Consider the following 72,089-nt stretch of genomic DNA (forward strand, 5'->3'; position numbering starts at 1 on the left):
GACTGTAGCGTATATAACCGCTCGGCCACCCTGGCCGGCGATCCCTACATGAAATGTACGATGTTAGTAGCATAACTTCCATCAGCCCTATGTCCATAAATGCGCTATTTTTGTCTCTATCGACCTAGAGAAAGGCTACGACTATTGGTCAATTTCTGGCCTCCTTTTCAAACTCTAGAACCACACACTTCCATTTAGCTATGTCTACCTTACTGCAGTCATTCTATCGATTCGCTCATCCTTTGACACTATTAACAATACCAATTCCCGTAACATCCCCTTGGAGGAGCGCCCCAAGCTCTTTATCTCCTCTACAGTGCTGATATGCCCAAGCCACCCCCCCCCCCCCTCCCTCATTCCGAATGCTGATGACATAGTTTTCCTCGTCTTCTGCCCTATACTAGAGAAATCCAAATGATCCCTCCAAATGCTCCTCAATCAGCTTATTTTCTGGTGTAACAAATGGCTCGTCATGATAAGCCCCCACCCCCAAATCGTAGGCAATAATTATACAATGAACCACCCACTTCTTCCATGACTTCTACCTTACCATTTACGACTATCCTATCCAGGTAACTAGGCCAATGGCGTTGCCGCAGTGCTAATACCAGGTCCTATCAGATCACTGAAGTTAAGTAGTGTCGGGCTTGGATAGCACCGGCCGAAGTGGCCGTGCGGTTAAAGGCGCTGCAGTCTGGAACCGCAAGACCGCTACGGTCGCAGGTTCGAATCCTGCCTCGGGCATGGATGTTTGTGCTGTCCTTAGGTTAGTTAGGTTTAACTAGTTCTCAGTTCTAGGGGACTAATGACCTCAGCAGTTGAGTCCCATAGTGCTCAGAGCCATTTGAACCATTTTTTGCTTGGATAGCACTTGGGTGAGTCACTGTTGGGGTCTGCCAGATGCAGTTGGCAAATGGGGTGAACTCAGGCCTTGGTGAGGCCAACTGAGGAGCTACTCGATTTAGAAGTAGCAGCACTGGTCACGAAAACTGACAACAGGTGAGAGAGTGGTATGCTGACCACATGATGCTCTGTGTCCACATACGGTGATGCCTGAGGGCTGAGGGTGACAGGATAGTTGATTGGTAGCGCTTGGCCTTCAGGACCTGTTTGGATGGTGCTTGTTTGTTTTAGCCAGTTAAATAATACAGTAAAATATCTTGGGATACCCCTTGACGAGCAACTAACATGGAAACCTCATCTACTAATCATCCAACAAGGAGCCCACAGTAGACTACATCTGCTAATAGGCCAAAGTTGTGATTACACCTCTCAGTTTCTCTCCTCGTCTACAAAACCCTGATCCTCAGCTATACCACACCAAGATACTATAAGTCCCCCAAAATCCTTTAACGCCATGCACTCCCTTTCCACATGGATCCTCTGCCTCTCATCAAACGTCCACTCCGTGTCACCCACACCGAATACCTCCGCAACTCCTATCCTATCCACAAAACAGATTCCAGTAACCCCATTGTCTGCCTTCTGATCACCAACCCCGTTATGGTGCCAGATATTTACAAACGTATCCCACCGTCCCTGCACCTATACACCTATCCCAATGTATCTTCAACCATCCCCCTGTCCCAGACAGATTCGCCTCGATATTTATCCCTGCTACCAACTTTCACTCCTCCCCATCTATCTCCACATCAAAGCTCCTCTCTCTCAATCCCTCCCCATCCATCCCTGTCTCTTTCCTCTTGTTGCAACTACGGTACTGACACACCGAACCCTCATTACATTCTATGTTTCCCAGCTTCTACCTTCGCACTGTCCACCCCAGCCTAGCCTCATCTCCCGAACCCTATAGAACATATTCTCTCCTCCCGAAACACTTTTCTCCCAGTTCAAGTCCTTCACAGCTTAAGTGAAAGTACAGTGCTTCAGTGTTTATTAGAACGAGTTCATTATTCTGTTAAGTTGTTTAAAATGTACATTTTTCTGATGTCCGTCTGCACGTTTTTTAATTTAAAGTAGTACATCAGTCCACATGTTCTTTATTCTCATCCTTGTTATATTTTTAAAAACGCTCTTGGTTGAAAAGGGGACTACTGTACCACTGACAGCCCACCGCCCCATCATATGGGATGAGGAGTATGGAGCTAACAATAAAGAAGAAAATGTAACATTATGAAACAGTGTTTCGTAAGAACAATGGCATATTTCTTCCATGGACTCCCAGTTCAGGTCGGAGATGCATTTTAACTTACTCTCACTACTCGCCAGCGCTCGTATGCGTATGTACATATTAGGACGAGCTTGTAGAACAGCAGTCTTAGAAGACATAGACGTTGAAGTTACTTCGTGATTCGTGTTCCTAAAAGCACAACCGAAGAATGCATACCGACGTCGGAGTGCTATTTCATACATTACAGTCAACTTCTTTGTACTAACGGTTACTGGCAATTGTTCCCACATTAGAAATCTTGAAATCTGTTTCGGCAATTCACCTTGTCATCTTCAGGCACCTCTCAAAAATAATCGATATTGCCGTACCGGGCAATATGTTTCCGGGTGTCGTGAATTCGTACCAGAAAAGCTTCCTTAGAAGACTTAACTGCAACTCCAGTACGCCAATATCGATTATTTTTAAGAGGTGCATATGGGGCCTGAAGATGGAATAATGAATTGCCGAAACTGGTAGCGAAAACGATATAACATTATTTCTCAATTGCACGGCTGTTTTGCGAATTTCATTGTTAAACCTATGACCAGCCGCTTTCACATGTCCATAATGGATCAACAGAGACTAGTAATCCGGAGTTCGTTGTGTTCCTTCGCTATCAACCGTTAGGTCCTTCAGCGCCTTGCGTTTCATGATTACTGGATGATCTTTTAGACTTATTTTCTCCTTCACCTATTCCCTTGCCAACCACAGTCTTCTGATTCTGAGGGGCAATTTTGCTGCTTGTACTAATAAAGCGTTTGCAGGTGTGGGTCTCACTGCATTACGGTTAAGTTCTAAGATAGCTAAATTGTACCGTGTCCAATTTATCACGATATTTTAGACCGCCTCCGTCAGCGAATGTTTAGCGTCACTGCCTTCTGTGAGGAAGGACTCGGGTGCGATTCCCGGTAGCTCCTCGGTATATTCCGAGGTAGGGAGCTCTGGTCACTCAGCCTCGTAAGATCAAGTGAGGAGCTGTTCGAACAAAGAAGCAGCAGCATCACCAATATTCATCAACTAGGAATAAAGTCTGGAGCGACTGGTGAAATGCTGTCACATGACCCGCGATCATACGAGGGGCGTTCAACACATTTTTGGTTGAAATGCACAGTTTGTTGTGGCCGATATTAGGCGACGTCTGTCACTGAGTTTCTTTTTGAGGAAATAGAGAGCATCGCAGATATTCGTAGACGCTTGTGAACTGACTACGGAGACCTGGCAGTAAATAAAAGCACGGTGAGTCGTTGGGTGAGGCATCCGTCATTAACGCAACAAGGTTGCGCAAAATATCCGAACTCACGGACGCACACAGCTGTGATTCCTACAATACTGGAACGTGCGGATATTCACATTCAAGGTGATTTACCGATCACAATCAAACACCTTGCTGCTCGACTGTACGTCTATGTCGGAAATGCTGACACTCTTGTCCATCATTGGGATACTCAAAGGTATATGCCCGTTGGACTTCTCGTCACCTAACAGAAGACCATAAAGAGCAACGTAGGATCATCTGTGTGGAACTGATTGCGCGTTACGAGGCGGTCGTGACAAATTTTTATCGAACATAGTTACAGGAGATGAACCATGGCTCATCAGTTCGAGTTCGAAACAAAACGGCAATCCATGGAGTAGCGCCACACCATGTCACCTCCGAAGAAAAAGTTGAAAGCTGCGACGCTACCTTCAGCAGGTAAAGTCATAGCGACCATCTCCTGGGACTCTGAAGAGTTATTCTGTTTGATGTCCTCCTTCGTGGAGCAACGATCAACTATGAACTGTATTCTGCTACACTCAGGAAATTGAAGAAACAACATTACCGTGTTTGTTGCCACAAAAATTCGAACAAATTTCTTCTTCTCCATGACAACACAAGACCTCAGGCAAGTCTGCACAGCGGAGAGGAGCTCACAAAATTTCAGCACCACCCTCACAGCTCTGCTCTCGCACCTTCCGACTTTAATTTGTTTGGCCCGATGAGGGATGTACTCCCAATAAGAGAGGGCAGTTTTGAACGGAGATTATGTTGAAAAATTGGGTTCGGTAGCCAAATGCTGCGAAGAAACCATGGATAACACAAGAAATACTCCTGTTGGTCAATTAAGAAGGAAATAAAAACGTTCAGGAAAATTCAGGAATACAGTAATGCAAGTCACTTAGGAATTAAATAAAAATAAAGTACAGGGAAGCTAGGGTGAAATAGTTGCAGGAAAAATGTGAAGAAATCGAAAAGGAAATGACTGTCGGAAGCACTGACTCAGCACATAGAAAACTCAAAACAACCTACGGTGGAATGAAAAGCAAGGTCATTAAGAGTGCAATGGGCATTCCACTATTAAATGCTGAGGAGATAGCGGATAAATGATAAGAGTACTTTGAAGGTCTCTATACATGGGAAGACTTGTGTGAAGACGTGATAGGAGAAGAAACAGGATTTGATATAGAAGAGACAGAGAATCCAGTATTAGAATCAGAATTTAAAAGAGCGTTGGAAGACTTATGATCGAATAAGGCAGAAGAGATAGATAACATTTCTAAAATCACTGGAGGAAGCGGTAGCAAAACGACTATCCATGTTGGTGTGCAGAATGCATGAGTCTAGCGATATACCATCTGTCTTTCGGGAAAACATCATCCACTCAATTTCGAAGATTGCAAGACCAGTCAGGTGCGAGAATAATCGCACAATCAGCTTAACATCTCATGCATCCAAGTTGCAAGTTGCTGAAAAGAATAACATGCCAAGAATGGAAAAGAAATTGAGGATGCGTTAGATGACGAACAGTTTGACATAGAAAAGGTAAGGGTACTAGAGAGGAAATTTTGATGTTGCATTTGACATTATCAAGACTGAAGAAAAATCAAGAGCCGTTCATAGGATTTGTCGACCTGGAAAACTCGTTCGGCAATATAAAATGGTCCAGATATGCGAAATTCTGAGGAATATAGGTGTAAGCAATAGAGAAACTTTTCCCTATGTACAGGAACATAGAGGGAACGATAAGAGCGGGAGACAAGGGAGGAAGTAATAAAGTACTCGGAGTACAAAGGGTGTAAGGCAGGGATATAGTCTTACACCCCTAATGTTCAATCTATACATCGAAGAAGCAATTGCGGAACTGAAGAAAAGGTTCAAGAGTGGAATTAAATTTCAATATGGAAGGATATCAATGATGTGATTCACTGATGACATTGCTATTCTAAGTGAAAGTGAAGATGAATTACAGGAACTGTTGAATGGAATTAACAGTCTAATGACTACAGAATAGGGACTGAAAGTAAACCGAAGAAAGACGAAAATAATGAGAAGCATCAGAAATGAGGCCAGCGAGAAGCGTAACATCAGGATCAGTGATCACGAAGTAGATAAAGTTAAGGGATTCTACTGCAAAATACCACATGAAATACCGCTGTTATAGGCAGCAAAATAACCCCTGACCGACTGAGTAAGGAGGACATAAAAAGCAGACTAGTAATGACAATAAAGTGGCATTTCTAGCCAAGAGAATTATATTGGTATCAAACATAGACCTTAATTTGAGGAAGAAATTCCTGAGAACTTGTGTTTGGAGCACAGCGTTGTAGGTAGTGAAACATGGACTGCGGGAAATCCGCAAAAGAAAAGAATCGAAGTGTCTGAGATGTTGTGCTACAGACGAATGTTGAAAATTAGGTAGAGTGATACGTAAGGAATGAGGAGGTTATCTGGAGAATCGACGAGAAAAGAAATACATGGAAAACACTGACAAGAAGAAGGGACACTGTGGTATGTCATCTGTTAAGACATCAGGACATAACTTCCATGGTACTACAGGGCGCTCATAAGGGTAGAAACTGTCGAGGGAGAAAGAGATTGGAGCAAATACTCGTAGTTTGCAAGTGCTACTCTGAGATGAAGCGGTTGGCACAGAAGAGGAATTCTTGGCGGACTGATCCAACGTCGTTATAGGTAACCTCTTGTGCAGTATCAATAAAATGTTAGGGTTCTTCTACATCTACATCTACATCTACATGATTACTCTGCAATTCACATTTAAGTGCTTGGCAGAGGGTTCATCGAACCACAATCATACTATCTCCCTACCATTCCACTCCCGAACAGCGCGCGGGAAAAACGAACACCTAAACCTTTCTGTTCGAGCTTTGATTTCTATTTTATTTTGATGATCATTCCTACCTATGTAGGTTGGGCTCAACAAAATATTTTCGCTTTCGGAAGAGAACGTTGGTGACTGAAATTTCGTTACTAGATCTCGCAGCGACGAAAAACGTCTTTGCTTTAATGACTTCCATCCCAACTCGCGTATCATATCTGCCACACTCACAATATCGGGTCAGTGACGAATAATATACCTGAATTGCAAACGATTATTTCCTCTTTCAAGTGCCGAATTCAGATAAACCGAGCTTCTAACGACACGTTCAGAAACAGTGTTGTCAATTTAAATGGAAGTGAATAATTCTAACTTAATATTATGAGATACTCAGTGCTTCGTAAATACAATGACGGAAGATTTTTCAAGTGGCATGGTTTGGCACGTTCCTAACAACCACACGTGAACTTCTTTTAATAGTCTTGACAAGATATTAAAAGGTTATTCAACGGTGAGGGTAAATCTATAGAGGGAAACATGTACGAAATATTGAAGAATGCGGCAGTTAAACTGAATATCAGTTTCGAGTTCTGGCCTTGAAGGACTACTGAGTACCGATCGACCACCGTGTCATCCTCTGTCAGTGGTGGTTTTCAGATACGGATCAGAGGGAAAGAGAATGCAAAAGAAAATACGGTTCTGCGAGGTGTCAATTAGTTTGGCTTTAACAAAGTAAAGGCACCGGTGAGGCAGTTCTGACGTTGCACTTGATTATTGAAGCAGGACTTACTGAAAATTCAATACACGTTCATAGGATTTGTCGACCTAGGAAAAGAGTGGTGGAGGGCGTTCGAAGTTTTCAGGGAACTAGTGGTAAGCTACCAAGAGCGAAAAAATAAAAATTGAAGACCAAGAACGAAACGCTCGGATTAAAAATGGTGTAACGCACCGATGTAAACCTCTACCCCTACTGTTCAGTCCATACAACGACGGAAATAAAATGACGGAAATAAAACAATGGTTCAGGAATTGGATTAAAATTCACGGTGAAAGAATTTCGGTGATAAGGTTCACTGATGACATTGTCCCGCAGTGAAAGTGAAGAATAATTACTGGCTCTATTGAATGAAAAGAACGAAATGGAAATTTGTGGTAAGGACTATGGGACCAAACTGATGAGGTTATCGGTCCCTAGGCTTACACACAAATTAAATTAACTTAAACTAACTTACGCTAAGCCTGACCGCACGGCTACCCCGCGCGGCTGAAAAGAACAGTCTAATGTGAACAGAATATGGATTGAGAGTGAATGGAAGAAAGACAAAATTAATGAAGAGGAACAGAAATGAGAGTAACTAGAAACTTAACATCAGGATTTAGTTAAGTAGAAGAAGTGAAGGAATTACGTTGCGTTGGAACAAAATAGCCTGTGACGTACGAATCAAAGAGAACATTCTTGACCAAAGAAGTCTACTGTATCAAAGTTGGCCTTAATTTGAAGAAGAAACTTATGAGAATGTAGGTCCGGAGCATCAGGATTCAATAAGAGGGGAATCATGTACTGTGGGACAGCAGGAAAGTAAGAGGATTTTGTTATGTGGTGCTATGGAAGTATGCTGGAAATTAGGTACATTCAGGAGATGAAGAATGAAGAGATTCCCGGGAGGATCGATGAGAAGAGTAACATACGGAAAATATTGACAAGAAGAAGCGACAGAACGATAGGACATGTGTTAAGACATCAGAGAATAACTTCCATGATACTAGAGGGAGCGGTAGAAGGCAAAGACTGCAGGGAAAGGCGGAGATTGGAATATTACAACAAGTAATTGACGATGCTGGATGTAAGTGCTACTCTGAGATGAAGAGTTTGGCACAGGAGTTCGTGACGTGTCGCATCTAACCAGTCAGAACACTGATGAACGGAGGAGAAAATAATAATAATAACTAGGGCCACGGAGCCAGCACGCCGACCTCGCTGCCGTTTTCAGCTCCTCAGATCTTGGAGCAACTAGCAGTTTCTCAGTTGACATCACGAGGCTGAGCGCACTTCGTTGCAATCCTCGTACCATGGAAATATCCCTCGCAGCACCGGGAATTGCACCCGGGATCTCGGTATAGCAGTCAGGCATTAAACAGCATGGTGTCTTCTAAATTCCACGTAAATAACAAATAAAGCAAGGCGCTAAGAACCAATTCTTGTGGTAGACCGCTTCAGAGAATTCTTGGCTTTTCCTCTCATTCTTCTGTTTGTGGAACTTTGAGGACTATTGGAACGCGTGTGAACAGTGTTGTGTTCTTTCTGCAGGACTTCTTTGACTCCCCAGCCGTAGTGGCAACCTAATAGCTACAACCCAAGTTAAACAACATTAAAAAATAACCAAACAAAGCTGACGAACAACGGGTGCTGTAGCTGTTTGTTCTGCGCACCGTTGCTACCCCGGAGGAGCGCATTTTCCTTGCGAGAGGCACTTCCACCGCCCCCTCTCATGTCGGCCGACAGACTGCCGGCCGGCCAACTTCCAGAGCGGCTAGTTTCGCCGCGAATTTTTCATTCCCGTTTCGAATGGACTGGGGATAATTATTAATTCAATGGCGACTGGCGTAGAGCAATTTTATTACTCTTTTCCAAACCTCACCTCAGCTGGGCTCGGCTTCGCTCTCCTGTCCCTGCCTCACGCAGGCGCTCCTCATCCTTTCCGTCATCCGAAACCGCGATTAAATTTAAAATTTAATTTTCACTAGCCCCTTCCTTCCTCCGCTCCCCTCGCCCTCCTACATCAGGCGCCACCTTGCGCGGACCGCGCCCCTCCAGGGCAGCCTCGCCACTCGCCACCCCACCCACATCTCAACCCTTCGCTTCATAACCGTCCACGGCGGAGACTACATCTCCGGTGGACGCCAAAAAAGAAAGAAAATACCAATAATTGTGGCATTTCTCGCACCGCCACCCTCTCGCGAGCTCTTCGGACTTCTGAAGCCCTCCCCCATCCTTTGCTGCCCTGCCTGCAGCCTCTTTTTTTCTCCCTTCCTGTATAGCTCTGGCCTTTAGAAGGGCCGCAACCCCGACTCGACAAGTTAACAAAAATTGAACCCTACAGTCGGCACCCCCTGCCCTTACCAGCCAGAGGCGCTAATATTCGCTTTGTTTGAAGTTCCGCGTGGGGACGAGAGGTCTTAGCAGGCAGGGAGATCTCATAGATCCGAGGATGAAGGGTATGATTTTCGCCAGCATTTCGTGTGCCGGCTGCGGTTCGCACCAGAAAACATGTGCAACTGTCCTGACCGCTGATCACTTGGGATGCTATTACGCCCAGCTGTCATTAGTTGACAGCACACTGATCCTTGCGGACGTAGACGACGGCGCCCAGTTTGTAGTTGTTTTCTTTGACTTCCGGAAGGCTTTCCAAGCAACTGCTCTGCATCTTACTCAAAAAAATGCGACCTTACTAAGTGCTGTGCGGGCCACGAAATTGGGATCATGCCTTCCTTGTAGACGGATCTCAAAACGGCATTCTTAACGGGATGAACACTAAGATACGACAGTAACTTCAAGAATACCCCAGAGGAGTGTTCCTAAGCCGTTACTCTTCATGCTGGTCCAGTTCCAGTAGTAGACGTCAGTGCCGCGCGGGATTAGCCGAGCGGTCTTAGGCGCTGTAGTCATGGACTGTGCAGCTGGTCCCGGCGGAGGTTCGAGTCCTCCCTCGGGCATGGGTGTGTGTGTTTGTCCTTAGGATAATTTAGGTTAAGTAGTGTGTAAGCTTCGGGACTGATGACCTTAGCAGATAAGTCCCATAAGATTTCACACACATTTTAACATTTTTGAGTAGACGTCAGAAGGCCCGTGTTGCCGCTATGTATTCACTGGCAAGTCAGAACCTTATACCGAGCGAGGTGGCGCAGTAGTTAGCACACTGGACTCGCATTCGGGAGGACGACGGTTCAAACCCACATCCGGCCATCCTGATTTAGGTTTTCCGTAATTTCGTCAAATCAAGCAGATGCCAGGAGGGTTCCTCTGAAAGGACACGGCCGATTTCCTTCCCTGAGCCGATGGGATCGATGACCCCGCCGTCTGGTCTCCTCCCCCAAATCAACCAACCAAAACCTTATGACCAGTGCCCACCGCGACTTTGGATGCCGCCTGGTGGAGTTTCGGGCATGCGACGCGGTAACAAAAGTATGTAAGCGGAGCAGACATGTAAGGGGGATCACCCTAGCGAGGATATGGTTGCAAATGTGACAATCCATTGGGACAAGCGACTTTGACAAAGGGAAAATTATTATTACCCATAATTAAACTGTGAACGAGTACCTCGAAAACGGAGAAGCTGGTCGAATGTTCACGTGCTTCTGTCGTATCTATAGAAAGAGGTAGAAGGAGAGTGAAACTACCACTAGGCGCTAAATGGTTAGACGTCAAAAACTTTACACAGAACGCGAGGTTCTAAGGTTTGCCTGCTCTGTAAAGTAGGATAGATGGTGATCTGTGGCATCTCTGCCTTAAGACAACAATGCTTGTGCACGCGAAAGTGTTTCGGAGCACACCGTTCATCGTACATTGTTCAACACGGAGCTCCGCAGCAGACCACCCCTACGTGTTCGCCGGCCGGGGTAGCCAAGCGGTTCTAGGCGCTACATTCTGGAACCGCGCGACCGCTACGGTGGCAGGTTCGAATCCTGCCTCGGGCATGGATGTGTGTGATGTCCTTAGGTTAGTTAGGTTTAAGTAGTTCTAAGTTCTAGGAGACTTATGACCTCAGAAGTTGGGTCCCATAGTGCTCAGAGCCATTTTTTGAACCTACGTGTTCACGTGTTATCCCAACAACATCGTCAGTTAGAACTGCAGTGGGCATGGGACCATCGGGAGTCAACCCTCAATCAATGGAAACCTGTCGGCTCTTCAGGTGAATCACATTTTCGCTATACTAGGTCGCTGGTCGTCTCCAATAAAGCCGTCATCGATGGGAACGGCGCGGCGGCTCGAAACGTACAGCGCGCCACGGGCGCAGCCTGATGGGAACAGTATTATGCTACAAGAGACATTCTCCTGCGCTTGCGTAGGACCTGTGGTAGTCATCGAAGACACCTTGACAGCTGCGAACCACCTGCATCTCTTCATGCTGGATGTCTTCCCCAAAGGCGATGTCATCCTTCTGCAGTATACACTACTGGCCATTAAAATTGCCACACCAATAAGAAATGCAGATGATAAACGGGTATTCATTGGACAAATATATTGTACTAGAACTGATATGTGATTACATTTTGACGCAATTTGGGTCCACAGATCCTGAGAAATCAGTACCCAGAACAACCCCCCTCTCGCCGTAATAGCGGCCTTGATACGCCTGGGCATTGAGTCAAACAGAGCTTGGATGGCAAGTACAGGTACAGCTGCCCATGCAGCTTCAACATGATACCACAGTTCATCAAGAGTAGTGACTGGCGTATGGTGACGAGCCAGTTGCTCGGCCACCTTTGACCAGACGTCTTCAATTGGTGAGAAATCTGGAGAATGTGCTGGCCAGGGCAGCAGTCGAACGTTTTCTGTATCCAGAAAGGCCCGTACAGGACCTGCAACGTGTGGTCGTGCATTATCCTGCTGAAAAGTAGGGTCTCGCAAGGATCGAATGAAGGGTAGATCCACGGGTCGTAACACATCTGAAATGTAACGTCCACCGTTCAAAGTGCCTTCAATGCGAACAAGAGGTAACCGAGACGTATAACCAACGGCATCCCATACCATCACGCCGGGTGATACGCCAGTATGGCGATGACGAATACACGCTTCCAATGTGCGTTCACCGCAATGTCGCCAAACACGGATGCGACCATCGCGATGCTGCAATCAGAACCTCGATTCATCCGAAGAAATGACGTTTTGCCATTCGTGCACCCATGTTCGTCATTGAGTACACCATCGCAGACGCTCCTCTCTGTGATGCAGCGTCAAGGGTAACCACAGCCATGGTCTCCGAGTCGATAGTCCATGCTGCTGCAAACGTTGTCGAACTGTTCGTGCAGATGGTTGTTGTCTTGCAAACGTCCCCATCTGCTGACTCAGGGATCGAGACGTGGCTGCACGATCCGTTACAGACATGCGGATAAGATGCCTGTTATCTTGACTGCTAGTGATACGAGGCCGTTCGAATCCAGCACGGCGTTCCGTATTACCCTCCTGAACCCACCGATTCCATATTCTGCTAACAGTCATTGGATCCCGATCAACGCGAGCAGCAATGTCGCGATACGATGAACCTCCGATAGGCTACAATCCGACCTTTATCAAAGTCGGAAACGTGAAGGTACGCATTTCTCCTCCTTACACGAGGCATCAGAACAACGTTTCACCAGGCAACGCTGGTTAACTGCTGTTTGTGTATGAGAAATCAGTTAGAAACTTTCCTCATGTCAGCACGTTGTAGGTATCGCCACCGGCGCCAACCTTGTGTGAATGCTCTGAAAAGCTAATGATTTGCATATGGCAGCATCTTCTTCCTGTCCGTTAAATTTCGTGTCTGTAGCACGTCATCTTCGTGGTGTAGCAATTTTAATGTCCAGTAGTGTAATTGTCCGCCTCTCGGAGCCTGAACCACACTGCAGTGGTTTTAGGAGCGTTGTACTTAACACACTTTGATGTCTCCACAATGACCTGATGTAAGTCCTATGGAACCATCTGTGTCGCTAAGGGAGCCATCACTGCTAAATCAGCGGCCCGTTATTTACGAAAAGTACAGAAAGTGTGTGTATACATCTAATGCCAAATACCTCCACAAACCTATCAGCAAACTGTCTGATCCCTGATATGCAGAGTCAGTGATGTATTTCGTTCCAAAGGCGGATAAAAAAGCTGTTAAGCAGATGGTCATAATGTTTTAGCCCATCAGCGTACACCGTCCGTCCAAGAAGTTCCTGGAAATTGTAACTATCAGTTGTAAATAGAGGCTTTTGAAGGAGACGAAAGTCTGTGCAAATTATGTCACGTCACATTCACTACCAAACCAAATCAACGACGTGACACGCCTGCAGTGACTTGAATGAAATGCAAAGTGCTGAGTGTTTTGCTATGGAGAAAATCATAATGCGTTACGAGATTTGGTGTTATCAATACGAATCTTCTACAAAACGACAAGGTGCAAAAATTCACGTGAAAGATCACTGTCTCGATGGCATAATCGACATTCAAACCAATGTGACGAGCGAGTTGAAAACATCCAAAAGTGGGACTTTTTTTTGACAATTTCACATAGTCGTATGAACCTTCTGTGCACTGTACCCAAGTGAGGGGAGACTGTATACGATAGTGTGCTGAATTCTTCATTCTAGTCTCACGACCGATCGAGGCATTACATGTAATACACATTACTTGGTCGACTTTCCTGCTTTTCTGGCGCAAGTTGCAGCCCCTTGTCACTACAGGGCTCCGAATTTTAGGATGCAGCATGGCAATGTGTGTAACGTAACTGTGTCGGTACGTGAGAAACAGCTCAGAAAACTGAAAGCACGAATTCGAAGAGTTCTTACACACATAGAACACCCTTTCTTTCTCCAACACAGTGCCAAAACACACAAGAGTGCTCTGACATCTGCAGCAATCCGACGCCGTGGGTTCATTGTCATCGATCACCTTCCGTACAGCCTCCGACTTGGCCCCACACGATTTTCATGTATTTCCAAAACTTAAAGAACATCGTCGAGGATCGCAGTTTGATAGTGAGGAAGTGGTGTAAGCGGAGGTGACGTTGTGGTTCTGCCATCGAAGTCAAATATTCTACAGTGACGGTATCAACAAACTGATCTCCGGTTGGGAGAAATTTGTTCGACGCCAAGGTGACTATGTAGTCAAGTGTGTAGACATGATAAAGGTGTATGATGTTAATAAAGTTTGTTTTATTTTAAAATCTTGAAGAGTTTTACTTAAAAGAGTTGGAGGCATTACTTTTCAGGATGCCCTCCTAAAACATCTCAAGCATTCAGACCATAAGTTGTCTCTAGCAGCACCCGAAAGGGGACGGGACGAAGGAAACAAAACTTCACGGGTTGAGAGCGATTACAAAATCGAGTCAGATTTACAGAGAACATGGCAGTATGAGCCCACTAACCAGAAAGACGTTGTATTTCTTCTGGCCCGGATACGTCCGCTGATTCGGTTGACAAGGTTGTCATAATAATTTTTTTTATTTCACGTCTATGACCACAAATACTGTACGTCCTCAGACAACCGGTTTCGGTCAGCAATGAACATCTTCAGATCTGTTTTATAAGAAACATGTCGTAATATAAAACAGATCTGAAGATGGTCATTGCTGACCGGAACCAGTAGTCTGAGAACGTACAATATTTGTGATCATGGACGTGAAACAAAAAAAAAATTCTAAGTTTCCAAATCATTTTCGGATCACTGTTCCGTTCGTGACCATGTCGCACGTTGTGAAGGTGTCATAAGGCCAGTGTATCCCCTCTTGAGGAGCCTATAGCTGTTATATGTGGTCCCTGATATCCTAGATAATAGCACTGACACCTCCGTCACGGTAGCTTATGTACTTCAATATCACGCAGGCAGTTCATAGAGACACGTGCTATATGCGAACAAGGATTGCCCTGTTGAACAAGGGTACCACGATACCGTCGCATGAGGCGTAACGTGTAAGGACGGAAGATGCCCGTGACGTACCGTTCTGACGTCACAACTGCCTCAGTCAGAATCAGGCGTGACCTGAAAAAGTTATATGCGAAGGCTCCCCACACTCCATGAATAACACCGTCGTGCCTCCTAAACATTGGAAGAACGGGACCTCTCCTAAGGTCACCGTCGTATTCGAGGACGGTGGCCAACAGAGTTAGTGCAGAACCGCGGTTCATCGCTGAACACAATGCGACACCATTGATCAGCACTCCACGCCTTCCGATCACGGTGTCATTCGAAACACAGCCGTCTGTGTCGTGGTGTTAACGCTAGCCTAAGCATATGACGGTATTTCACGAGTCCGGTTGTTCCTGCTCTCCGACCCGTGGAGCAGGGTGACGCTGTATGTTTGCAAGGAGTCCGTTACTTGTTCCCGGATGACACGCACAGATACGGAGAGATTAGGATATGTTTAGTGGAGAACACGGCACTCCTACCTTCTGAAGGTCTGATGTGATCGAACGGAACGCTGACGACGAGCATGGCTACCCTAACGTTCCCATGCACACCAAGATCGGATCACTGCCACATTAGAATGCTCCACGAATGTGAACAGTGTACAGTTCGGCCAGCTGGCCAAATGGAGACCAACAATGATGTCCCTTCCAAATTCTGAGCCGGCCGAAGTGGTCGTGCGGTTATAGGCGCTGCAGTCTGGAACCGCAAGACCGCTACGGTCGCAGGTTCGAATCCTGCCTCGGGCATGGATGTTTGTGATGTCCTTAGGTTAGTTAGGTTTAAGTAGTTCTAAGTTCTAGGGGACTAATGACCTCAGCAGTTGAGTCCCATAGTGCTGAGAGCCATTTGAACCAAATTCTGACAGGTGCTGATAACGCTGTCTCATACGTGTACGTGGCATTTGCAAGTCCTTCACAGAGATCATCTGACGCTGCGCGCGTCCCCTATATAGCTACCGGGCCTGGCGATAGACGAACAACACTGATGCAGCCTAGTGGCCGTTTTACCTGTAAGAGATAATTGTAACTTTATTCGTTTACATGTGCGCCGATGGTATGTATGTTTTTCTGAAGCTTGAAGAATAGCAGTGAAAGGAAACAGCTATTAGCAAAAATTAACTGTCACAATTAAAGTTCGGCGTACAGTAGTTCACTGTACATTTTGGCTGATTGGAGTTCGTTTATAGCCAATGCGTTGTATACTTGAGTGATGCAAGTAGATCCCTAACGCCAACGGAATAGACCCTGAGTTATTATAACGCCTTTGCCAACAACTATTTCCGTGTACCTTATCACCTAGCTGGTATCAGTTAATATTATCTCGAGGTAGAAACTGGAAGCGGCCCTATAGAATAGCCCGGCGTTTCGTTTTCAGGAAGTTCCCTGCTGGGTAAAACCGCTGCGTTACGTATATCAAAACATGTGATTGATCTACGAAATAAGAGGTGAGGCGTGGTAGCTACAGACGTAATCAACAACTCACGCACTAAGATTTGCAACTCCACAGTGTCTGCGAATAAGAAAGCTGTGGTGAATCTATTCAGCAGGACCCTCTGTACTATACATGAAAAAACCTTAAAACAGCTTGACTGATACGTGTCAAATAGGCTCGCTGAACAACTTCTTTGCATTTTCGAAACTTTTTATCTAATTTTAGAGGCGTGCTTCATCATTTAGAAGCAAGGAATGCAGGCTTTGTTTCTTCACCAAGTCAATGTGAAAACTGATGTTCGTTTCTTACTGTGCGCACAAGACGGTTGTTATCCCCCTAATGGGATGTTCAGAAGTGATCTGCGGCGTATTAGAAAAATTAATCACTCCCGGATCAACACTTCCATTACACGAGTGCCACCCCTTCTGAACACAGAAGCACTTCCCTCCGGAAGGGTTGAAGTCACTTCCTGCGGCCGAGGGCCGCCTGCTGCTCTTCTGATGTCTTTGTAACTCGATTACTGGCGGGGTCGCGGACCAACCCTCCTGAAGACTCCACAAGAAAAAAAAAAAAAAAAGAGAGTCAGAAATAAAGGGACGAGGCGGTCGCAGGCTGAGGCCGCGAGTCATTAGGAGCGAGGACGCCCGCCGGTTTGTGATCATAACGCTGTGGCAGAACAAAATCGTCCTTTGTGCAAGAGAGACGTTTCTTTTCTCAGAGCCAAAATATATCCACGAGTGGACGCTTGGAGGTGTATACCGTTGCTATATACTGTAGTCTTCTTGTGGAAATTCGCCTGCACGCTGAGACACCCACGTTGTTACTGCGTCCAGTACAAGGTCATAATCTGTTTGTAGCCTGGGAAGGTGATCGCTCCAAGACTCTTTCTCGCGATACCACTTTCCAGATCATTTTACCTTACACTTGTTGTAGAAAGTGTGCTCTGCATCTGAAGCTGGACAATAATTGACTTAATTCGGTATTCATTTATCTTACCAAAAGTATTTGGACATGCTTATACAGGGTGAGTCACAAACTATTGCCACCAAGAATAACTCTAAAAGTATGATAAGAGCTGAATAGTTGGTGGGAGCAAAGTTGCATGGGACAACGGGGTCCTTAATATGACACTGGTTTTTTGTTGTTAGGTGGGGTCGCTTTAGAGATATGAATGTCAACTTTTTTTTAATTGGGATGCTGTAATCTGGTACTTATTTTCTGATAGCGGCTATCGAGACGAATCCAATTAAGTGTAACAGAAAGGTCTTTGAAGGTCAAAGAAGGTCACAAAGATGTCATGAAAGTCCATTAACAGAAGGTCTTCGATGTGATGACCTTTGGTATGAGTGAAGTGCTGCAATCTTCTTATCGTGGATTCAGTGGTATTCCTTATCATTCGACACTTATCGAAGGACATGCTCTGACAATTCTCTCTCGCGTATCTTCAGGTGTAGTTGGAACGTCTTTATAAACAATGTGTTTTATGAATCGTCACAACAAAAAAATCCAGAGGCGTCAAGTCTGGCTAACGAACCGGTCACGACACATTTACTTTACGTCCAATCCAACGATTTGGGAATTGTCTCTGCAACTCGTTTCTAGCCACCAGCGAAAAATGTGCAGGACACCCAACGTGTTGATACCACATTCTGTTCCCTGTTCGTAAAGGTATTTCTTCCAATAACAGACCTAATGTTTCTTGCAGGAAGATGGTGTACTTTCTACCACCAAGGTTTCCTTCTATGAAATAGGGGCCTATAATTCTGTCCTCCAGAATCCCACACCACACATTCACCGACCACGGATTTCGTTGTGCAACTTGCCGCAGCCAACATGGATTTTCAGTTGTCCAGTAATGCATGTTATTCAAATTAATATTTCCATGGTTCGTGAATGTAGCCTCGTCAGTAAATAAAATCAAATTAATAACTGTGTCATCCCTCTGAATCTGAAGTTGAGCCCATCGGCAGCATTCAGTGCGACGCATACAATCCGTACCAGTTAATTCTTGATGGAGACTGATATGGAAAGAATGATATTTATGGCGAAGCAGAACGCGAACTACACTACTCTGACTCATGCCAGAGTCCCTTGCGATTTGACGCGAACTAACACAAGTATTTCGGACTACAATGGCAAGACTACCAATTTCCGTTCCCTCATTAGTAAGTTTCCTTTGGTGGGTATATTTCCGATGCGTTAAAGATCCAGTTGTTCTCAATTTATCATACACATATTTAAATGTACGACGTGTAGCGTGAATACGTTGAGGATATCTTTCAGCGTATAAGTCACTAGCTCTTACTGAATTTCGTTGGCATTCTCCGTAAATGAGAAGCATATTGACTTGTCCTTCGAAGGAATGCTTAATTCGACGATACTAGTCTTACCGTTCCTATTAGTGTTGTATTCCGAAACCGTCGAATGGTGTTTACATGTCAATGGCACGTTAGATGGATACGCCGTATTCGGCGAATATTTGCTATTTGCACGATATGCGAGAGAGAATTGTCAGAGCATGTGCTTCGATAAGTGCCGAAGAGGTAAGAAATACCACTCAACCCACGATAAGAAGATTGCAGCACTGCATTGATGCCAATGGTCATCACTTCGAACACCTTCTGTAAATGGACGTTCATGCCATCTTTGTGACCTTCGTTGATCTTCAAAGACCTTTCTGTTACACATCAATGGATCCGTCTCGATAGCCGCTATCAGAAAATAAGTACGAAACTATAGCACCCCATTAAAGAAAAAAAAACGACATTCATATTTCTGACGCGACCCCACCTAGCAATAAAACAACCATCGTCATATTATGGTCCCCGTTGTCCCATCCAACATTTGTCCCACAAGCTTTACAGCTAATATCACACTTTCGGAGTTACTCTAGGTGGCAATAGTTAGTGACTCACCCTGTATAATGCGGAATCAACCACTAGATGTTACGAGAGACGGACACACCAGAGCAGAAGGTGGCGGGGAGTATTGTCAGCAGAAGAGCAATAACAGCAAAATGGCTCAGTCAGGGGGGCTCAGTGACTTCGAATGTGGAACTGGCAAGGAACAACCACAGACAGATCAAGCGTAGACCTCATATGATCACAGACAGGAACCGTCGAGCATCGCAGAGGTCGGTTGTAAAAAAAAATGGCATCAAATCAGCGGCAGGGATCACTCGTGGGTTCTCTAGTGATACCAGCAATCCACTGAGAGCAATGACTGTGCATACTGACTTACAGAAGCTGCTCAAAAGCCACACATTCCTGCAGGTAGTGCTAAGGGACGCTTGAGGTCATGCAAATAATCGACGACATTACACGGGGAATGACTGGAAACAAGTAACGAATCACGTTATAGCCTGTGGGAATCCGAAGGAAGGGTCTGCGTTTGGCGAATGTTTGGAGTACGTGACCTGTCATCGTTTGTAGTACTAATAGAGAAGAGCGAAGCGTCTGGTGATATAGTACGGTGGTGGTGTTCGTGGATAGGGTGCACTTAAGGAAACGTTAAATGTAGAATTATATGAAAAAAAATTACAACTTTGTACACAGTGTACAGTAGAAGGACAATTCGGAAATAATGACTGTTTCTGTCATTATGACACTGTAGCATGTCTTAAAGCAGCTTTTGTGCTATGGTTTGTGAGCGGTAACATTCCTAAAATTGACTCACGTGCCCAGATTCACGACCTGAGACCAATGGAACATCTTTGGGATGAGTCAGTGTGTTGAGTTCACCCCAAACCTCAGCGTCCACCCTAACTCCCTTCTGTTTCATCGGCTCTTGGCACTGAATGGGTTGCCATCCTCCCACAAGCAGTCAGACACTTCATTGAAAACATGACCAGAAGAGCTGAAGCAGAAACGAAGGCGAAATATGGACGCACCCCATATTAATGAAGACTAAAAGGCGCCAAGATACTTTTGATCAGGTAGTGTGTGGATGTTTTTCTGTGCTGGAGCTACAAACTTTCAGGAATGATTGACAAGGACGAAAGCATCAGTTACAGACAGCGAATAGCGTCTATTTCGTCCGCTATCTTTTAATAACACACATTCTACCGTCACGCACACATTACGTTCTTGATAAATTTCTTCCTCCTTCAACTTGTGGCAAGTAGATAGTTCGCGCACTAAATTCTTTAAGGCAAGAGTGCTATATGGCAATAAGGTTATGCTTGGTGGTCGCTCCCAGCGTAGATTCTAAAGCGTAACGGTCCATGCATTCGTTTCCAGCGTCCTGCCGAGACTACAACAGAGTTTTGGAATGAGAAATATCACACAGGAAGCTCATGCCTTACTCATATTGTTTCCAGTTGGTCGTATCACAATTTAACCTTTAGTCATGCTGACTGTTAAATCGAACGACCTGGAGCCACACTGCGTAAAGGAGGAAGAGATCCACGGATCAAGAACTCATCTGTTGAAGCTGCACGATGCGTTTCGAAGCACTTTTATTGTATACGAGTACTTATATTTTCCAGTATGTGAAGGACAATGTACAAAGATGTAATTTTTTTCCATATATTCTACATTTAATGTTTTCGTAAGTGCAATAGTGGAACCACACTCTATTCACGAAAAAGACCCCCATACTGAATCACCATATCCTTCGCTCTTAAACGTTCGCACTACACACGATGGCAGGTCACGTTCTCCAAGCATTCGCCATACCCAGACCCTTCCTTCGGATTCCCACAGGCTATAACGTTATTCGTCACTGGTAAACTGAATGGAAGTTCAAATAGGCAATACCTGCTCATTGTGTTTCCACTATATGATTGTTGACTACTAGTCCTTTTAGTTATGTAGTTTTATTCTGTGTGCAGATATGACCTGAAGATATACCTCCACGGTATGGAACTGGTGGTTATACAGTGAAAACACAATAAACAGATATTGCGGATTTGGACTTCCACTCAATATTAATACAGACTATTTTATCATTTCTGGTTTTAGACTGTTTGATTCTCCTTCACATTACGTACACGCTTTTTAGTTGTGGTTGGCTGATGTTATCTGTATCTGTATTTTCTGTTAGCACTCTGCTTCATCAGACTAATGGAGCTTGCGGTCATCGGGTTTCCAAGATGCCCTTACCTCAAGCAACATTTCTGGTTGAAAAATGAGTGTGTGTGACCTTATTCACGTTTTTTAATGTTTCGACATGGATATCTTCCCTTTTCATGTACTTTTATTAGAGCCTGTTGCACCCACGTGGCTTTCGAGTGAGATTTGAAATAGCAGTAACAAAAATGTTCGTGGAGTCTTTAATGATGAGCCAGTTACTTTGACCACCTTATTCATAGTGTATTGCTCCACATTTGGAAAGCAACAAAACGATTCTGCGTTCCACGGATTCGAGAAACCCTTCGTAAATTTCCAGAGGTTTGTGGCACACGTTGCCTATGCACAACCGAGCGAGGTGGCGCAGTGGCTAGCACACTGGACTCGCATTCGGGAGGACGACGGTTCAATCCCTCGTCCGGCCATCCTGATTTAGGTTTCCCGTGATTTCCCTAAATCGCTCCAGGCAAATGCCGGGATGGTTCCTGCGAAAGGGCACGGCCGACTTCCTTCCCTGTCCTTCCTTAATCCTATGAGACCGATGACCTCGCTGTCTGGTCTCCTTCCCCAACCAACCAACCAACCAGCCTATGCACAGGTCATGCAATTTTCGTAAATCACGTCTGTTGCTTTGTGGCCATGGTGCTGGCACCCAATAGCGTTACAAATGCCATTCCATTCTGGTGACCACAATATCATCCTGAGTTCGCTATCACACTCACCAAACCATTGTAGCACACTCTGGCCCTGTCACAAGGACAGTTATGCTGGTAGATGATGCCGCCGATAACAGCGACGACACCAAGCGTGAGAGGATGCAGGTGGCCCGCAATAACGCACATAGTTCACAGGTTTCCTTCAATTACTACTACAGGTCGCATGGAATGCCACGTGAGCGCCTCCATACCGTAACACTGCCACGGCTGGACTGCATTTTCGGACACGACCATCGACCTGGTGTGACAATAAACGTGATTCATCCGACCAGGAGACGTGTTTCCGTTGATCAACTGTCGAATCTCGATGATCCCGTGCAAGCTGCAAACTGACTAACTTGGAGTGTCAACATAAACGGCGTGATCCGAAACACTTGTCCCGGCACCAGAAATATACTGTGTCGTCAGATCTGTCACAGATGGTCATTTGTTCTGCTTCAAAGAGTCAACAAGCCACCGAGATCCAAGTATATGATGAGATGTCGACAACGAAAACCTTGTCTCTTAGATTTATCGTCCGTCAGTCACTGTCCATAGATTCTCGTGATAGTAGCACGTGAACAGCTCAAGAGCTTCGCCGTTTCCCAGATGTTTGTACCAGGCTCCGGACCATAACAATCTGCCCGTTGTCAGAATGACGAGAATTAGGCTGACCGATAAGATGAGAAATGCGGAGGTTCTCCGCAGAGTTGGGGAGGAAAACGATATATGGAAAACACTGATAAGAAGACGGGTCAGGATGATAGGACATCTGTTAAGGCATCAGGAAATAGCTTTGACAGTGCTAGAGGGAGCTGTAGAGGGTAAAATCGGTAGAGGAAGACAGGGACTGGAAACAACTGAGGATGTAGGTTGCAGGTGCTACTCGAAGAATTGAAGGTTGGCCAGGGGAGAAATTCGTGACAGGGCGAATCAAACGAATCAGATGATCTAAAATAAAAAATTAAACAGTGCACTGATGTATTATAATTTTTGGAAATTTTTCTATCTGCACAGGTGAACCTAAGGATGGAACTTCACTTTCCGAAATCGATTATTTAATAAAAAAACAAAGTTTTAAAATAAAACAAGCATTTTATTTGTAAGTGCGTAAAATGGTTCTCTATTAAAAGTAATGGGGTTGTTTAAAATCATTTTTATGTTTCTATTGATTGAATATGAATATCAGCTACTACTTGTGTGTTCAGCTGAAGAATGTGATATTTTGCGCACGTGAAAAATTGTGCTACAGCCACTCCTCCATACTTACAGGAAGTAGTGACGGAGACCAGGGAAACGGACTTTTTGAGGGAAACGCAGATGAACTCCAGAGCAAAGGGGGTTGGGCGGGGCGTGTCGCCCGCAGGGAACCAATTTGGTGTCCGGTAACAGCGAGCCCACCCTGTCGAGTTCCGCGCTTTCTAATTTATTAAAGACTATACATCAAAAGAAAAAATAATTAAATTCCACAGAAATTATAAAGCGCTGATTTGTTATTCTTTTCAGCTCGTTTTGTTGCCTTTACAGACTTAGTATTTCAATGTCTCGATACCAATATCAGAGACTGTACCAAAGGAAGTGAAAGAAGGAAAGGAAAGAAAGAGCTTCGAATGACTTATGAATTCGAAATTTCAATCTGTCTCCTCTGAGCCGGCGGTAACCCCCCCCCTCCCTCCTCCACCCCCGCCCCTCCTCCCTCCGTTCATCCCCGCCCACTACCGGCGACTGCAATGCTGACAAAGGCATCCAATCCCAAACCACTTTTCGCTCTCTGTCTTAATTTTCTTGCTCCACTTCGATCGGAGAATAAGCGAAATGTTTTTCCAGTCTTCGGCCGTATCTAATAATGAAATCAAATTACTCGCTACTTGGAAGTGTGAGAAGGCGGCTTGATTTGTTTCTTAAGAGAGATTTCTGGAGGGAGTAATTTGAGAAGTAAAAGAGTTGCGGCCGCAGTTTTCGCGAACGGAGAAGCAAAGTTTTCCTCATTTTTTATTTGTCCTTTATCCTCGAGAGTGGAAACGAAATAAAAAAAGGAGACCCAGCACACAATAATATCGACTTCAAACTGAATTACAGAAGTAATCTTTGCTGGCTGGTCCTCCATCTCTGAAAGCCAGGAGAAACACAATGTAGTCAGAGGAAGTCCAGCTCGGGCGTGAAGTTCGGTTCCTCCTGACATATATCGGAAGTAAACCAAACGAATCCGACGGCATCATTTCTCCAACAAATTAGTAAGCTTACTGTCCTCTCATATTCTTGACTTAATTTCACTTCACTGAGAAAAGTTACACGCAAACACTTTAAAATACTTAAGAGTGTTGTATGATAGATGTGCAAGTATAGAACCTCAGGTGTGCCCTAGGTGAATGTATAGGGACCTTTCCTGTTGCTGCTCGTGTAGTATATTAATGACCTTGCACACAATATTTATAGCAACCTCAGACTTCCTGCAGATGATGCAATTGTCTATGAGGGCTGGTCGTTTATTAACGTCTGATCAGTAGCGAAACGGGAACCACAGCGAAAATCCAATGAAGATTTCCACAGGTGTGCTGGGCAGTGTCGCGAGTCGCGAGTACATCCGTCGATCGCGCCCAGTCACTCTTTTTGGTTCTGAGCGCACGGAGAATACATACAGATGCGTAGAAAATAGTGTCTGCCGCCAGGTAAGAGTGCCTGCTGAGCGATTTCGCCTGATTTCATGCAGCCCACATAACTTAACTGTCATGCATTTCCTCCTCCGTGACCGTTCTCGGCAGCATACTGCAGGTGCAGTGTGTTTGATCACCTATCGTACAGCTCGAACTTGACTGCCTTTGATTTTCATATCTGCTAGCATGACCACTGGGTATGAAGACAACATTTTGGCACAGACAACGAGATGTATAATAGGAGAAAGCACAGCTTGTTGCTTTCTATGATGAAGATAAGAAATTGGAAATTTGTGGTAAGGTATTATGGGACAGAACTGCTGAGGTCATCAGTCCATAAGCTTACGCACTGCTTAATCTAACTTAAACTAACTTAAGTTAAGGACAACACACACATCCATGCCCGAGGAAGGACTCGAACCTCCGACGATGGGGAGGGCCACGCGGACCATGTCAAGGCGCCCGAGACCGCGCGGCTACCCCGTGCGGCTATGACGAAGATACGGGAAAGTTGGCACAGCAGTAAGTTGTAGCAGCGACTATAAAGAGACGTAGCTGGAAGGTGTAGCTAACTGTTGAAAATAAAACATTTTAGATTCTCACTGTGGTTTCCATTTCGCAACCGATCGGGCATTAATAGATGAATAGCCCTCATATAAAGATGTGCTGCATGAAAAATGTTGCACAAATATTGATCCGCATCTTGATAAGATTTCAAACTGGTGCAAAGATTCGGGATCAGATTTAAACGTTCAGAAATGTAAAACTGTGCATTTAACAAAACGAAAATATGTGATAATAATAGTGATAATGATAATATAGACTGTTGCAAGGCTTTCAGTTGGGGGCCACTTCGTCGACTTGTGTGTCCCTGAGGCAACCTGCACCCGGTGATCCCAGGCGGTCACCTGTCCAAGTTTTAACAAACCTCGATGTTGCTTTACTTAGGTGATTGGGTAACAACAAGTGTGCCCAGTGCGGCAAGGTCATGACGAAAACGCGAAATATGATGCATCGGTAGTTGATATGACCAATTCATATAGACATTTGCAAAAAAGATAACACTCTAATAAGTTTGTTTGGATTATATACATTTAATAAGTGAGTCATACATAACTTTGAATGTTGTGTGTTCTTCTGTGGTACTGAATTAGATAAAAGGAGAGTAAAGTTCTTGAATGTAACAAGTAGTCTTGAATGTTGATAAGCTTATACAGGGTGAAAAGTATTTAACTCTGGGAGGTTGTAGGGGACATCAAAACAAATATTTTTCCCTAATGTCATTTCTCCCTATGAGGAGTATTTAAACCGGTAGAGGTAGATTTATCTGGCGGCAAATTAATTAAACAAACAAACACCTTTCCATTTTTTTATGACCAAGAGACAACACATTAACACAAGCCAATTTCAGTTACAGTATATTTTCAAAAATGCCTCCATTGACACGTAAACAAAGGTTAAACCGTCGGATCATATTCTGTCTGACACGGGCAAAAACCCCAGGAGTATCCTGAATTGTTCCTGCTGCTGCTACTATCCGGGCAACCAGATCCTCTTCTGATGCAGCAGGAGTTGCCTAAACAAGGTTGTGCATCTCTCCCCACACAAAAAAAGTCCAGAGGGGACATATCTGGGGATCGAGCAGACCATGATACAGGACCATCTCTGCCAATCCACGTTTCTGGGAACCGTCGGTCCAGGAATCGACGCACACGACGACTGAAATGTGCCGGCGCCCCGTCATGTTGGAACCAAATGTGTTGTCTTGTAGCGAGCGGGACGTCTTCCAGCAACTTCCTCAAATTGCAGCGTTCTTGCTGTGCGACGGCGTCCCTATACAGGTAATCTGCTAACTGACCAGGTCTCACGCAGACGTTGGTACACAGTAGCAAAGGTCTATGATGCGGGATACGGCGATTAGGATATTGTTGTTGATAAACCCGCTGTGCAGCTCGTCCGTTGTGGTGTGCTACGTAGTACTCACCAACCATATCAGTGTACTCACTCCAGATGTATCGATCCATTAGTAAACAGAGACAGTGCACTACTATACTGGTGGACAGCAGTTGCCTACAACTGAAGAGCGTAATACGCCCTCTAAGAACCGTAATACGGCCTCTAACAACTGAAGAGCGTAATATGACCTCCACTGGTTTAAATAATCCTCATAGGAAAAAATGATATTAGGGAAAAATGTTTGTTTTGATGTCCCTACACCTCTCAGAGTTCGTCGGTTTAAAAACTGTTCACCCTGTATAAGTCACTGAGTACTAGTAACGTTCGTAGTATCATGATACGACGATGTATTGTCCTCGTTGGAGTCTTCCATACTAATGATGATAAGTCTATAGATCCACTGAATCTCGAGGTGAAACTCTGAGTGCAACTGCTTAAAAAGACGCACCGGCCGACCAGACTCGCGAACAGTGAGGTTATGTCCATTTAGCGTCCTCTGGTGCCAATGGTGGCGTGTGCGCGTGGAGCCACTCACCGTAGAACAGCGAGCGATCAAAGAGGGATGGTCGCCCGGCGGTGAGCTAGCGGGAGATTTTAAAAGTGCCGTCTCTCCCGTAACTGTGAGTGGTGAAGGTGCTACGGCGTATAAAGTCAAGCGCCGGCACGCCAGTCGGGAAAGACAGAGAAGAGAAGGCTGTGAGAAAACCAGTCACGCGCTGACCAGACCTCCCTCTAGGACGACAACGCGACAGCTGCGTCCCCCTACTTCAAGAGAACATAAGTGCCGCGACCGACTGACGACGGCACAGTTGACTAGCAGCTTCAACATTAGGCGCTAGATTACTTCGCTTGTACTCTCTATGTAGCACAGACTTGGTACTGTCTATACTGAAGAAGTTGGATTATTTTGTACACTACTGACCATTAAAATTGCTACACCAAGAAGAAATACAGATGATAAACTGGTATTCATTGGACTAATATATTATACTAGAACTGACTAGTGATTACATTTTCACGCAATTTGGGTGCATAGATCCTGAGAAATCAGTACCCAGAACAACCACCTCTGGACGTAGAAACGGCCTTGATACGCCTGGGCATTGAGTCAAACAAAGCTTGAATGGCATGTACAGGTACAGCTGCCCATGCAGCTTCAACATGATACCACAGTTCATCAAGAGTAGTGACTGGCGTATTGTGACGAGCCAGTTGCTTGGCCACCATTGACCAGACGTTTTCAATTGGTGAGACATCTGGAGAATGTGCTGGCCAGGGCATCAGTCAAACATTTTCTCTATCCAGAAAGGCCCGTACAGGATCTGCAACATGCGGTCGTGCATTATCCTGCTGAAATGTAGGGTTCCGCAGGGATCGAATGAAGGGTAGAGCCACGGGTCGTAACACATCTGAAAAGTAACGTCCAGTGTTCAAAGTGACTTCAATGCGAAAAGGAGGTGACCGAGACTTGTACCCAATGGCACTCCATACCATCACGCCAGTATGGCAATGACGAATACACGCTTCCAATGTGCGTTCACCGCGATGTCGCCAAACACGGATGTGACCATCATGATGCTGTAAACAGATCCTGGATTCATACGAAAAAATGACGTTTTGCCATTAGTGCACCCAGGTTCGTCGTTGAGTACACTATCGCAGGCGCTCCTGTCTGTGATGCAGCGGCAAGGGTAACCGTAGCCATGGTCTCCGAGCTGATGGTCCATGCTGCTGCAAACGTTGTCGAACTGTTCGTGCAGATGGTTGTTGTCTTGCAAACGTCCCCATCTGTTGACTCAGGGATCGAGACGTGGCTGCACGATCCGTTACAGCCATGCGGAGAAGATGCCTGTCATCTCGGCTGCTAGCGATACGTGGCCGTTGCGATCCAGCACGGCGTTTCGTATTACCCTCCTGAACCCACCGATTCCATATTCTGCTAATAGTAATTGGATCTCGACCAACGCGAGCAGCAATGTCGCGATACGATAAACCGCAATCGCGATAGGGTACAATCCGACCTTTATCATAGTCGGAAACGTGATGGTACGCATTTCTCCTCCTTACACGAGGCATCACAACATCGTTTCACCAGGCAACGCCGATCAACTGCTGTTTGTGCATGAGAAATCGGTTGGAAACTTTCGTCATATCAGCACGTTGTAGATGTCGCCACCGGCGCCAACCTTGTGTGAATGCTCTGAAAAGCTAATCATTTGCATATCACAGCATCTTTTTCCTGTCGGTTAAATTTCGCGTCTGTAGCACGACATCTTCGTGGTGTAGCAATTTTAATGGCCAGTACTGTATGTCACCCTTTGCTTGCGAAAGAAAACGTAAACATAAAAGCAAGAAATGCGAAAGGTACACCACAAGTTGCCGCTGTTTGTCTTGTACGAATGCAGTCACCGTGATGCCACGTCCCCTGTCAACGGCGAACCAAAACGCAGCAATCATTTTCAGACAAACAGAGCCTGCATTTGTCCGAAAACACTACCTCATGCCGTTCCTGTTCCTTGTGACATCGTTCCATACACCACTGCCTCAATCATGTTTCTGCACATTCGCCAAAGGTAGGCGGAGAAGCGAAAGGCGCTCATGCAACACACGCCGAAATAAAAGGGGACGGGCCGTCACCCCTGATAGTGTACGATGTGTTACACTGTTCCTCTGTTGTTCCAGAGCCGAGGAGGACGCAGATCAGTCTTAAAATGCCATTCGGATGAGGTGTTGACCTTCTCATGAGGGGAGGTTGGTTCGAGTAGTGCAATCTGACCCATCTCGTCGTGTTCTACGGCCTTCCGTGAACCATGTTGCACACACCCGTTGCACTGCCGAAACAATTCGTCGCGAACGAGCAGCAGTGTCCCGGATGGATCTATCATATTCCCTCACGCCAATGATGCGCCCTCTTTCAAACTCACTGATCTAACGGTGCGTTTCGCGCATACGTCTGCGAGGCATCCTGCACGTACTATCAAGTCACGCTGATCCATCACCTACGGTTTGTAGCGACAACGGGAGCCTCAGGCACATTTTACTGGCAGGTGGTGTTGCGCCGCGGTTCGATGTTGATCTTTGTGTCCGCGGGCCGACATGGTTCAATGCTAATCATTTCTGCAGAACTTACTACCGTGCATGTCCTGTGAATATGAGCGTCCTATCTCTACTCGTTCAAGGTGTTATGTTTTTTTTCTGAACATTTATATACCTAGATGAAATACTTTGTTGCGATGTGAAATAGAGTAATCACACAGGTTCAGTCGTAGGTAACGCAGGTGGCATTCTTAGGTTTATTGGAAGAATGCTGTGAAAATGCTGCCAGTCTGTAAAGAAGATCGTTTGCTAAACACACGTGTTACCCAGCTTAGAATACTGCTCTAGGAGCTAGGTTGCAGGTTCAATCATTAGTAAGGCTAATTTTAAAGTGTTTTGTTATCAATTATGACATGAAAAATTAGCTGGTGATCACTCACCTTGTGCATCAGGAGGGCAACAGGAAGTGAGTGTCCGGGAGGTGCGCAGATCAGCTTTCCAAGAGATGTATGTATTATACTTCACAAAACGTACATCGTCGCCTTTCCCATTACCTCGCACCAAGAACGCTGAATAGAAATGGTGCGCCGTAGTGATGAAAAAGGTTCGCACCATCAAGATCGAAGGTGAACTCCTTGGGAGATACAAACCGTGCAGGGTGTACGTCTAGGTATCCAAAGAATGCATATAGAATTATATAGGTGTAACGGAGTGATAAGAACAGATGGAATGTGATGGCATGGAACCGAATGCGAAACACCCTGTCGTGGAGCTCATCGTGAAACTGGTTGTCCTTTAAAGCGTAACTACAGATAATGTGACATAGACACTTATTTTGAGTACTTCAAGTCCACAGAATATTCTTTTTGAGCATCTAATCCAAATTAAATCATTGAATCTTTAATTTGTGTCTTTCCGTGAAGACACTTCCTCAATAAATCAGGGTTTGCAAGGAACCTCAGTGTTGACTGAGCTGCATTCATAACAGGTTCTGGCAATAACTGTTGATATGAATACGTCTCATTTCTGTAGCTGAACTTCCACCAATCTCGGGGCGGCCGGTATGGCCGAGTGGTTCTAGGCGCTTAGTTTGGAACCGCGCGACCGCTACGGTCGCAGGTTCCAATCCTGCCTCGGGCATGGATGAGTGTGATGTCCTTAGGTTAGTTTGGTTTTAGTAGTTATAAGTTCTAGGGGATTAATGACCTCAGATGTTAAGTCCCATAGTGCTCAGAGACATTTGAAACATTTGAACACCAATCCCTTTCGGACACAGATTGTGCATTGGTGTTTGGTCAGTGGATAGTTTGTGGATAAAAACTGCGCACCCAGCACGTCTCATTGGCTTGGAAGTATGTGTGTTTTTCCTGATAGCTCTCCAGAAGAGAATCAGTTTCTTTCAGAGTAAGCCTGCCTTTTCCTCATAGTGGTTTTCCATCCTCAAGTACTTCACCTTTCTCCTCTTTCAGCAAGCGACGAAGCCTACCACCAGAACTCTTTTTTATGTAGCCAACACATTCCAACTTTTCTATTGTTGTGTTTACGGATTTTTATCTGTTACAGCTCTGAACGAAGAAGAGTCCCCATCACCAAGGTATTTACTATATCTAAGACAATACTGGTCCTCAGATCTGTAAAACATCCTCACAACTGCAGCAGCCTCCATGACCCCACTTAACCACTCTAATTTTTAGAGCATACTACTGCATGCTTTTCTTGCCACAGTTTCTCACTTTCTTCATTGTTGGACATTTTCATTGTTGCACACTTGTGGCAGTATTTAGACATAATTTCTACATCTAAAACTTTACCTGAGTCAATACCAATAACAGATGCAACACCAAACTGAGATATGTAACCGCTTTTCATCCAGGTCCCATCCACAGACACAAACAGACCAGTAACATTTGTAGGAGATTCACTGTCATTAGTATCTACCCCAGGATCTATTTCTTTTTCGTTTATTTCCACCAATTCCTCCATTCCTTTCTTCATAGAAACCTTGGCTCTATTTCATACAGCATCAGACATTTCTTTATTTTTTTAAAGCTTGCACAAGGTAGAGGCATGTTCAGAAAACCACACAACAAATTACCTCCTTCTCTGCCCTGTCCAAGGCATCTCAGAGCACGTGCTAAACTAAAATTGCTTTCGTGTCAGTTTTTTGGAGCAGGAAAATGAAATTTCATATCCACAGGAATTACAAATTAATTTAAAATCACAAGCTATTCCCACTCTTCTTTCTTCAACAACAATCATGCATTCCGTATTTTTACAGCTAACACATGAACATGAAAACGTTATAGCCTGGCAGAGAAGCTCTAAATCAATAAGTCTGAACCCAGTGGAATCCATATCAACATCATTCACGCACCTGGTCAATCCTCCTTTCCCAAATTTCGATGCTGAAACTGAGAGCTTATATTATTCATTTCGAGCGACTTCTTCTTTTTTGTTGGTAAACCAATTTCCATGAAACCTCCATTTCTTAAACACAGTTTTTCCACCATCCATTGTACATAAGTCTTGACTTCCACGTAAAGGAGTGCGAAGTCAACCCTCCACCTAATATGTGTTAGTTTATCAAAACGTAAATAAACCACATTCAAGAAAATTTTGAGGCAAATATGTATGTGTCAGCCAGAGATGCAGAGGTCAGAGAAAGATATCGAAAGAAAATAGCCTTCATACTGACAAAATTCCGCTGAAGCAATCAGTTTCCCAAATGTCGGAAAAGGTGGGAGTGACCGCCAGTGCAGATTTAATCAAACAATTTAAAGGCATTTCTAAAACTGCTATCACGATAAAATTCACACACAACATAGATTAAACTGTGTAGATCCAGAAAATAATATATTTGAAAAATCGTTTTTTTGGACCAAAATCCTTTACATCCCCCCCACCCCCACTAAACCTGCCATGGTCACATTAGCTACCCTTCTGCCTCTGAGGTAAGCGACGAACTGCTGCTTTCACCAACGTCAGTTGCGATTAAGCACATCATAAACTGTTAGTGTGTCTGTAAGAGTTTTTGCTTCTTATTGAGTAGGGAAACTACCCTTTTTAAAAAGCTGTTAACGTTACTTGACTCTTCGGTTCGGCGGCTCGTTGCTAGATGTACACTGATCAGCGGAAAGCATTATGACCGCCGACCTATTGTCGATATAAAACGGTCCAAGCCATAGCAGCGTCACCTGGTGAAGAATGGTTCCTAGTCAGATATACCCACGGGGCTTGTAGTATCACTGAGTGTGAGGTTAAAGTGTAGAATGAGTCTGACCAAGTGCAGACAGTGATGACTCGGAGGCTGGCACGAGCATTTCGGAAACTGCACGACTTGCCTTGTGTTCGACGGGTGCTGTGGTGGGTGTTTGCAACAGGTGGCGAAAACAAGCTGAAACCACGTCCAGACGTCGTGGGGTAGGGCAGCCGGCCCTCATTACAGATGTCTAGCGTCATAGGTAGGGCAGACTGGTAAAACAGGACAGCGGCGAACTTGGCGGAACTAATATTCTGGGCTGAGCAAAAGTGTGTCTGAATACACAGTGCAACGAATAGCCCTAACGATGGGCCTCCATGCATGCGCCAACGTTAACGACACTACATAGGCAACTACGACTCAAATGGACACATGGCCATCGGCAATGGACGTTGGTGCAGTGGTAGTAAGTTGCATGGTCTGATGAATCTCGGTACCTTCTTCACCATGCCGGTGGGAGGGCGCGATTCCGTCGTCTTCCGTGGGAACAGCTCCTTGACACCCGTATTGCGGGACGGAAACAAGCTGGTGGCCAAGGAGTGTCTTACACATGACCATAATGATCATGTTTCCCGATGGCAGTGGCATTTTTCAACAAGATAATGCGCCGAGTGATGGAGCGGTTCGAGGGACGCGGTGGCGACTTTCAGTTGATGTGCTGGCCTGCAGCTCGTCAAATCTGATCCCAATCGTAAACATCTTGGATGTGATTGAACGCCGCGTCAGAACTCATCGCCACCCTCCTCGGAATTTACGGGAATTAGGTGACTTGTGTGTGCAGATGTGGTGCCAACTCCCTCCACCGACCTACCAAGGTCTCATTGCTTCTGCGCCACGACTCGTCTCCACTGTTATCCGTGCCGAAGGTGGACGTACCGGCTTTTAGGTAGATGGTCATAATGTTCTGGCTGGTCACTGTATATTATTATAAAATACGGCTGAGAACCGTGGATCGCGCAAACACTCGATTCTGGGAACAGATTGACGGGGTGGATATGGGCAGTCCTCTCAGTCCTGCTGTGGCTAACTTATTTATGGAGACTTTTGAACAACGGGCGTTGCAGACTGCCAGTAAGAGACCAGCCAGATGGTATCGCTACGTCGATGACACGTTCGTAGTATGGACACACGGAGCAGAGGAGTTGGATGCCTTACTGACACATTTAAACAGCATTAATCTGAAAATTCAATTCACTATGGAGACGGAAAGGAATGGGCAATTGAACTTCCTGGATGTGTCTGTGATTAAACGACGAGACGGAACTTTGGGCCATAAGGTGCATAGAAAGCCCACACATACTGATCGTTATCTACACAAAGAATCAAACCACCACCCTAGACAAAAAAGAGGTATAATGAAAACTTTGGTAGACAGGGCGTACAAACTTTGCGAACCTGTTTATTTAAAAGATGAGATTGAACATCTACGGTCAACGTTCGTGAAGAATGGCTATTCTAGCAAGGATATAGATCGAGCACTTCGCTCTAGGCAGAGAATCAGGAGTAACGACGAACAACAGTCGTCCACGGGCAAAGTGTTTCTTCCGTTCATTAGTAAGGTCACAGACCGCATTGGGAAAGTTTTAGGCAAGTATGGGGTGGAAACTATTTTCAGACCCACCAGAAAAATAAAATAATTTTTAAGGTCAGCAAAAGATGCACGAGACCCTTTGGCTACACCGGGAGTATATAAAATTCCTTGTAGTTGTGGACAGGTTTACATCGGTACCACAAAGAGAAGTGTGAACACCCGTCTTGTTGAACATAAGAGGAATTGCCGCCTGGGTCACAAGGATAAATCGGCCGTAGCGGAACATGTTTACCAGGAAGGTGATCATGAAATAAAATTCAGCGAGACGAGCGTCATATCAAAAACCTCGCATTATTATGCACGCTTATATAGAGAGGCTATCGAGATTGATAAACATCGTAATAATTTTAACAGGAAAGACGAAGGTGTTAAATTGGATAAAATTTGGATGTCAGCGTTGCACCGCAAGCGTGACGATCGATTACTTTCAATCGAGAATGTTGGCATTACCAGAGACAATCTCATAGCCGACGCCACGTGATCGACTGTGGCGCCCTCTGTACTGCCGATATAATCAGCGCTTCCTCGAGTTCCCTTCGCAGTTCGCCGCTTTACCTCCGAGGATGTCTCCCGCAGTCGGAGACGAAACGTCAGGAGAGTGTTTTACACTTCGACCACTGCCTATCAGCTCGGAAGTTTTAAGTGAAGACAATACCGGCCGTGAAAGCTTACATTGTATGATATGCTACCGTAGTTCAGACACCCGTATTTTAAATAATAAAACGATATTGCAGTTAATGTTCCGCTAACTTGCATTCCTTGTAGAAAAGTAGCATTTCTGCTCTTTCTTCGTTAGTGTGCGTGGTACTGCGACAAACCTTCTACTAAAGACGTTTGACTGAACGACAAGTGTGCATCTTCCTTAAGTTAGCATTTCTTTATTGTCAGCTCCAGCAAGTGGACGAGTTACGTTATTCCCTGTACTTGCAGTGTGCTCCAGTGCGTTTAATAACGCCATGTGTATGTGACTGGTACTTTGTGATACGTATAAGAACACCTCTCGAGGAGAAGATCTAAAATATATTAAGCCACTGAAGAAAGACTTACTGCTGTCCAGATTTTCATAGCGTACAAGATAGACAAAGATGGTGGTTAATGTCCATCACTTAGCTAAACAATGTTTGCTTGATAGATTCGCCGGCCTGTGTGGCCGTGCGGTTCTAGGCGCTACAGTTTGGAGCCGCGTGGCCGCTACGGTCGCAGGTTCGAATCCTGCCACGGGCAAGGATGTGTGTGATGTCCTTAGGTTAGTTAGGTTTAAGCAGTTCTAAGTTCCAGGGGACTGATGACCTAAGACGTTAAGTCCCATAGTGCTCAGAGCCATTTGAACCATTTTTTCTAATAGATTCTTTATTTTCATTCTGAACAAATGTTACTTGGAATGGTAGAGATATAGAAGATACCCAGTATCTGTAGGAGCCCAAATTTTTCACGCGACGTATAGAGTGCTGACAGCTATCAAAGTCTACCACATTCCTCAAATACAGGTCTCTAAATTTAGTTCTTCCCCTTTACTGAAATCAGAAGAGCTCTTCGCGAAATTGGAGGGAATGTCATTCACGTAAACTCTATGGCACCACAGGTGGTGCCCTGCCAATGTGTTGGACCCTCTGGTGGCATACGTTGCTGGTCTCTCCGCCCCGCCTCCAGTTGTTGCGACACCTCACTGGCGACGACCAGCCGTGTGTCTTCTTCGGAGCGTCTCTTCCGATCGCCCGCTGGCGCCAGCGCCGTTGCCGTGTGGAGACACGAATGCTGGCGCGCCACGGCCGCGGCTGGACCGGCGCGTTCGACAAATTGGGCTCGCCGGCTCGCGGGGGGCCGTGTAGCTTCGGACGTCCTAAAGCACAGCGCAGCGGGCGGCGGACAGCCGGGAACGCGCCGGTACGGCGCTGCTCATCGAAAATGAGCGCAGAGCCGCGTTTCTGGCTGCGAGGACGGGGCTGCGGCGACTTCCAGAGTGTAGCCGCGAGGCGGCTGGCCGGCGAAAGGAAACTCGTACGTCGAGATCTAGTTTTCAGGGTTTGTTTACCCAGCATTTCTTTTCTTTTTTCTTTACACTTTTGCCAAAATAACATCGCTGGAGGGATATTAGTACCTGCTACAGTCTGTGATCATGGTAGTCCTGAGTTAATCTGTCACCACATCGGACTTACGGGATTTCCCACGAAGGGAAGTGGTCGGTGCTCGCACTCCAGGTGCCCTCGTGACAACAATTGCAAATCTACTGGTGGAACCTGGCCATCCCGAGCAGTCGCCCCAACCTGAGGGTAATTACTCCCTGAGAGGTGGAATAAATTTTTGGAGAGGTAAAACCAAGAGGCTTTGACTGTATTTCAATCACGAAACTATTTGTAATATAACGTCATTAACATCATAAATGTTGCGAGGTTTTAAAACCATTTTTGTCCAAACAGTGTCATCAGTGCTTGACATGATTCAGCTAGTGGTGAAAGGAATCTGCACTGAAGAGCCAAAGAAACTGGTACAGTCATGCGTATCCAAATACAGAGATATGTAAAGAGGCAAAATACAGCGCTGCGATCGGCAAAGCCTATATAAGACGAGAAGTGTCTGGCGCAGTTGTTAGATCGGTTACTGCTGCCACAATCGCAAGATTTAAGTGAGTTTGAACGTGGTATTAAGGTCGGCGCACGAGCGATGGGACACAGAATCTTTGAGGTAGCGATGAAGTGGGCATTATCCCTACGGCCATTTCACCAGTGTACAGTGAATATCAGGAATAAGGTAAAACATCAAATCTGCGACATCGCTGCGGCCGGAAATAAATCCTGCAAGATCGGGACCAACGACGATTGAAGAGAATCGTTCAGCATGACGTGCAACACGTCCGCAAACTGCTGCGGATTTCAATGCTGGGCCTTGTACAAGTGTCAGTGTGCGGACCATTCAACGAAACATCATCCACGTGGTCTTTCGGAGCCGAAGGCCCACTAGTGGACCCTTGATGACTGCACGACACAAAGCTTTACGCCTCTTCTGGGCCCGTCAACATCGACATTAGACTGTTTGATGACTGGAAACGTGTTGTCTGACAGGACGGGTGTCGTTTCAAATTCTATCAAATGAATCTATGGCCCGTGCTTGTCAGCAGGGCACTGTTCAAGCTGGTGGGGTCTCTGTAATGGTGTGGGACATGTGCAGTTAGAGTGACATGGGACTCCTGACACGTCTAGATACGACTCTGACAGGTGACACGTACGTAAGCATCCTGTCTAATCACCTGCATCCATTCATCCATTGTGCATTCCGACGGAGTTGGGCAATTTCTGCAGGAGAATGCAACACCCCACACTTCCAGAATTCCTCCAAAGTGCCTCCAGGAACTACAAAAACTTCCACTAGCCACCAAACCCCTCAGACATGAACATTATTGAGCATATCTGGAATGCCTTGCAACGTACCGCTCAGAAGAGATCTTCTCCCCCACATACTCTTACGGGTTTATGGACAACCCTGCAGGTTTTGTACAGCACTACTTCAGACATTAGTCGAGTCCATGTCACGTAGTGTTGTGGCCCTTCTGCGCGCTCGTGGGGGCCCTTCACAATATTAGGAAGGTGTACTAGTTTCTTTCGCTTTTCGATGTACGAACAATATCTTATTCACATAACTAAGTCCTACACACATACCTATGCTATGAACCGTGTGTCTAAGACAGTTAAAGTGAGGGACGTAAGCAATGCTAAGTATCTCATAAAAACATTGTCCTCGAACAATCCTGTTGGCAGAACATCCGCAACTCAGCGTTATAGTAGCCAACTCCCTGATCTGCGTCCATACGCAGCACACCACGCCTGGTACACGCGGCACTCGGGGACCACAGCACATCTACGACACCTGAGGATGGGCTTATAACAGTCCGAAACCGGTCTTGTGAAAATAAAGTAATTTACAACTGAAGCGCCGGCCGGCGTGGCCGAGCGGTTCTAGGCGCTTCAGTCTGGAACCGCTCGACCACTCCGGTCGCAGGTTCGAATCCTGCCTCGGGCATGGACGTGTGTGATGTCCTTAGGTTAGTTAGGTTTAAGTAGTTCTAAGTTCTAGGGGACTGATGACCTCAGATGTCAAGTCCCATAGTGCTGAGAGCCATTTGAACCATTTGAACAACTGAAGCGGTATTTTCAACCTCTGCTATTCTCATTGAAGTTCTAGTTAGTTCCTGCAGTGGGAGACAAACTGCTATGTCACTCACTCTGAAAGACGTAAACCAGCTAACTGATAGCACAACACACCAATAACAGTACGGAATACCTACAGTATTGCTGGACATAGTATTATTACTATCAGTGGCAGTAATCAGGAAGAAAGCATTAGCAGCTGGACGTCTTTCAATTTCTGCCAGATTATGTGTAAGGAACCCAGCATTTATCTGATTTACGGGCAGTACGTCTAGTGCACTTATTTTAACGTTGTTCGTTTTGTACGAGGGCGCGGGTGAAGCAACAGTCGCTACGGACAAGATTGGTGAAGGGGCTGACTGTTTTCTAACAAGAGTCTATCGTCTCCGTCTATAGTTAGGTTTCTTTCCGAAGAGAAGTTGTAGGTAGTACTCACTATGTAACAGGAACTTCTTGATCATCCATTGTAATACACACACTACTCGAACAAAGCACACGAGACAATATGAGGAAGACGAAAATAAGGAACTGTATGGGCTTGGAGCATGATTTATGATGCATAACGACTGAGAACGAATCAGATATAAATGAACGTAATACAACAGTATCCTTCACTCATTAGTTCTTGGTTAAATGAAATAGCTATAAAAATATCATTTATCTTTCGTCATTTTAAAAGTAAAAGTGTTCAAAGAAAATTCGTTATAATTGTATACTTTGTTTAAGTATTAACGTTGGTGATGATGAAGGTACGGTGTTGCTACGAGGGGGGGGGGGCGGGGGGGGGGGGGAGTGGTTGGGGGTAGGCGGTACTGACTGTACTCAGGGGTAACGGTCTCAGAAGAGTTGGGAACCACTGCTCTAGAGGCAATGACAGCACGTGGGAACTGTCGGTTTTTACGTCTGCTGTGTACGCCTTTTTAGCACTCTGTAGTCAGGCCACAAGCGGGCCATCAGGACCATCCGACCGCCATGTCATCCTCAGATGAGGATGCAGATAGAAGGGGCGTGTGGTCAGCACACCGTTCTCTCGGTCGTTACGATGGTTTTCTGCAACCAGAGCCGCTACTGTTCGGTCGAGTAGCTCCTCAATTAGCATCACGAGGCTTAGTGCAAAGCGCATGGCGGCCCCGGAGGTCACCCATCCAAGTGCCGGCCACACCCAACAGCGCTTAACTTTGGTGGTCTGACGGGAACCGGTACATCCACTGCAGCAAGGCCGTTGCCTGTGTACACCTTAGTAGCTAAAAATTACGATTCATTTATTTTTGCGTGTGTGCCGTCGCTACGACTAATCAAAACTCTTGTTTAGTGTCTACCTGTACTATTAGGTGTCTTTCTTCTTTTATAGTTTTTATTTCGTCTGGGCCTTTAAAGAGCCGATATAACCATTAGTTTTAGTCCTCTTGTTCTTCGAGAAACTTTTCTATCCTCTCATTCCTGCTAGTGTGATTTTGAGTCGCACGATTCTTTCGGTCAGTTGTTTGTACGCGAAGTTATAAACGTCAGCCTTACGTTTTTAGGAAATGGATCAAGAACGACTTCCGTACGAGTTATATTTCCGTTTTCGGCTCTTAGTTAACACATGGTTAACTTTATTAGCTAGTGGTCGGTTGTCCATTCGTGTTATACGTTCATCAAATATCATATTTCTTTTCCGTCCAGTTGAGCTACATCGTTCGGTAAGGGAGTACAGTTCTTTGATGCATACTACTATCGTATTGGACTTACATCCGGATATCTCTTCAGTGTCTGTCATTCCATTATCAGGATGACATTGACACTGATAGTGATGATGGCATGTCAGCTGCGTCGATTGTTTAGAGGGGAAAGAAGAAAGATTCGAGTTAAACGTCCCGTCGTCTGTGCGGCCATTAGAGACGAAGCACCAGCTCGGATTACAAAAGGGTGGGGAAGAAATTCGGTCATCCAAAGGAACCATCATGGATATGTCTGAAGCCATTTATGGAAATCACGCGATAATCTAAATCTAGATGTCCGGACGGGGATCTGAACCGGCGTCCTCCCTAATGCAATTCCGGTCCAACTGGCTCGGTTAGTGCTCCTCGAATAACGTCTGAAGCCGAAGTTTGGTTTGGTGGTAGCTTTCTAAACGACTGTCTGGGATTAGTACGCTTCTTTTAAGCATCTTTAGTACCTTGAAACACTGTTTTATTTTTTAAAAATGGCTATGTGCTTTTTACGTAACAGTATTAAGAATACGTAGGCACAACGCTATTTGTAGCTGAGGACAAACATTTTTTTCAGCTGAACTATGATTACCTGAAATCACAATACAAGGCGTAAATGTAATTTTCTTTTACATTTTGCTCCTTATCTGGAGTTCAAAAAGGAGTTATGTGCTGCTCATACTAAGGTCTGCTTGGACATAAAACAGGAAACTGAGAATTCTTAATAATTTAAAAGAAAAAAGCTGAGTTATCACTGCTACAAATAGTGTGATTATCTAGACTGAAAAATTAAAAATTGCCGTTAATTGACAATGTCCGCTCTAAAGCAACGTGGCAGGTAGTCGAGGATTTTAGCGAGGCTGTTCTTCTTCGAAAAACACTGCTCTAATCATATAAATGTTAAACTAGCAGTACGAGATAAACAGCAGCTTCCAAATTAGCAAATGGTTCAAATGGCTCTGAGCACTATGGGACTTAACATCTGTGGTCATCAGTCCCCTAGAACTTAGAGCTACTTAAACCTAACTAACCTAAGGACATCACACACATCCATGCCCGAGGCAGGATTCGAACCTGCGACCGTAGCAGTCGCGCGGCTCCCGACTGAGCGCCTAGAACCGCGAGACCACCGCGGCCGGCTCCAAATTAGCAGCTTTCCTGCTAATTTTCTAGGTTACGTTTAGCTGGTGTCACCTTGAATAAGCACGGTAATGTACGGTATTTTCATTCCGATGTGTATACAACGGCCGGAAACAATCTCGAACATTCGCCGCGTTTTGAGCCGTCAAGTTTCATTTTCGTCTAATAACCTTCTTCTTGAAGCAAATACCTACTCTGTCCAGAGTTTTTGTTTGTAAAATCCTTCTGCCTTCTAAAACTGTTCTTCATTTGATCATTTTTGTGGTCATCTTCTTCTCTGAGTCGTCTTAGTCTCAAGGACAACGATCTCCTCGCAATATCCTCTCTTGATGAAGGTAAGATGTTTGGGTTGTAATTTCCGTCCGCTGTTTCTCTGTGTGTTTCATATAGAAAGTGCTAAGTCAACAGCAGAAAAAGAAATATCTAATACTGAACTTCACGATTATTCTACGGACTCAAAGTTTGGTAATTAATGTAATTTCACTATATCTGCGAAGTGAACCACTAATTAGCACTCTTCTAGATTTAAGTAACTACAGCGAGCTGCCCAGTCATAACGGATTCTAATTTAGACTCTCAAAACGGAAACGCTGCTGTTCGGTCGTTGGGCTGCACCGTGTAGTTACGGAGCCCTGGGCGGCAGGTATTCCACGGACGGAACTCGGGCGCCCGCTGGATAGCAGCAGATTGAATCGCTACGCCTCTAACTTGCAGAACGGTCGGAAAGATTGATTGCGCAAACCGGCCGTAATCAATCAGTGCCCTCCCATCGATTTGAATCCGAGCGGTGCCGTCTGTCCCTTCCACACGACTGTTTTGGAACTGATTAAGGTGAACCAGCAGCATTCTCTCAAGAGGATTATTCTACTGTTTTCGTATATGCCCCACTTGTCTCTTAATTCAGCCATTTATTGAAGCATCATTAGCGAGAAATCAGTTCTGAACTGGCAAATAAGATACCGCGCTCATCTGGGCTGGTGAACGTTCCCTTTTTACTGAACGGTGGGGAGAACGCTTCTATATTAAATGCGATTACAAATGCAATCACTGTCGGCTGTCAAAGGACTACTGATTTCGACAGGTATCTACACCTGCATACATATTCCGCAAGCCTCCATATGGTGCTAGGCGGACCTGTACCGCCACTAGTAATCTCCCTTCCCGTTCCACTTGCAAATAAAGAGAGGTAAAAGCGACTGTCTGTATGCATCCGTACGAGCCCTCATCTCTGTAATCATATCTTCATGTCCTTGCGCGAAATATACGTTGGCGCCAGTAGACTCGTTCTGCAGTCAGCTTCGAATACTGGTTCTCTAACTTTTCTCAATAGCGCTCGTCGAATGGAACGTCACCTTCCCTCCAATGATGTCAATGTGAATTCCCGAAAAATCTCCGTAATACTTGCGTATTGTTCGAACCTATCGGTAACAAATCTAGCAGCCCGCCTCTGGACTGCTTCGATGTCTTCCTTTAATTCGACCTGGTACCGATCCCAAACACAGTAAGAGTAATCCACTAAATTACAGGCCCATATCGTTAACGTCGAAATGCAGCAGAATTTTGGAACATATGTTGTGTTCAAACATTATGAATTACCTCGAAGAAAACGGTCTATTGACACACAGTCAACATGGGTTTAGAAAACATAGTTCCTGTGAAACAAAACTAACTCTTTATTCACATGAAGTATTGAGTGCTATTGACAAGGGATTTCAGATCGATTCCGTATTTTTGGATTTCCGGAAGGCTTTTGACACTGTACCACACAAGCGGCTTGTAGTGAAACTGCGTGCTTGTGGAATATCGTCTCAGTTATGTGACTGGATTTGTGATTTCCTGTCAGAGAGGTCACAGTTCGTAGTAATTGACGGAAAGTCATCGAGTAAAACAGAAGTGATTTCTAGCGTTCCCCACGGTAGTGTTATAAGCCCTTTGCTGTTCCTTATCTATATAAACGATTTCGCAGACAATCTGAGCAGCCGTCTTAGGTTGTTTGCAGATGACGCTGTCGTTTATAGACTAATAAAGTCATCAGAAGATCAAAACATACTGCAAAACGATTTAGAAAAGATATGCGAATGGTGCGAAAATTGGCATTTGACCCTAAATAACGAAAAGTGTGAGGTAATCCACATGAGTGCTAAAAGGAATTCGTTAAATTTCGGTTACACGATAAATCAGTCTAAAAGCCGCAAATTCAACTAAATACCTAGGTATTACAATTACGAACAACTTAAACTGAAAGGAACATATAGAAAACATTGTGAGGAAGGCTAACCAAAGACTGCGTTTTATTGGCAGGACACTTAGAAAATGTAACAGATCTACTAAGGAGACTGCCTACACTACGCTTGTCCGGCCGGTTTTAGGATAATGCTGCGTGATGCGGGATCCCTACCTGATAGGACGGACGGAGTACATCGAAAAAGTTCAACAAAGAAGGGCAGCACGTTTTGTATTATCGGGAAATATGTGAGAGAGTGTCACTGAAATGATACAGGATTTGGGCTGGACATCATTAAAAGAAAGGCGTTTTTCGTTGCGACGGAATCTTCTCACGAAATTTCATTCACCAACGTTCTCCTCCTAATGCGAAAATATTTTGTTGACACCGACCTCCATAGGGAGAAACGATCACCACGATAAAATAAGGGAAATCAGAGCTCGTACGGAAAGATATATGTGTTCGTTCTTTCCGTACGCTATACGAGATTGGGCTAATAGAGAATTGTGAAGGTGGTTCGATGAACCATCTGCCAGGCACTTAAATGTGAATTGCAGAGTATCCATGTAGCTGTAGATATTCAACAGTGGGTCGCATTAATATCATATTTAGGTCACCTTTACAGACGAACCACAGTTTCTTAAAGTTCTCCTAATAAACCGAAAGGCCGGCCGCGGTGGCGGAGCGGTTCTAGGCGCTTCAGTCAGGAACCGCGTGACCGCTACGGTCGCAGGTTCGAATCCTGCCTCGGGCACGGATGTGTGTGATGTCCCTAGGTTAGTTAGGTTTAAGTAGTTCTAAGTTCTAGGGGACTGATGACCTCAGATGTTGAATCCCATAGTGCTCAGAGCCATTTGAACCAATAAACCGAAATCGACCATTCGCCGTCCCTACTACAATCTTTACATGCTCATTCCATTTATATTGCTCTGCAGCGTTACGCCTAGATATTTAATCGACGTGATTGTGTCAAGCAGCTCACTGCTAATGCTCTACTCGTACATTACGGGTTGATTTTCCTACTCATCTGCATTAAATTACATTTTACTACATTTAGAGCTAGCTGTCATTCACCACACCAACTAGAAAATTTTTGCAAGTCATCTTGTATCCTCCTACAGTCACTTAACGACGACATCTTCCCCTACACCACAGCCTCGGACTACTGCTTACCCCGTCCGCCAGATCATTTATGTATACAGAGAATAACAGTGATCCTATCACATTTCCCTGAGGCACTCCTAACAATACCCTTGTCTCTTATGAACAGTCGCCGTCGAGGTATGAGTGTGAACGTTCGTGATAGTATAAACAATATGGAATACTCAGTATTTAATCTTTACATTTAAAAAGTCTGTGAGAGTAACTGCTTTGGGCAAAAATTTTCTTAAGACGACGTTAAGATTGTACGGAACACTTTCTAAGTTTTTGAGTACCGAATTCTCTAAAATTACCACCAACCACATAAGCAACGGAACAAGAGGACTAGGGAAGTGTGCTTGGCACAACAAACCATATGCATGTAATGAACAGAACCGTAAAACAGAGCAAGTAATCCGAGTTACCAGTATGAGATTCATAAATTTTGTGAATCAGTTTTATTCAGTTATGATAGTAGCTGGGAAAAGATTTAAACCTTGTTCCTCCCTAATACGATTCTAGAGCATCAGCCTTTGTAGACAGAAAGAGAGGTAGGGAGAGTAAGAAAGAGAGAGAGAGAGAGAGAGAGAGAGAGAGAGAGAGAGAGAGAAAGAGAGAGTGAGAGAGTGGTGGGGAAAGGAGGAAGAGAAGATTGAGGGAGAAAGAAAGAGAGAAGGATTTCGGGAGCTAGATAGGTTCAGAGAGGGAGGAGGTTCAGAGAGAGAGCGAGAAATACAGACATAAGAAGAATTGAAAGAAGAATTGAGAGAGAGAATGTTTAGGAGATTAAACGAGAATAAGCTATAGAAACGTCTCGTGTCAGCTGGCACCTGCAAATGCTTTGTTCAGCCCGAACCGGCAGCAGTATGGCGATCGGTATCACCTGCCAAGCGATTCACGGTGCCGTACCTGCCGAGGCGACAATCCCCCAGCCCCAGCCTCCGCCAGCGACTACAACGCCTGTGCTGTCAATAGAATTGGGTCCAGACCGAAGACAATCGAGCGGCGGGGAAGGGCCCATCACAATAAACCACCCGCTCTCCCACACGCGACTACGCGCGCCCACAGTACGTGGAATTGTCTTAGACACACACAATAGTGTGTCCTTTCTTTTGTGACAGTTCCTTTTTCTGTTTATTTTGATTACATCAGCGGACGGAAACAATCGGCTCTTTGTGATCACGTGATCACTGTTCAGACGGGCGTTGCCCTTCCGGCGACAAAACTAATTATTAAGCGGCGGCGGACACGTTCGTATATCACCTATAGGTGACGACTGCCTCTGTTGTATGTCGACGACGGAAACGCCTTTATCCAACCAGAAATCGTAGAGGTAACTGTACAACAAAATGATTCTTCCGCATGGGTGTGTGGCTGTTCTTGTGGTTAAAGTCATTCGATTGTATCTTAGCTGTTTCTCATCCTCTCTATTTGTTCACTCTTAAAGTGCTCATTTTTCCCCAGAGGTCTGAGCAGATTACATTCCGTACCATTCACCAAAAATATCTCCAAGATGACGGTATTTGAGGCCAGGAATTTGGTAACAGAACTGACAAATATCAATGTGTGCTATTCTTCAAGAATGCTCAAATAATAATAATAATACTGTTTAACTTCCCCTCGACATCTCAGCCATTGGAGACTTAAGTCATTTAACGTAGAATGTGAGCAACTTGCTGTATGCGTTGCAGCATTATTATTACTGCTCTGTCTTCACTTTAAATTCTGACTTGCTATTTATTGCAGCCTAGACAACCTCTTGGACTCACTTCAGCAAAGCCATCAAACGTTCAACAGAGTTCACCGGAAGTGATTCCAGGATGCTCCAAACAACTTCCGAAATTGACGATCGAATCCGGATTCTAAGCAACACTTACTCTTTATTTTTATTTTTTTATTTTTTTTTTTGTGTGTCTTGCTCTGACATTTTGCGATCATTTTGAGCAGCTGAATAAAATGTTCTCGTGACTAGTGATCAAAATGCCACGAGCTTTCGTCACCTGTCACCTGTCGTTCAAAAATGGTTCAAATGGCTCTGAGCACTATTGGACTCAACTGCTGAGGTCATTAGTCCCCTAGAACTTAGACCTAGTTAAACCTGACTAACCTAAGGACATCACAAACATCCATGCCCGAGGCAGGATTCGAACCTGCGACTGTAGCGGTCTTGCGGTTCCAGACTGCAGCGCCTCACCTGTCGTCACAACTGAAATTACTATAGGAATCACGCTTCATAGCACCGTGAGTAACAGGAAAATTCACGGAGTTTTTATGGTGACTTTAGAGACAGAGTTGTTCCATCAATAATGGGGAAATACTGTACTGTTTACCTGATTTATAATGGAAGGAGAAGAGAAATAGATGTGAGAAGAAATGTGTAGGTATGTGACATATGGGAGCTTGAGTCGAGCCGAGGAGCGTGCTCGGATAGCCTACGTCGTAAGGCGAGCGCTCACAAGAAGCGGGAAATCCGGCTTCGAGTCCTGGTCCGGCACATATTTTCATATGTAATTTTTGGTAATACATACGTACCTCTGCAAAATACTAACACGAAGTTTTTACGGACGAATGGAAAAACTGGTGGAAGCTGAACTCGGGAAACGTCAGTTTGGATTTTGTAGAAATGTTGGAACACGCGAGGCAGTACTGACCTTACGACTTATCTTAGAAGATATATTAAGAAAAGACAAACCTATGTTTGTAGCATTTTTAGACTTAGAGAAAGCTTTGGACAATGTTGACTGGAATACTCGCTTCCAAATTCTGAAGGTGGTATGGGTCACACACAGGGAACGAAAGGCTGTTTACAGTTTGTACGAAAACCAGGCAGCAGTTATAAGAGTCGAGGAGCACGAAAGTGAAGCAGTGGTTGAGAAGGGAGTAAAACAGGATTGTAGCTTATCCCCGATGTTATTCAAATTGTATATTGAACAACCAGTAAAGGAAAAAAAAGAAAAATTTCGAGTAAATTAAAATCCACGGAGAAGAAATAAAAACTCTGAGGTTTGGCGATGACTCTGTTATTCTGTCAGAGACAGCAAAGGACCTGGAAGAGCAGTTAAAGGGAATGGAGAGTGTCTTGAAAGGAGGATATAAATGAACATCAACAAAAGCAAAACGAGGATAATGGAATGTAGTCGAATTTATTCAGGTGATGCTGAGGGTATTAGAAGAGGAAATGAAGGACTTTAAGTAGGAAATCAATTTTGCTATTAGGGGAGACAAAAAACTGATGATGATTCAAGTAGAGACGATATAAAATACAGTATAGACTGCCTATGGCAAGGAAGCGTTTCTGAAGAAGAGAAATTTGTTAACATCGAGTATAGATTTATGTGTCAGGAAGTATTTTCTAAAAGTGTTTGTATGGACTGTAGCCATCTATGGAAGTGAAACATGGACGATAAACAGTGTAGACAAGAAGAGAATAGAAGCTTTCAAAATGTGATGGTACAGAAGAATGCTGAAGATTAGAAGGGTAGATCACGTAATTAATGAGGAGGTATTGAATAGAATCGGGGAGTAGAGGAATTTGTTGCACCACTTAGCTAGAAGAAGGGATCGTTTGATGGGACACGTTCTGACATATCAAGGGATCATCAATTTAGTATTGGAGGGAAGCGTGGAGGGTAAAAATCGTAGAAGGAGTCCAAGAGATGAATTCACTAAGCAGACTCAGAAGGATGTAGGTGCAGTAGTTATCGAGAGATGAAGAGGGTTGCACAGGATAGAGTGTCATGGAGAGCTGCATCAGATCAGCCTTTGTACTGAAGACCACAACAACAACAACAACAACAACAACAACAACATACGTACCTATAAGAGTTAAGTTGAATGCTAGGAAAAATTCAGTCTAATGGAAGATTTCTGATAAGCATGCTCCACTGCTACGATATTTTGTTGCTAATAGCCTTTCGAATTAAACAAGAACTCCTGGTGTAACTCAATATGACCATCTCCAGACAGAAAAGTTTAGATTTACTGTGTCGCAGCAGTACAACCTGTCAAAGACTGGTTACAAAGCGTTAGTAAGTTTCATCGTACACTGTCTGATCAAACGTATGCAGGCACCTATTAGCGGACATTAATGTGGATCGTGTCCACCCTTCCTCTTTGTGGTGTTTTGGACTCAGCTGGGGACTCTGTCAGTGAGGTGACTGAACGTCCGTGAAGGACTGGTAGCCCATTCTTCCTCAAGAGCCGAAAGCAGAGCAGGTAGTCGAATCTGGACGCTGGGGTCATGAGCGAAGATACTCTGACTCATCCCAGGCTCAGGTTGGGACTCTGGACAAGCCAGTCCATAATTATAAGGAACGCTGTTGTCATCAGCGACTTCTTCACATGCTGCTTTATGACAGGGAGCATTGTCATGCCGACACAAACAATCACCGACTACTAATTTTTTCTCTACTGTGCGCAGTGCACATTGATGTAAAATATGTTCATTCCTTGCGCATTTGGCATTTTTAAAGAGCAATAAGATGACACACTCCAGTCACGAAAACAACCTGTGCTGCAACACAGTTTCCTCCGAACTTCACTGTTCGCCCTACATAGAACGTCAGGTAACGCTCTCCAGGGATCCGCCAAACCCAAATCCTTTCATTGCGTTCCATAGTGCGTAGTGTGATTCATCACTCCGCATCACTAGTTTCCAGTCACCCACTGTCCAGTGACGTCATTCTGTACAGCAGCTCTCACTTCGCTTAGCACTGACTACACGAATGTGTGGCTTATGAGGAGCTTCGTGTCCACTGTACCCCATTCATTTTAACTCACTAGGTGCTGTCTCTGTGCCAGCTGGACTACTGGTAGCACTTTGGAACTCACGAGTGATTCCTTTTGCTAATTTCATGCAAGTTTTTACTATCAACTTGCGCAGTGCTCGACGATCACTGTCCGGCAGTACACGAGGTCCACCTGATCTTGGTTTAGCTGCGATTGATCCTTTGCGTTCCCACTTCACAATCACTTTACCAACAGTCGACTTGGGCGGCTAGAGAAGGGTTGAAATATTCCTGGTCGATTTGTTATTCATATAATGTCAATGACTAGTCCATGTTCGAGGTCGCTGAGCTCTCCTCACAGAGTAGCTCTGCTGTTACTGCTTCCCTACCGTGATCACAGTGTTCCCCGCGCTCGTTTGAAAAAAAAAAAAAAGTTCAAAAAGGCTCTGAGCACTATGGGACTTAACATCTGAGGTCATCAGTCCCATAGACTTAGAACTACTTAAATCTGACTAACTTAAGGACATCACACACATCCATGCCCGAGTCAGGATTCGAACCTGCGACCGTAGCAGTAACGCGATTCCGGACTGAAGCGCCTAGAACCGCTCGGCCACAGCGGCCGCCCCGTTCGTTTACAGTGGCGGGTCCGTCTCTCGTACATTCTAATGGTAAAATCCGCATTACAGAGGGATGATCGGATTCTTTTGATTAGATGGTGTTGTCGACATTAATATACACTACAGGCCATTAAAATTGCTACACCAAGAAGAAATGCAGATGATAAACGGGTATTCATTGGACAAATACATTATACTAGAACTGACACGTGATTACATTTTCACGCAATTTGAGTGCATAGACCCAGAGAACTCAGTACCCAGAACAACCACCTCTGGCCGTAATAACGGCTTTGATACGCCTGGGCATTGCGTCAAACAGAGCTTGGATGATGTGTACAGGTACAGCTGCCTATGCAGCTTGAACACCATACTACAGTTCATCAAGAGTAGTGACTGGCGTATTGTGACGAGCCAGTTGCTCGGCCACCATTGACCAGACGTTTTCACTTGGTGAGAGATCTGGAGAATGTGCTGGGAAGGGCAGCAGTCGAACATTTTCTGTATCCAGAAAGGCCCGTACAGGACCTGCAACATGCGGTCGTGCATTATTCTGCTGAAATGTAGGGTTTCGCAGGGATCGAATGAAGGGTAGAGCCACAGGTCGTAACACATCTGAAATGTAACGTACACTGTTCAAATTGCCGTCAATGCGAACACGAGGTGACCGAGACGTGTAACCAATGGCAGCCCATACCATAACGCCGGGTGATACGCCAGTATGGTGATGACGAATACACACTTCCAATGTGCGTTCACCGCGATGTCGCCAAACACGGATGCGACCATCATGATGCTGTAAACAGAACCTGGATTCATCTGAAAAGATGACGTTTTGCCATTCGTGCACCTAGGTTTGTCGTTGAGTACACCATCGCAGGCGCTCCTGTCTGTGATGCAGCGTCAAGGATAACCGCAGCCATGGTCTCCGAGCTGATAGTCCATCCTGCTGCAAACGTCGTCGAACTGTTCGTGCAGATGGTTGCTATCTTGTAAACGTCCCAGTCTGTTGTCTCAGGGATCGAGACGTGGCTGCACGATCCGTTACAGCCATGCGGAGAAGATGCCTGTCATCTCGACTGCTAGTGGTACGAGGCCGTTGGGGTCCAGCACCACGTTCCGTATTACCCTCCTGAACCCACCGATTGCATATTCTGCTAAGAGTCATTGGATCTTGACCAACGCGAGCAGAAATGTCGCGACACGATAAACCGCAATCGCAATAGGCTACAATCCGACCTTTATCAAAAGTCGGAAACGTGATGGTACGCATTTCTCCTCCTTACACGAGGCATCGCAACATCGTTTCACCAGGCAACGCCGATCAACTGCTGTTTGTGTATGAGAAATCGATTGGAAACTTCCCTCATGTTAGCACGTTGTAGGTGTCGCCACCGGCGCCAACCTTGTGTGAATGCTCTGAAAAGCTAATCATTTGCATATCACAGCATCTTCTTCCTGTCGGTTGAATTTCACGTCTTTAGCACGTCATCTTCGTGGTGTAGCAATTTTAATGGCCAGTAGTGTAGAAATTGTAATTCTGTCAGAGACAGCAAAGGACTTGGAAGAGCAGTTGAATGGAATGGACAGTGTCTTGAAAGGAGGATATAAGATGAACATCAACAAAAGCAAAACAAGAATAATGGAATGTAGTCTAATTAAGTCGGGTGATGCTGAGGGAATTAGATTAGGAAATGAGGCACTTAAAGTAATAAAGGAGTTTTGCTATTTGGGGAGCAAAATAACTGATGATGCTCGAAGTAGAGAGGATATAAAATGTAGAATGGCAATGGCAAGGAAAGCGTTTCTGAAGAAGAGAAATTTGTTAACATCCAGTATTGATTTAAGTGTCAGGAAATCATTTCTGAAAGTATTCGTATGGAGTGTACCCATGTATGGAAGTGAAACATGGACGATAAATAGTTTGGACAAGAAGAGAATAGAAGCTTTCGAAATGTGGTGCTACAGAAGAATGCTGAAGATTAGATGGGTAGATCACATAACTAATGAGGAAGTATTGAATAGGGTTGGGGAGAAGAGAAGTTTGTGGCACAACTTGACCAGAAGAAGGGATCGGTTGGTAGGACATGTTCTGAGGCATCAAGGGATCACCAATTTAGTATTGGAGGGCAGCGTGGAGGGTAAAAATCGTAGGGGATGACCAAGAGATGAATACACTAAGCAGATTCAGCAGGATGTAGGTTGCAGTAGGTACTGGGAGATGAAAACGCTTGCACAGGATAGAGTAGCATGGAGAGCTGCATCAAACCAGTCTCAGGACTGAAGACCACAACAACAAACAGTGTACAAATTGCGCTGCATCCATCCACATAGTGTTACTTCAACAGTCACGTTCCTGCTTTATAGTCGTTGTAATGACTGTTTATGTTAGGTTAACTCACGAGGTTCAGTAAAGACGACAGCCAATGTTGAAAGCAGGGCACACGTCTGAAACGTTATATGGTGAAAACTCATTATTATGTATTATAACCGGATGTGAAATGAAAACGAGACAGATGAATAAAAGAAAGTAAAACCGGCATACCCTTTAATCCATTTTCCCCACTGCGACGTAAGAGAGTCAGTGCCTTCATGTCGCCAATATTGTTTAGAGTACGCTGCAGCCCTTTGAGCCATGCTCGGCTCGTGTTCATGCCATCTATTGTTTGTCATCTTCTATTACGGCACTGCCGCCTCGCTTTTTTATTCCATTTACTGGCGCCACTAACTTCCTGCCTTACTTGTCCGTGAGCGGCAGCAGCAGAGTGTATCGATAAGTGCACTGTCGTATCATCTCTGGAGCGACCGACTGTATTTTCGGGTCGTCGTGTGTCTGGTAGTCAGTTGGAGACAGACCAGCAGTGCAGTCGGGGACGGAGCGCCGGTGAGGCGCTGACAGCCAGTGCTCGCCTATCACTGGTGACACACATGAACTGTCCGATAGAGGGAGAAAGGAGCAGGACGACCGTTGGTTTCTCGTTCGGTTGGTCGTCTCATCGGCCGACATATGTTTGGTCCTTTCACCGTTTCCGGGCCTGGCAGTTTCGTCAGTTGGCGTGGAGCAGCGATGAAATCTCTGCGGGCGCGCTGGCGGCCTCTATGTGATGTCAGAGTGTGTAGTGCTGTTCCCATTGCTACGAGGTTTGTGGCTCACCGATCCTGGACATGAAAGTTGAGTATTGACGTGATCTACCAGCAAGTCACGACTGTTCACATTGTGTGGTTTGGAGTTTGTTGTCAGCTGTTGGGATATTCCCACAAGCAACAATGTGTGTTTTCAAGTTGGCAAATTTTAGCCACCCTCCAGTAGAGTTTGACTGTACTTGGTTATTTGAATAGGAGTGCACCAGTGGAATGTTCTGCCTTGTGGCCGTTAATGTTCCGCTTACCTGCCCTGGCTGTTGACGTAAATTTAGGCAGTGTATTTTCCTCATTGTGTTGTCCAGCATGGTGTGTAGTTTCACACCTCAATGTATAATTGGTTGTGGACACCTTCTACATTATTGCATTGAACTCCCTGTTGTGTGCTGGTCGGGTGAAGCTGAGGTGGGTCCGTTGACTGTCTGTCTGTTGGGTTGTCGTCGGATCGAGAATGGTTGGGCCGACTGCCTGTCTCACCTAAGCGAGCGTTAGTGTTTGAATTCCAGGCCGACCCCCGGAACTTCTGAGTGCCCTTGGGTGTACTGCCTTTTATTGTTTGTTCTTGTTGTTTGTACTTGTATGGCTTCTAGCCGATTTTTAGATTAAGGTTGTTTTGCCCTTAAGGCGTCAGATGGTTTGGGCCTTCAGCCCAATTTAAAAATTGTTTCAGGTAAAGCCTTTGGCATTTTTAAAATTAATGTTATTGAGTCTTGTGTTGGGCCTTCAGCCGATTTCGAATTTAAGTTGTTTTGCTCTTAGTGTCAGATTCTTGGAGCCTTCAGCCGATTTTGAATTAAAGTTGTTCTGCACTGAAGGTGTTCGATGGTTTGGTCCTTCAGACTAATTTAAAAATTAATGTTATTGAGTCTTAAGTGTTGGGCCTTCAGCCAATTTTGAATTTAAGTTGTTTTCTCTTCAAGTGTCAGATTCTTTGGGAATAATTAATGAACTGTTTTAAGATAAGGCTTTGCCTTTTAAGTTTCTGATTTTGGTTGAGCTTTAAGTTATTGGCTTTCAGCCGTTTTTAAATTAAAGTGGTCTTGCCCTTACGGCATGAGACTGTACGGCGCATTCAGCCACTACTTAAGTTCCAAAACCAGAGCTGCGTTTTTTTTTTTCAAAAAAAATTATTGGCTCTTTTAATGTTTGATCAAATAAACGGTTGTATGTTCGAGTGTAACTGACAGCCACTTATTTTGGCCCCTTTCCACAACTTAAGCCGCCTGTCCTGCGGATTTAGCAAGGCATCTCACCCTTACACATCCTTCATACAGCCCCTAGCTCTCTCCAGGCGTTTTCCATATTTTTGGAGCCCTGAAGAATGACATTCGTGGTCGTCGATTTCCTTCGGACGGAGAGCTGCATTCCTTGGTACAATCACGGTTCCGTGGGCAACTGAAAATATTTTTCCCTCAAGACATTGACCGTCCTGTCGCGTAGAGGGATAAATGTAGTAACAGCTATGGCGATTGGTTTTGAAAGAATGAACGTGTTACTTACATTTTTCCATCTCTTTTGCATCTGGCTGCCTCTTATAAGTAGCTACTCCCAGGTCCCAGGTCTAAAATATCATAATGCCCATAATGATATACTACTACTGACACACAGATTTGAATTTTAACTTTTGTACCTGTGGATGGTCGTATAGACTGGATGTGGTAGTGAGTAAAATTGTTTAATTCAATATCTCGAAGGGTTAGTGACAATGTCACTCGTGAATTGTGATGCCCAGTGCAGGAAGCGAAGTACTGTTTTCCATTATAATTTCAGGATTTCATTACTTGACTTTTTCAATTGAGAAGAAACCGTTTCTTCTATATTCCTTCATGCATTCAAAAGTTGTTTTTTACGATCCAAGAAAATGGGAGAATACACCAGTTCTGGTTGGCACGCTCCACGATCAGTTTGGGCTTCGTATACGTTTGCATGAGAGGAGAAAAGGAAAGAAAGTTTTCGTATAGCTCTACGCGATTTTGCTAAGTCATAAAGTGGTATGGCAGGATACCAGTGGTAATCAACAATTATCCATGAATGGACACATTTGACTGGAACGATATAGAGATGATCGGTTTCCCAGATTCATCTGACGATAAACTGGGTATTCAGAAATCGATATATGTTTGAAAGTCTACGTTTATTTTTGAAATTGAACCAGAGTGTTCATTTAATATTATTAACTTGGTTTCTGCACTGAAATACATCTGCAGAAATAGACCTATATCTCTAACGTCGATCAGTTGTAGAATTTTGGAACACGTATTATGTTGGAGTATAAATACTTTTCTGGAGACTAGAAATCTACTCTGTACGAATCAGCATGGGTTTCGAAAAAGACGGTCGTGTGAAACCCAGCTCGCGCTATTCGTCCACGACGCTCACAGGGCCATAGACACGGGTTCACAGGTAGATGCCGTGTTTCTTGACTTCCGCAAGGCGTTCGATACAGTTCCCCACAGTCGTTTGATGAACAAAGTAAGAGCATATGAACTATCAGACCAATTGTGTGATTGGATTGAAGAGTTCCTAGATAAGAGAACGCAGCATGTCATTCTCAATGGAGAGAAGTCTTCTGAAGTAAGAATGATTTCAGGTGTGCCGCAGGGGAGTGTCATAGGACCGTTGCTATTCATAATATACATAAATGACCTTGTGGATGACATCGTAAGTCCACTGAGGCTTTTTGCAGATGATGCTGTGGTGTATCTAGACGTTGTAACAATGGAAAATTCTACTGAAATGCACGAGCATCTGCAGTGAATTGACGCTTGGTGCAGGGAATGGCAATTCAAACTCAATGTAGACAAGTGTAACGTGCTGCGAATACACAGAAAGATATATCCCTTATCATTTAGCTACAAAATAGCAGGTCAGCAACTGGAAGCAGTTAATTCCATAAATTATCTGGGAGTATGCATTAGGAGTGATTTAAAATGGAATGATCATATAAAGTTGAACGTCGGTAAGGCGGACGCCAGACTGAGATTCATTGGAAGAATCCTAAGGAAATGCAATCCGAAAACAAAGGAAGAAGTTTACAGTACGCTTGTTCGCCCACTGCTTGAATACTGCTCAGCAGTGTGGGATCCGTACCAGATAGGGTTGATAGAAGAGATAGAGAAGATCCAACGGAGAGCAGCGCGAATTTAGTAATCGCGAAAGCGTTACGGAGATGATAGATAAACTCCAGTGGAACACTCTGCAGGAGAGACGCCCAGTAGCTCGGTACGGGCTTTTGTTAAAGTTTCGAGAACATACCTTCACCCAAGAGTCAAGCAGTATATTGCTCCCTCCTACGTATATCTCGCGAAGAGACCATGAGAATAAAATCAGAAAGATTAGAGCCCACACAGAAGCATACCGACAATCCTTCTTTCCACGAACAATACGAGACTGGAATAGAAGGGAGAGCCGATAGAGGTACTCAGGGTACCCTCCGCCACACACCGTCAGGTGGCTTGCGGAGTATGGATGTAGATGTAGATGTAGATGCAGACACTGAAAATGACCCCTTAATGATGCAGTCTGACTGTAATGACAATGTTTCGGAGATGGCAAAAATGTCGCTATGCTCAATACAAAAAAGAGAGGCGGTAACTCGTAGTAATATAGGTGAAATTAAACATCGTGATATAGTGTTTCATTGTGTAATAAATTCAGCCTTATAGGTTCATCTTCTGCACAACAAACGTGTTTGTCATTTGGGACCTAAACTTCTTAAGAACCCTTAATCTATGAGCTGATGTGGTGGAAGAAATAAGTTCAGACCTGTGGTGCTGTAAAATTCATACGTAAGCTTACTGCAAGCGTTTCGTATTTTTTCTCCGTTGTTCCTGAAATAATTGCAAGGAAAGTGAACTGGGTACGTTTTTATGAGACAAATCTTATGTATTCACAAGAACAAATTTGAGGCATGTGGTGGAACTGTTGAACAAAGGAAGGTATGGAAATGTCAAAAGACCTAGCTGTGTTGCACAAGAACGATATTTTCTGAATGCATGTTGGTTATGTATCAATAATTCATTTTCTTCAAGGTGATTCATAATATTCGAGTACAGTATATGCTCCAAAATCCTACTGCAAACTGAGGTCAATGATATGGGTCTGTAATTCAATGGGTTACTCCTATTTCCTTTTTTGAATATTGGTGTGACCTGTGCTACTTTCCAGTCTTTAGGAACGACCTTTCGTCAAGTGAGCGGTTGTATATGATTGCTAAGAAAGACTCTTTGTGTCTGCATACTCTGAAAGGAACCTGATTGGTATACCTTCTAGACCGGAAGACTTGCATTTCTTAAGTGATTTGAGTTGTTTCGCAACACCTAAGATATCTACTTTTATGTCACTCATGCTAACAGCTGTTCTGGTTTCGAATTCTGGAATATTTACTTCGTCCTCTTCCGTAAAGGAATTACGGAAAACTGTATTAACTCCACTTTAGTGACACCATCATCGGTAACATTTCCACCGCTATCGCACAATGACGGTGTTGACTGTTTTTTGCCACTGGTGTACTTTACATACGACCAGAATCTCTTTGGGTTTTCTACCATTTTTGAGACAATGTTTCATTGTGGAAACTATTAAAAGCATCTCGCATTGACGTCCACCCTAAATTTCGAGCTTCCGTAAACTTAGCCAGTCTTGGGGATTTTGCGTACTTCTGAGTTTGGCATGCTTTTTTCGTTGCTTCTGCAACAGTGTTCTGACGTGTTTTGTGGACAACGGTAGATCAGTCCCGTCTCTCATTAACTTATGCGGCATGAATCTATCTGTTGATGTCGATACTGTATCTTCGAATTTGAGCCATTTTTGAGACATTTAAAGTAGTAGATGAGTTTTGCTGTTTGGGCAGCAAAATAACTGACGACCGACAAAGGCCCGCATCTCGCGGTCGTGCGGTAGCGTTCTCGCTTCCCACGCCCGGGTTCCCGGGTGCGATTCCCGGCGGGGTCAGGGATTTTCTCTGCCTCGTGATGGCTGGGTGTTGTGTGCTGTCCTTAGGTTAGTTAGGTTTAAGCAGTTCTAAGTTCTAGGGGACTGATGACCGTAGCAGTTAAGTCCCATAGTGCTCAGAGCCATTTGAACCATTTTTTTGACAGACAAAGTAGGGATGGTATAAGATGTACTGACAATAGAAAGAAAAGCATTTCTGATGAAGAGAAATTTGTTAACATCGAATATTGATTTAAGTGTGTGGAAGTCTTTTCTTAAAGTATTTGTATGAAGTGTAGCCATCTATGAAAGTGAAACATGGACGACAAGAAGAGAATAGAAGCTTTGGGTATGTGGCGCTATAGAAAAATGCTTGAAATTAGATGGGTAGATTATGTAACTAATAAGGATCTACTAAACAGAATTGTCGAGAAAAGAAGTTTTTGCCACAGTTTGATTGAAAGAAGGGATCGGTTGATAAGACACATTTTTGAGACATCGAATATCGGAGGATTGGAGGGAAGAGTGTGTGGGTAAAAACTGTGAAGAGAGACCACGAGATGAATAGAGCAAGCAGTTTCTAAAGGGATTTAGGCTGCAGTGTTATTATTTAGAGGTGAAGAGGCTTACACAGGGTAGAGCATGGGGAGATGCATCAAACTAGTTTTCAGACTGAAGACCAAAAGAGGTACTTTCTGTGGTACATCCCAGTGACGACCATCCAAAGAAACTAGTTTGAGTACCTGCACTTCCTACAATCGTATCTCACAACTCGATTTCGTTAGCCAAAGGTCTTTGTGACGATGGAACAGAGAGTTCTGAAATGAGAAAACGAGATCGTTTCCTCTGCTACGAAACTGCGGAAGTTATACCGACACATAACATTGGTACTGATATGTTGTGCATGTAGCTGGCAACTAGCTTACTGAACAAGTGGTCGGCTATCGTCGCTCACGCGTTACTATTTCTGCGTAAGCTTACGTGGTCCTACCTGTGGCGAGGCCTTCAGCCTGTCCGTAAACGGATTCAAGAAACCTGATGACGCGGCGCGGTCACTGTGCGTCCCAAAAGCGACGTGGCCACCAGGTCGGTCAGTGAGACCGCCGCCCACTCGCGGTCGTACATTGTGACGGCAATACGCGGCACTCCCAAGCCTGTCCAGCCGCGCTCGCAGCGGGGGGTTAAGTAAACAAATGTGAAATTAGTTAAAGTCTGGGCCGCTCCCCCTGCCTTTGTTCTCCACGTCGTTCCTGGAAAAGGGGCCACACCGTGGATCGCACTATACTTGAAGAATAATGTAGAGGGTACTTTTCCAGGTTCGATCCCACCTTGAATGTCATAGTGCGGTAGCATTTATCGTTCACTAGCTACTGCTTGCACTAATGGATGTCTGGTAACACACATACTTGTACAACGCACGTCGTTCATTTCTAGTTATCAGTCGCAATTACCGATGTTATTAACAGTAAAACTACCAGATGGTCTTTGCTCACCGATATTTTCCCATGACCAGTCCGCAATGACGTAGCACAACAGGTGTTAATCATGTACTGCTGTACTCACTCGGGATATAATTCTTACCATGTATCAGTACATACGTAGTCATTAGGTTATATACGTAATTATTGATAGGGAGCAGGCAGATACATTTGAGTGGTAAGGTGCAATTAAAGAAACATACTTCTGAAATAATTATGTTTGCAGACTGTATTAAGCTTATCCAATACGGAAGTTTAAGAACACGTGACTGTTTATTCAATGTTAATGCCAATCTTGATTAAAGTATTTGCTCGTAAACTGACTGCATTACATGTTAATATTAGAACAGAAGTAAGACACCAGATCATTTGAAGTCTGTTCTTATAGTAATTTATTTATTTATTTTATTTTGAGCTTTCATGATAACACCAGTTTTGATTAAAGTACACTACTGGCCATTCAAATTGCAACACCAAGAAGAAATGCAGATGATAAACGGGTATTCATTGGACAAATAAATTATACTAGAACTGACATGTGATTACATTTTCACGCAATTTGGGTGCATAGATCCTGAGAAATCAGTACCCAGAACAACCACCTCTGGCCGTAATAACGGCCTTGATACGCCTGGGCATCGAGTCAGACAGAGCTTGGATGGCGTGTGCAGGTACAGCTGCCCATGCAGCTTCAACACGATATCACAGTTCATCAAGAGTAGTGACTGGCGTATTGTGACGAGCCAGTTGCTCGGCCTCATTGACCAGACGTTTTCAATTGGTACGAGATCTGGAGAATGTGCTGGCCAGGGCAGCAGTCGAACATTTTCTGTATCCAGAAAGGCCCGTACAGGACCTGCAACATGCGGTCATGCATTATCCTGCTGAAATGTAGGGTTTCGCTGGGATCGAATGAAGGGTAGAGCCACAGGTCGTAACACATCTGAAATGTAACGTCCACTGTTCAAAGTGCCCTCAATGCGAAAAAGAGGTGACCGAGACTTGTAACCAATGGCACCCCATACCATCACGCCGGGTGATACGCCAGTATGGCGATGACGAATACACGCTTCCAATGTGCGTTCACCGCGATGTCGCCAACCACGGATGCGACCATCATGATGCTGTAAGCAGAACCTGGATTCATCCGAAAGAATGACGTTTTGCCATTTGTGCACCCAGGTTCGTCGTTGAGTACACCATCACAGGCATTCCTGTCTGTGATGCAGAGTCAAGGGTAACGGCAGCCATTGTCCCCGATATGATAGTCCATGCTGCTGCAAACGTCGTCGAACTGTTCGTGCAGATGGTTGTTGCCTTTCAAACGTCCCCATCTGTTGACTCCGGGACCGAGACGTGGCTGTACCATCCGTTACAGCCATGCGGATAAGATGCCTATCATCTCGACTGTTACAGATATGAGGCCGTTGGGACACAGCACTGCGTTCCGAATTATCCTCCTGAACCCACCGAATCCATATTCTGCTAATAGTCATTGGATCTCGACCAACGCAAGTAGCAATGACGCAATACGATAAACCGCAATCGCGATAGACTACAATCCGACCTTTATCAAAGTCGGAAACGTGATGGTACGCATTTCTCCTCTTCACACGATGCATCACAATAACGTTTCACCAGGCAACGCCGGTTAATGACTGTTTGTGTATGAGAAATCGATTGGAAACTTTCTTCATGTCAGCACGTTGTAGATGTCGCCACCGGCGCCAACCTTGTGAGAATGATCTGAAAAGCTAATAATTTGCATATCACAGCATCTTCTTCCCGTCGGTTAAATTTCGAGTCTGTAGCACATCTTCGTGGTGTAGCAATTTTAATGGCCAGTAGTGTATTTGTCCGTGCATCGACTTAAGTACTGCAAACAAAAACAATTAATACCTCTGACCAAACTAGGTCCATGTCATGTCTTTGTGCAGAGATCTCTGTAGCAAGTAACAGTTGCATACCACATGCTAGATGCTAGCAAAGTTTCGTTATTCCAGTATACACACATACATATTCTATAAAAGTGAGTGATATAGTACCAACTGGCCATCATAATGGAACCGAGCAGACGGATATTAACAACAAAAGCCACCCATACTGCCGCATCAAGTACAATATTAATTTCTGGATCCAAATCGGCAGATAAGCAATGCTCATAGCGATGTATTAAGGCATGCTCGATCTTCTTGTCACATAGTCAGCACCCAGCATTATGCTTGAAATAGATATGTAACTTCCTGTACACCATCTGAAGATGAGCCTGAAAAGGTTTGAAAACCGGTTCATTAAGTTAATAAATATCTATTTAAAAATGTGACTTGTGCAGTTTCATGTAATTACAGGTTCACTGGAGTCTTGGAATAATATTGACAATTAGTCAGAATTTCAAATGATGCAGAACTATAACAGAAAGAGAGAAACACATTTAAAAAGAGCACTTATAGGTATTAAAACAACTTAGACAGTCAGTTAGATTTGAACACAGAAAATCAAGGGAAATGACAGTTATATCAATTAATTGACGCAGGCTTTAATACGCCAGACATGCTCTGAAAACGTTTGAAAGACTGCAACAGAATATAAATAAATATAGTTGTGGTTAAGAGCTGCTAAAACTATTTTCAACTTTGACGCACCTTGACTTAGTGCAATAGAAATCAACAGTTTTACAAAGCCCCTAGCCGAGAAAATAAATCAGAAACATTAAACACGACACACAGCAGCTAGGTACCGACCCTGGGGAGATCAGAAATGTACTGCTAACATCGGTCACTGTCATCATCACCACTCACACTAACCTTTAAATATTGTTGACGAACGCACAACTAGGATACTAACCGTGGCAAGTAGAAAAGACAAATGTTCAGTGCCAAACGTCGGGTGAGATACGAAGTGATGACAGCAAGTGGTTTAACATTAAGTCCTCACTTATCAGTTCTCCTCTGTGATCATCCTGGAGTAACTGATACACAGCCTTCGACGTCGCGTACCAAACTTAATTCACTAATTACCATTCATTACCTTTTAAGGTAATTATTGGAATATTTTATAGTCTCAGGTGTTTTAATTTGAGATATTTCTTAGCAGATCAGTTTTGCAAATTATTTCATATTAAGTCTTGTTTTCCAATTTTTAACTTTTGATCCTTATTGTTACCAAGAAATAAGAGTTTCACGTGTAAGACAAAGTCTTTGTAATGACTCTGCGGTAATGCTATTCGAGAATCCCATCTGATGATGACAGTGATGGTCGAAGCCGATAGTGGAGATGTCAGTATAAAGAAAGTGATTAGGGCACAAATCATAAAGAAGAACTTAAGTTACTGATAGTCGCAAAAACTCTGTGCATACCATGCTAAATGTAAATAACAGAAATTCGTCTTTGAGCTTAGGAGGCGAATCTTACATTTAGTTTCAACATCTTACTTTTAGTTTCTATAGACCACACACCACATGATGGTGTGTGCTGGAAGGTAAATTGTGTGCGATTGCAACTACCTCGTTTTCCTGCCCCCAGTCGTGAATGTTGCACGTGAAGAACGATTGTCGTTAAGCCTCCGTGCGAACTCGAATTCCTCTAATTTTACTTCCATACCTTTTTCGCCAGATATATACTACTGGCCATTAAAATTGCTACACCACGAAGATGTGCTACAGACTCGAAATTTAACCGACAGGAAGAAGTTGCTGTGATATGCAAATGATTAGCTTTTCAGAGCATTCACACGAGGTTGGCGCCGGTGGCGACACCTACAACGTGCTGACATGAGGAAAGTTTCCAACCGATTTCTCATACACAAACAGCAGTTGACCGGCGTTGCCTGGTGAAACGTTGTTTTGATGCCTCGTGTAAGGAGGAGAAATGCGTACCATCACGTTTCCGACTTTGATAAAGGTCGGATTGTAGCCTATCGCGATTGCGGTTTATCGTATCGCGACACTGCTGCTCGCGTTGGTCGAGATCCAATGACTGTTAGCAGAATATGGAATCGGTGGGTTCAGGAGGGTAATAGGGAACGCCGTGTTGGATGCCAACGGCCTCGTATCAGTAGCAGTCGAGATGACAGGCATCTTATCCTCATGGCTGTGACGGATCGTGCAGCCACGTCTCGATCCCAGAGCCAACAATGGGGACGTTTGTAAGACAACAACCATCTGCACGAACAGTTGGACGACGTTTGCAGCAGCATGGACTATCAGCTCGGAGACCATGGCTGCGGTTACCCTTGACGCTGCATCACAGACACGAATGCCTGCGATGGTGTACTCAACGACGAATCTGGGTGCACGAATGGCAAAACGTCATTTTTTCCGATGAATTCAGGTTCTGTTTACAGCATCATGATGGTCGCATCCGTGTTTGGCGGTGAACGCACATTGGAAGCGTGTATTCGTCATTGCCATACTGGCGTGATGGTATGGAGTGTCATTGGTTACAAGTCTCGGTCACCTCTTTTTCGCATTGAGGGCACTTTGAACAGTGGACGTTACATTTCAGATGTGTTACGACCTGTGGCTCTACCCTTCATTCGATCCCAGCGAAACCCTACATTTCAACAGGATAATGCACGACCGCATGTTGCAGGTCCTGTACGGGCCTTTCTGGATACAGAAAATGTTCGACTGCTGCCCTGGCCAGCACATTCTCCAGATCTCTCACCAATTGAAAACGTCTGGTCAATGGTGGCCCAGCAACTGGCTCGTCACAGTACGCCAGTCACTACTCTTGATGAACTGTGATATCGTGTTGAAGCTGCATGGGCAACTGTACCTGTATACGCCATCGAAGCTCTGTTTGACTCAATGTCCAGGCTTATCAAGGCCGTTATCACGGACAGAGGTGGTTGTTCTGGGTACTGATTTCTCAGGATCTATGCACCCAAATTGCGTGAAAATGTAATCACATGTCAGTTCCAGTATAATATATTTGTCCAACGAATACCCGTTTATCATCTGCATTTTCTCTTGGTGTAGCAATTGTAACGGCCAGTAGTGTATGTAGGAGCAAGCAATAAACTGGTTGACTCTTCTTGGAAAGCACGGTCACCGTGACACACAGGTTCTCTGTTGTAACGTCTGTCACTAGAATTGCATGAGCATTATTGTGACGCTTACCGAACGATCTTGCGAAAAAACGTGCTGCTCTTTTTTGATCTGCTGTATTTCCTCTGTCAGTCCTTTCAGGTATTTCACTAATTATGCTCCATCTTCAGCCTCTAAAGTCTACTGTTGTAAAGGTTCCCGCCGCATTTCAGGACATTTCAGGACATTTCAACTCGTAATTTACATGTTGGTTTGTTTCTGGTTCTTATTTGTAACATGCTCGTAAAGCTTACTGCGCAACGCGCCAGCTTCAGAGACAGGCTGCGAGACGGAACTTTATTGTATCAGCGTGATGGATGTCCAGCCTGAATACGCTTTTAGGCGGTTTTACACTCTCATTCAAGCGATTGCTGGGCTGTCACCAAATCTTTGCCTCAGAAAAAACGGCACGCCAACAGTAAAATACAACAAAATGGTTCAAATGGCTCTGAGCACTATGCGACTTAACTTCTGAGGTCATCAGTCGCCTAGAACTTAGAACTAATTAATCCTAACTAACCTAATGACATCACACACATCCATGCCCAAAAATACAACACAAAACACAGGCGGACAGATAACTCAAACGACATCCCACCCTCTCTCAGGTTACATGAGGAGGGTGGCGACAATGAGTGTACGACCACAAAGTTAGTATTTTAAAAAAATTGCCAAATGATGAAAACTGCGGCTCAGTAGAACGAGGTAAGGGCTAGGAAAGAGAGATGATTATGGTTCTGGTTTTCGACTTCATTATAGGCTGGCCGATGTGGCCGAGCGGTTCTAGGCGCTTCAGTCCGGAACCGCGCTGCTGCTGCGGTCACAGGTTCGAATCCTGCCTCGGGCATGGATGTGTGGGATGTCCTTAGGTTAGTCTGGTTTAAGTAGTTCTAAGTCTAGGGGACTGATGATCTCAGATGTTAAGTCCCATAGTGCTTAGAGCCATTTGAACCATTTTGACTTCATTATACACTGAAGCGCCAAAGAAACTGGTATAGGCATGCGTATTCAGTTACAGAGGTATGTAAACAGGCAGAATGCGGCGCTGCACTCGCAACGCCTATATAGGGTAGTAACTGTCTGGCGCTGTTGTTGATCGGTTACTGCTGCCAAAATGACAGGTTATCAAGGTTTAAGTGAGTCTGAACGTGGTGTTATAGTCGGAACACGAGCGATGAGTCACAGCACCTCCGAGGTAGCGATGAAGTGGGGATTTTCGCATACGACCGTTTCACGAGAGTATCACGAATAGCAGGAATCCAGTAAAACATCAAATCTCCGACAGCGCTGCGGCCGGAAAGACATCCTGCAAGAACAGGATCAACGACGACTGAAGAGATTCTTTCAACGTGACAGAAGTGCAACCCTTCCGCAAATTTTTGGTGATTCAATGCATGGCCATCAACAAGTGTCAGCGTGCGAACCATTCAACGAAACATCAGCGATATGGGCTTCCAGATGTAACATTCTTTTTAAAAAATAAACTTTGCGATTACGTTGAATGAATGTCTGAACTGCGGAATGGACACATACTAAAGCAGAAATATCGTGTAGCGTGTTGTAACCGCAAGTGGTGTGCTTATCCTGTGTTATTAGCCTGCATCTCGTGGTCGTGCGGTAGCGTTCTCGCTTCCCACGCCCGGGTTCCCGGGTTCGATTCCCGGCGGGGTCAGGGATTTTTTGTGCCTCGTGATGGCTGGGTGTTGTGCGCTGTCCTTAGGTTAGTTAGGTTTAAGTAGTTCTAAGTTCTAGGGGACTGATGACCATAGATGTTAAGTCCCATAGTGCTCAGAGCCATTTGAACCATTTTTGAACCCTGTGTTATTGTTAGCAAAACTTTACACGAATTGATTGGGCAATGCAACTCCCAATACCAATAAAGAAATACAGTCACTGCAAAATACATTAAGTCCGTTAGGCACTGGATCATGTGGCCCTGTTCAAAAATGATAACTTTAGTTCCAGTGAACATAACAAATAAATTAAATTGTCTTACCTCTACAGCAGCAACGGTGGAACGCAATATATTCTGGTGTCTCATAAAAAAAAAAAAAAAAAATGCTAGCTACAAGCTCAGCAGTGTGCAATACTGGTCGTAATACTTGAAATGCACACGAAATTCTTTTGGCTGATAAATGAAAACATTTATGAAAAATCCAACTTCTCTGAAAAACATATGACCTGAACTGGGAGGCGGTACTGATCGTGGTAATAAATGTAAATGCCGTGTGACCAGGGACTCCGTCGGGTAGACCGTTCGCTGAATTACTAACAATGAGATTTTTTAGTACAATTATATTGCACGTGAAGCTTGTCTTTTCAAAAACATCTGACAACTGAAGTTACATTACTCACAGTTGATTCACAAACAATGAGATTTAAACAGCAAGTATTATCTGACATACCTAAATTAATTTAGCACTTGATGGCTTCATACAGCACATACACGGCTACCTACAACTGTGCGCCAAGCACTCTCTTCCTCCGACTCTATAATAATCTCAGAAGCATCTCTGGGACTGCGGTCTTACACAGTCTATGATATAAAGCCTATCAGAGACATACATCGTTTATAAAATCATATGCGGGTGCCACATACGATGTGCCGAAGGCTCCCATGGGCCCGTCACCACCGACACTGGACTGTTGATGACTGCAAACATGTCGTGTGGTTGGACGAGTCTCATTTCAAATTGTGTCGAGTGGATGGACGTGTACGGATATGGAGACGAGCTCACGAATGCATGGGCCTTGCATGTCAGCAGAGGAGTTTTCAAGCTGGTGGGGGCTCTGTAATAGTGTGGGGCGTGTGCAGTTGGACTTACATGGGACGGCTGATACGTCTAGATATGACTCTGACAGGTGACACGTACGTCAGCGTCCTGTCTGATCACCTGCATCCATTCATGTCAATTGTGGATTCCGACGGGCTTGGGCAATTCCAGCAGGACAATGCGACACCTCACACGTCCCGAATTGCTACAGAGTTTTGAGGTTCAACACTTCCGCTGGCCACCAAACTCTCCAGACATGAACATTATTGAGCATGTCTGGGATGCCTTGCAACGTGCTGCTCAGCAGAGATCTCCACCACCTCGTACTCTTACGAATTTATGGACAGCCGCGCAGGACTGCAGGATTCATGGTGTCAGTTCCCTCCAGCACTACTTCAGACATTAGTCGAGTCCATGCCACGTCGTGTTGCGGCACTTCTGCATGCTCACGGGGCCCTACGAAATATTATGCAGGTGTACCAGTTTCTTTGGTTCTTCAGTGTATGATCACCTTAAACCTTCAGTAGTGATAAACGTGTGCAACATCTCTTAATAAACTAATCTTCTTGAAGATATATACTGAACCGTGATGGTCATCTACAACAGAATAAAAATAAAATAACTCAAGCCCGAATGTGATTATTAGATGCTTTACCCCTGGGGTGTTCAAGCAGAGATGTAGCGAACGCACAGTCTCTCTTACGTAAATGTCATCCTCACCACCTCGTGAAGTTCAGTCTCTAGGAATCAGGCTCTGGCGACTGAGTATTGACCACAAGACAATAACATCCGGTGTAGAAGAAATGCTGCGGTATTCCTCATTAAAGAAGCAGAGACACGGCTGGATTGAGCCAAACACTTCCACCACTGGCGTTGCCTGCATTGTGATGATAAATCGAATGGATCACTTACAATACCCAAAATACTTTTGGAGACACTAAAGATCACAGAAAAGGTGGTTATAAAACAGACAATTGCTTAATGCTTGAAGACTTCCGCAAACTTTAACCTAACAGACTAACACAAATTTTAGTACAGATTTTATTTCATTGCTTACGTACATTTGCCCCGCCGCTGGAAGTTCTGAGATGGATTAGCGTAGCCTAGAAAAATTTCCAAGAAATAAATTGTAGGCTAAAGAAAATGCACTCTCTTCCACTGCCATTAAAAAAGAAATTGGCACTTTGCCACAAGCACTGAACTGGTGTTTCACCAGCTGAAACCCCGATACGTTGACGAGACATTACACCATAACAGTGATTAATCCTTCGTTGCTTGTAGATGAAGACGTAGTACAGTTGTCCTTGCTAGTAGACGTTGCACTGACGATGGAAGCTCCCTATACTCAGTGGGCAAAATTCCAGCCCAATATTTTGATAAGCGTGTAAAAAATGAATTTCATATGAACTTTCTGTAGCTTACTTTCAATCGTGACCATAAACATAAAAAAGTAAACAACGGCAAAAAACGACAAAATATTAAAATAAAGAAATAAACAAATAAAATTAGTAAAGAATTACCGACCAGACCCATTACTGCCAGTATTTTCGCAAATTTTCGAGAAGATCATTTACAATGGAGTTAATTACATTGTACAGGGAAACATGCTCAGTAGCAAACAATTTGGATTTCAATTATGAGTTTCAAATAAACTTTCAACTGAACAGTCTGTATTTACCTTCACAGATGTTATGTTAGAATCAGTAAATTAGAAATTGCTAACACTGAGAATATTTTGTGACTTAACTAAGTTTTTGATTGTGTGAGTCACAATATTCTACCAAAAAAGTAAAAGTATTACGTATTAGTAAGCACAGCAGGTTCATGACTTACATCGCATCTGAATTACAGAAGGCACTGTGTATCTGTCTCACGTGAATCACATAACAATAAACATTCGGAACTGAAACAGTCAAATCTGATGTAGACCTACCACGAAGTTTAGTTTTGAGTCCTCTGTTGTTCCTGATATACGTAAATGATCTATCATTTGCAGTTTCAGAAGATGTAAATTTTGTCCTTTTTCCAGAGCACATAGGTATAGGTATAAAAAGCAATACCAGTCGTCTTAACTGAATAGACAACTAATGAGATATTTTAAAATATAAAAAGGTGGTTCATGGCAAACATATTATCACTGAATGTTGACGAACCTGAGTAGATGTAGTTGGGTACTTCTTATAGAATTTCACAAACTATAGAAATAGATTTCTGAAACGATGAAAAATAAGAAGTAGGCTGTTAAGTTTTTGGGACTTTACTTAAATCCCAACTTCAACAGAAGAAAAGGGCCTTGGTTCTCCTGTTTTCAGTAAGTGTGATTACAGCTATAGATGATCTAAATATGATGAAGCTAGTGGGAAATTCAAGTTACAGGGATAGTATTTTCAAAATACTGAAGCGGTATTATACGAATTACATCTGATGTGAATTCTAGAACACCCTGAAGAGACTTCGTCGAAAAACTGGATATTTTGATAATTACTCCTCAATATGTACCTCCATTAACGGTGCCTCGTCATTACCAATATTTTGGTCATCACAAAAATAGAGAAGAGCACGAAATTAACTCTACGATCAAAAACAATTTTTACAAGAACATCAAGAGATTACCATTAGTACAGAATGGAGTCGGATATAGGAGTACACATATATTGAACAACCTACCAGAACACATTAAAAGTCGTATACAGAATGTGGTGGAGTTTAAAAATGTCGACGAACTTTCTGTTGGGCGACTCCTTCTACTCCACTGAAGATAGTCGTCATAAAAACAAGTTATTGTTTTGGCTCATTTGTAAATAGAATTAGCACTCTATTAGAATAATATAAGGTCGTTTCACCGTTCTGCGCTTAAATTAAATTAAATGTAATCTATGACTTCTTTTTGGCCGATCGGTTCTAGGCGCTACAGTCTGGAACCGCGCGACCGCTACGGACGCAGGTTCGAATCGTGCCTCGGGCATGGATGTGTGTGATGTCCTTATGTTAGTTAGGTTTAAGTAGTTCTAAGTTCTAGTGGACTGATTACCTTAGAAGATAAGTCCCATAGTGCTCAGAGCCATTTGAACCATATGACTTCTTTTCACATCTCACAGTCCAGTCGCCATGGAATGAGCCAGATCCAGAATTCATCCGGCAAGAAAACTAGATGACTTGTGAATCTACTGATTATCAGATTGTACACTGAGGTCCTGGATGACAGTCCAAACTCTTCCGTAGTGTTTTGGGTACAAATGCGTGCTTTCAGTGGCCCTTCGTCGTAGGGAAACTTCAAATAGCCGTGTTCCTTTGTATTTTCTATGAGAAGCAGGTTATCTCCTCGCGATGGACTTTTTTCTCCATGTTCATTTCATTTTGTGATCAGTACTGAGAACTCAGACGCAGCATTAAACTTCCCAAGCATTCGTTACATTCGCTCTCTCTACTCAGTACTACATGTCAGCCAATCTACAGGACGGCGGCAGCTGAAGACAAGCCGACTGCACTAAATGTTGCGATGACATTCACGCGAGATTCTCCGGTTGGGATATTAAGGACAGTGGCATTGACGTTTTCTACGCACCCGTCTTAATTAAGTTCCCCACGACTTTGCAGTATAGCATGTTTAGTATTTCTGTTGGTGAACCAATTTTCTGGGTAGAAGACTGCCCACGGTGATTACGCCTTTGTGTGGAGTGGTTCTAATTAATGTATCATCCGGATGTGGGGGCTACGGAACTATTATCTGATGCCACATATGACTGCAAACACTGGTAGTATTTTTTTATTTTTATTTTTGTTTTTTACTTTAACTTTCGCGTCGGATCTGCTGACTATGCAGCTCTCGACTCTGCAATCGGATGTGTAAATCCCACAATGTTTTCTTGAGGCATCTCCACGACAGCTTGAAGTGGCTGTTGTTAGTTAGTGCTGGCAGTGGTATTTTCATTTCCAGTCTTTTTCTCTCTTATGAGCGAAGAGAGACTGTTGATAGAGTGAAATTCTGCATCATAATTTACTTATTACCACAAGAAGTGTAATTTTTATATCCCGAGTACGTATTCCGATCTTCTGTTAGTCTATCTTCTCCTTACCTCTATCTTCTCCTTACCTGTCTGCCTGTCCATCTCCTTCTTACTCTCTCTGTATCCCTACTCACCGCTCTCTCTGGTCGACCTACTCCACCACTAACACCCTGTCCATCCCCGCCTGTCTGTTGTCCATCTACACTTCCCGACCCCTCCCCCTCCCCCCGTCTCTTCTCTCTGTCCCTCCACGTCTCCCCCTCTGTCAATCTCATTCTCCCACTCTATCTATCTCCTCCTCTCCACTCTATCTCCTCTGCAGCCCTTCTACGTCCTTCTCACACTTTTCTGTCCACCTCCTTCCTTCTTCCTATCCATTTC

The sequence above is a fragment of the Schistocerca americana genome, chromosome 8, assembly GCF_021461395.2.
Source record: "Schistocerca americana isolate TAMUIC-IGC-003095 chromosome 8, iqSchAmer2.1, whole genome shotgun sequence".
Taxonomy (NCBI): domain Eukaryota; kingdom Metazoa; phylum Arthropoda; class Insecta; order Orthoptera; family Acrididae; genus Schistocerca; species Schistocerca americana.